Source organism: Lathyrus oleraceus, chromosome 6 (genome assembly GCF_024323335.1).
Source record: "Lathyrus oleraceus cultivar Zhongwan6 chromosome 6, CAAS_Psat_ZW6_1.0, whole genome shotgun sequence".
NCBI classification, from domain to species: Eukaryota; Viridiplantae; Streptophyta; class Magnoliopsida; order Fabales; family Fabaceae; genus Lathyrus; species Lathyrus oleraceus.
Window position 1 is genome coordinate 467,663,120 of NC_066584.1, and position 72,089 is coordinate 467,735,208.

The window sequence follows — 72,089 nt, forward strand, 5'->3', positions numbered from 1 at the left end:
TGAATAGAACAAAATTTTGAGAAATAAAGAATTTTCAAGAACAAACATTTAGAGAAGAAGCTCTACCCAAGGAAAAAAAACTATTCAAACAACAAATAATTTCATTGTATACATTTTTAACTTTGTTTACATCCTCTGTTGAGGTATATTTGTAAATAAAAATAATTATTTATTATTTGATCGTATTTCCTCAAAGGGTTAAGCTAAGAAAAGCTATAATCTGAAAATAGATATGTTACTGCATAATGGAAGTTATAAGATTGAGAAAATAGTAGAAATGCCGGGTATGCAGCAAGAAAAGCTTTCACTACGCCAAAAACTGGAATAGACAGCGCACCTTAGAGGGCGCTTTATTACAAAAGCGCACTCTAAAGTGAAGAGAAAAAATAAGGAGCGAACAACTGGAATAGACAGCGCACTTTAGAGGGCACTTTTGTAACAAAGCGCCCTCTAAAGTGAAGCGAAAAAATAATGAGGAAATGAAGGGACACCAATAGAGGACGTGTTTATGAAAGCGCCCTCTAAGGTGGCCCTTAGAGGGCGCTTTTAAAAAAGCGCTCTCTAAGTCCATGTACATTTCCAGTTTATAAGGCGTTTTTGGAAAGCTTTAGAGGAGGGCGCTTTTGTAACGAAGCGCCCTCTAAAGTGAAGCGAAAAAATAATGAGGAAATGAAGGGACACCAATAGAGGGCGCGTTTATGAAAGCGCCCTCTAAGGGTACCCTTAGAGGGCGCTTTTAAAAAAGCGCTCTCTAAGTCCATGTACATTTCCAGTTTATAAGGCGCTTTTGGAAAGCCTTAGAGAGCGCTTTTAGAAGCGCCCTCTTAGGCCCCCTTTAGAGGGCGCTTTTTTTACACAAGCGCCCTCTAAGGTCCCCTTTAGTAAACATTAAAATTATAACATATACTGCATGTCTCTTTATTTTCCCTCGCTATATGCTATTTCGTTTACGTAACTGGGTTTTCTCTCTACTGCGATTACTCTCTACTGCGATTACTCTCGTCCTCCGTTCGTTCTCCCTCCCTCACCATCGTCGTCGCCGTCGCCTTTTTCTGCTGTTGCGTTCACGTTCACTGAGTTATCTGCGTCCACCGTCGATGTTCACTTTCTTCTCCATCGTTACCGTCACCTTGAAGGTATTTCTCTCAATAGTTTGTATTTTCAGGTGTTTGATTAGGGCATTTTCTAAACTGAGTTTTACATTTTGTGCATTATGTTGATTAATGTTGTTTAGGGCAAACGAGCACTATATGGTGTTCATGAGCACCTTGTTGAAAATCATTTTTGTTATTTTTTTGTGTATGGTTTTGATCACTGAATGTTGTATGTTGTATGGTTATGTAAGGTTTTTTATTTCTGATTGAAAACTGATGTCATTTGGAGTGTGTTTGAGCTTGTGCTTGGAAGTTTGATGATTATGGATGCAAGTTTGTTCATGTTCCAAACACCATAAGTTTGCATTGGTCTTTTGTATGCAGTAGGTGTGTGTGAGTTTGTATTCAATAATGATGAAAAAAAGAGAGAGTTTAGATTGTTGTAACATGAGAGAAATGGAAGGTATATGAATGTGTTTTTTGTGTAGCTTCACGAATATGGTCATTGTCTTACTTGGGTCTTATTGAATCATTTCTATATTACAGATAAAATGGCTAGTAACCAAGACGATACCCATGACGCGAGTGGATCACATAACAATGTTGAAAATGAAATCAAACGAGGATTGATTGTTATGAAGTCAATCATTCGTGCAAGAGACAAGGGTGAAAAATTCGAAGTACATTGGAGTGTTGAAGACCAACTAATTGAGCCTAACGGTTAAATGTTGGCAAGTTACATTGGTTTCCTTGTTCGACAACATATTCCGATTACATGTGATAATTGGAGAAGTTCGGAATTGAAGGTTGGCAAAGAAAAAATATGGTCCGAGATACAGGTACTTACCATATATTGTTATATGTTTTTTTTGTTGACTATTTGTTGACCATATATTGTTATAATATTACTTATAATAACACACTCCATGTGTATGTTTTTTAGAGATCCTTTCACATCGATGAAAGCCGGCAAAAATATTGTATTCAATTGGCCGGAAAAAGACTTCGAGGATTTCGATCCTTTTTGTCCAACAAAATTCTCAAGGATGAGGAAGGAAAATTTGTTGAAGCAGAACGGCCAATGAAGTATGCGGAGATTATTTCAACTGAAGAATGGGATAACTTTATCGCCAAACGAAGAAACGAAAAATTCCATGTAATGTCTATTAATTATGGTATTATACAATTGTTAAGTTACTTGGTTCTGATATGCCTTAAACTTTTTTATCTAGGAAGTAAGCGACAAAAATCGGAAAAGGGCATCAAAACCCGCGTATCCGTACAAAAAAGGGCGTACAGGATATGCACGGTTACAACAAAGAATTGTGAGTATATTCAAATGCTATGAGCTTATACATTGTCACAATATGTTATAATTGATGATCTTATAATCTGATTCAATGTGTAGCTAGCCGAGGAGAAAAGTGACGCAACATCTCTTCTGGAGCACGTATTATGGAAGGCTGCTCGGGTTGGGAAGGATGGGGCTGTCGTTGAAGCGGTTCAAAGTGTTTATGACGAATGTGTAAGTGTATATAACATTATTTCTTTAATTATATCGAAAATTTTGTTAGACATATAATTCATTTTTAATCTCCTCTAATAATATTTCAGGAGACTTTATCCCAAACCTTACCTTCAACCGAGGTCCAGGATTGCAGGAGCCTACTTAGTCGAGTACTAAATGTTCCTGAGTATTCCGGTCGTGTGAGGGGTAAGGGTTTTGGTGTGACTCCGTCGTCATTTTATAAAAAACCAAAAACAAAAAATCCAACCAACAAAGAGGTGATGGAGACCTTGGCGGAGTTAAGGGCACAAGTACTCGAACTGCAAAAGGAGAATGCAAGGTATAGAGAGGAAAGACGCGATTCTGAGGCAAAAGATACTAGTGACCGAGCTAGTATCAATTGTCAACCGAAATTTCCCGAGGTAATTATATATGTCATTATGAAATTAAAATAGCACTTTTTTACTTGACACATATACACGTTAACAATAACATATTTATTATTGGTTTAGGGCATTACACCTTGTCAGCTGTATCTATCGTCACCAACTTATCACATAGTTGGCAAGGGAAAAGTGCACAACACTTCGGGTGAATTACTTCACCATAATCCCCTCCCGGTGGGATATATGAAAGTTTCGGTTGACCTTGTATTAGATACGGACGCGCTTCTACCATTACCGGACGTTGTTTCAGAGACAACATTGATGCGAGATGCAGTCGGATCCTTTGTTGGATGGCCGTCAGATCTAATTTTCCCAGATGCCGAGGTATATATGTTCTAAATGATTATGAATATTTAGTATTCACATTTCAATTTAGCTACAATTATGATATTTAATCAATCCTTATTACATGGTAATGTTAGACTCCTACAAGACCCACACATAAAGCTGGTAAAGGGATTTCAAGACGCATCGAGTCGGTTGCATCTCAAAAAGAGGTACAAATATATATACCCATTGAATTATATACGCAACGATTCTGTTGTATCACAAAAAGTCATGATTTAATTTATATGAATTTTTAGGTTCCCGGTCGAATGTTGAAAAAAGCTGGTAAGGATATTCCAACGAAGTCCGGGACAAAAACAAATCCTAAATCTAAAAAAGAGGTACAAATATATATACCCATTGAATTATATACACAACGATTCTGTTGCATCACAAAAAGTCATGATTTAATTTATATGAATTTTTAGGTTCCCGGTCGAATGTTGAAAAAAGCTAGTAAGGAAATTCCAACGACGTCCGGGACAAAATCTCAAATTATGATGCGTCTTGAGAAAATGGTGGAAGAGTCAGATATTATGCACGGCGCCATCCGTAGTGTAGATATGGATGAAGGTGTTTTCGGAATTGCTCATTCAGAAATAATTGCAAAGGAGGACATGCAACAACTTTTTGAACACGAAGAATTGGGCATCGCTGTCATTCATACATACATATGGTACTCCGATCAATCTATTATTTACTTAGTTGAACAATTTATTTACACATTTCAATGAGTAGTCTAATGTTTATTATGTTTCTATTTAAGGTATATGTATGACACATTGATGCGGGGAACTGAATTGTGTAACCGATTCAATTTTATTGCTGCTTCCCGTATCAACACAACGTTTATAACGAAAAATCCAACATCCGTAATGAATGAACTAGTCGATTCATGGTGGACGACGATAATACTACACCCAGTTTGTATTTTTTACCGTTTAATTCTAGCAACGGGTTAGATTTTCTTTCTAATAATTTCATTCTAATCTATGTATATCTTTTACGTAGAAAATTTTCATGCATATAAATTTTTGTTTTATTTTACAGTGGTCACTGGTTGTTGGTTGCTATGGATCTTTCGAGACTAATGGTGTATTATCTCGATTCGTTACCGGGTGATTGGAGTAAATATCCGAGTATGAAGAAGACGGTTGACGCGTAAGTGAAATTCCCCTAAATATTCGTGTGTATTTGTATATTTAATTATGTCTGTCAGATTGATCTCAATATACGTTTTTATTTTGTTAGGGCAATACTAAAATTTAGATCGAAAAAGAATTATCGTAATAGGAAGGACATTACCTGGGTCAGAGTTCAGGTATATATTAAGTTTCTTATTTTTGCTTATAATAGTGTTTGTTTTTTGCTTATAATAGTGTTTGTAAGAAATTAACTATATATATATATATATATATATATATATATATATATATATATATATATATATATATATATATATATTGTTTGTTTTTCTGTGTAGTGTCCTCAGCAAAACAATTCAATCGATTGCGGATTTTTTGTATTGAGATTTATGAGAGATATCATTGCGTTGAATCGTATAGACATCCCAAAAATGGTATGGAATAATAACTTAGGGTTTATTTTAATATTATCGGATATTTCATCTAATTTGTTACTAAATCATGAATATGTTTTATTCTCTTAATTGTAGTACTTTGACGAATACAAATCTTACTCAAGAGCTCATTTGGATGAAATGAAGGATGAATTGTGTCAATTCATTATTGATCATAGAATCATATAGGTTGTAGTTGTTGTACATATATGTATGGAATGTTGTTGTACATGCATGAATATCAATATATTAATGTTGTATATATGGAGGATTAATGTTGTATATAAATGGATTCATGTTGTATATATCAATGGATTAATGGTGTATAACATTGGATTAAAGGATGAAATCAATATGAATTTTACACTTTTGCAGCATGCGAACAGGTTCCCAATTAAATACCCACTGTTTTTCAAACAATTTTTTTTAAAATAACTAACACTTTAGAGGGCGCTTTCTGTAGGAAGCGCCCTCTAAACACTTTACATTGACAACTTTAGAGGGCGCTTTGTCCAGAAAGCGCCCTCTAAGGTGGCCCTTTATGGACCACTCCAGAGGGCGCTTTTTTCTGAAAGCGCACTATAATGTGGCCCTTAAAGGGCCACTTTAGAGAGCGCTTTCTCTAGGAAAACAAAGCGTTGTCTTTACCTATGCCAGTGCCACTTTAGAGGGCGCTTAAAAGCGCTGTTATAGGCCAAAATAAGCGCCCTCTTTTCCCTTATTTGGCGTAGTGTTTGTGTATGCAATTCAAAAGGCCATGCACAAGGACATTACGTAAACGCACATAGTGATGCACTTTAAATCGTTACAAATGGTGTAGTGTGCTGAATCTCCTCATTAATACCACTCCTTAGCCTACATCACAATAAAAAGTGGTCATGATTATCATGGAATAACCTTATACAGTAGGGGCATCTTCCCCAAAAACACTCTTGTAAAGTTTCATATAAACATGGAAAACAATCATAATTTCTCATATTGCATCAAAACAATAACAGTTTGGATCTAAGTAATGTATGCTAATAATCTATTTTGCTGACAGGCAGCCATATCTCTACAAATAACATGCTTTAGTTAACACAAACAAAAATAGCTGAATTTTTTACACAAGCAATAAAATTTGTGACATCCAATGAACTGTAGAGCCAATGACAATGCAAAGTAAAAAGTGCAGCAGAAAAATATTTTCATCAACTATGAAGAGAAACAAAAATCCATAGATATTACAATGCCAATGATAGAGCAAAGTAAAAAGTGCAGTGAATCTTCATTGTTCGACAGAAAAGGATTTAATATCAAAATCACTATTTCTCCAATAGAAAAAGATTTAATATCAAAATCACTATTTTTCAGCACTACTTCATTGTTGGACAGTAGTGGCAGTGAACACAAACGACTTGTTAATTGAAATGAAAATGAGGTTGCCGACACGAAAACGTTGAATCTTCATAGACAACGTCTTAAAAGAAAATAAATGTTGGATTAATTTATTATTAATTAGATGTGACTCATGTAAACAATATTTGGCTTAAATAAAAGACACCTAAATGTGATGATTATTTTGGTAGATGGATAATTAAGTCAATGGGGTTTTATTTTGAAATTCAAAATACAAATCTCTCTTCTCTCTCTTCATGACTGTTGGGACATGACTCTTGGGGTGGAATATGACGGTTGGAATAAAGTGTCTATAAAAGGACACATTTAGGCAACCAACACCAACTTTTCTCATTCCTTCTCATTTTCTCACAAATACACAAAAGTATCTTCATCATCAAAGATACAAAGAAGGAAGAAGGAAGAGAGGAGAAAACAATTGCAAACAAGGATCAATAAATCAGACAAGAATCGACGTCATGGATCCGGGTACGCTTTTACGGTTTTATTTATAGAATCTAAAACACTGTGAAAATCATGATATCAAGATCCAAAACATAAAATTTTACTAACAGTTGGTATCAGAGTCTGGTTACCGGTATTATGATTTTTCGGTGTTGATTATCGATATTATGATTTATTTTTTTTAGTAGTGATTGTTTAATGAGAATTATAGTTTATATTAGAAAGTATCATGATATGTATGTATGCTATGCATAAAATTGCTTTTGAATTTTTTTTTCAAAGACGTTACGGTGATGGCACTGGAATTTATATACATGTCCCAAAATTCCCAATGCATGTGTTAATAGACAATCCAAAATATCCTATATATGCGTAGTATATTCATTTACGTAACTTCGTATATAAAGTCGTTTATTTTTAGTTATGTTACCTTTTTAAATTTTGTGTGTTCATATCCTGGTTTGATTGAGTTGCAACATTGCCATGCTAAATCTCATTTAAATGTTACTGTTTTAAAATTGTGTATCGTTATTTTTTTTATAGATATAATTTATTATTTTGAAATTATTATATTAAAATTTGCAATCACCAAAGTGATCAAATTTATTAAAGTGTATAATTTTAATCCGATGGTATACAAATAACATGTTTATGTTAAATAATAGTATTTATTATTATAAGATATATAGAGATCATCCAAAGATGAATCATGACTTATAATTAATAAAATTAAAGTTTTTATCATACTTGTTGCTTGTATATCCAAAGATAGACATGCATGTTCTTTTGAGTATGTTATTGAAATGTATGTAGATATCACCCAAAGGTGAATTTAGATACTTGATTAAAGTTACAATTAGTTTGAATCCAAGAAGTGTATATGGCTCAACCTGAAGGTTTTGTTACTGCAGGAAAAGAAAATTTAGTGTGTAAATTAAAGAAGTCAATATATGGATTAAAGCAGGCTTCTAGACAATGGTATCTTAAATTTAACAATACTATTTTGTCATATGGTTTTGTAGAGAACACTGTAGACCGGTGTATCTATAAGAAGGCCAGTGGGAGCAAATTCATAATTTTAGTCTTATATGTTGATGATATTTTACTTGCTGCCAATGATTTTGCTTTGTTACATGATGTAAAGAAGTTTCTCTCCAATAAATTTGAAATGAAGGATATGAGTGAGGCATCATATGTGATAGGAATAGAAATATTCCGTAATAGATCACAAGGACTATTGGGAATGTCTCAGAAAGGCTATATAAATAAAATTTTAGAGAGATTCAGAATGGACAAATGCTCTGGAGGGACAATTCCTATTCAGAAAGGGGACAAGTTTAGTCAAATGCAATGTCCCAAAAATGAATTAGAGCGAAAAGAAATGGAGTCTATTCCCTATGCATCAGTGGTTGGGAGCTTGATGTATGCCCAAACATGTACCCGACCGGATATTAGTTTTGTTGTTGGTATGGTAGGTCGATATCAAAGTAATTCTGGAATGGATCACTGGAAAGCTGCAAAGAAAGTTCTTAGGTACTTACAAGGAACCAAAGATTACATGCTCACATATAGAAGGTCAGATCACCTTGAAGTGGTTGGCTACTCAGATTCAGACTTTGCAGGATGTGTGGACTCAAGAAAATCCACATTTGGATATGTTTTTCTTCTGGCTGGAGGAGCAATATCATGGAAGAGTGGAAAACAGTCCATCATTGCTACTTCTACTATGGAGGCAAAATTCGTGGCATGCTTTGAGGCCACAATTCAATCATTATGGTTGCGGAACTTCACCTTAGGGCTTGGTATTGTCGACAGTATAGTTAGGCCGCTAAGGATTTATTGTGATAATTTTGCAGCTGTGTTCTTCTCTAAGAATGATAAATATTCAAAAGGTGCTAAACACATGGAATTGAAATACTTATCAGTGAAAGAAGAAGTGCAGAAACAAAAGGTGTCATTTGAACATATTGGAACAGATTTAATGATAGCGGATCCGTTAACTAAAGGTTTACCGCCCAAAACATTTATTGGTCATGTAGAAAGGATGGGCATTATGTAAAAGTCCTTGTTAACATTGTATTATTTTTGGTATATATACAAGTATAGTTTGATGTTCGTATTATATGACAATTGTGAATTCAATTAAAGTTATGTTTCTGTTGAGTTTTGACATCCATATTATATTATACATGTTATTGTAATATGTGATGACTAGGTGTCTTTGAAAAGACATGAGAGACACATTATTGTATCCCCTAAAGTTATTTGAATTGAATTGATTCGTGATACATGGAAGGAATCAAGTTGATAAATAATTTGTGACCGCCATGATCCGATCATTTCAATTCATTAAAGATAATAACTTGGTGCTTTCAATGAATGGTGCACAATTATGGTATAAGATTGAAACATCAAGATGTCACATGAGTCAAGTGGGAGACTGTTGGATTAATTTATTATTAATTAGGTGTGACTCATGTAAACAATATTTGGCTTAAATAAAAGACACCTAAATGTGATGATTATTTTGGTAGATGGATAATTAAGTCAATGGGGTTTTATTTTGAAATTCAAAATACAAATCCCTCTTCTCTCTCTTCATGACTGTTGGGACATGACTCTTGGGGTGGAATATGACTGTTGGAATAAAGTGTCTATAAAATGACACATTTAGGCAACCAACACCAACTTTTCTCATTCTTTCTCATTTTCTCACAAATACACAAAAGTATCTTCATCATCAAAGATACAAAGAAGGAAGAAGGAAGAGAGGAGAAAACAATTGCAAACAAGGATCAATAAATCAGACAAGAATCGACGTCATGGATCCGGGTACGCTTTTACGATTTTATTTATAGAATCTAAAACACTGTGAAAATCATGATATCAAGATCCAAAACATAAAATTTTACTAACAGTTGTTTAATGAATTGAAATGATCGGATAATGGCGGTCACAAATTATTCATCAACTTGATTCCTTCCATATATTACGAATCAATTCAATTCAAATAACTTTAAAATTAAAATTCAATTCATCCAACTTTGCAACAGAAACTAAATTCCTGATACATGAACATAACACAAAAGGATTGTAAAACTCGTTAATAACACACAAAAAAAAGTTGAATAAAAGCATGAAAAATAGAAAGTAACACGAACATAAAAGAAATAATCAACTGTGTTAGAGATTAGTTGTGCAAAAGTTTGTGACCTGTTATGGCTTAGGGACCGAGCAGTTCGCCGGAAAATGGGTCGGAGAGAAATGTTGTTGATAGAGATGGAAGGTGCAAATGTTACTGATAGAGAAATGATGTTGATAGCGTGTGATATGGTTTTTGTGGGAAGGTGCAAATATACATTGGGGGTAAGTTAACGAATAAATTATTGACACTTGGCATGGAGATAGAGGTTTGTTTGAATAAAATATTGGACATTAGCTGATTACGGTTTTGTCCTTTAATTAGTGTATGTTTGAAAAAGTGGTAGGACAAATCAGGAAATGCATGCAATAAACTTTTGATGGATTGATTGTTGAAGAGGAGACAATAAAAACAATTTGTCTAATCAACCAAAGACATCAAATGCCACATTAAAAATGTATAAATAAACAAGGAAGACAGCTTTTAATGGCGAGATAGTCTATTAAAAAATGGTCTTCGAAGACCCATTTTGGGAGCTTTTTACCTCATTGTCATTTCCATCAAATTATATTTCCAAAATGTCACCCTTCTAAGAAAAAAAAATTATAATTGACATTTTTTAATGTTTTTTCCGCACCCTCCATCCTAGATGACGGACATCCCAGAAATGCAGTCGGGATGCGTCATCTGGGATAAAGTTTTTTTTTTTGTTTTTTAATTTTTGAATTATTCTTAATTGATTAAAATTATTTTTTAATATTAAATAATAATTAAAATATTATGTTTAATTTAATTTTAAAAAAATTAACAAATTAAATATTTTTTTACATAATATTTTTAATAAATATTTAATATTAATTAAAAATTAATACTTAATATAAATTTGAATATTTTTTTTAATAAATTAAATAAATTGTTACATAATATTTTATTAAATAAAAAAAAAAAAAATAATATTTAATATAATTTTAAAAAAATAATTTAATAAATAAAATACATTGTCACATATTATTTTTAATAAATATTAAATAAAAATAATAATATTTCATATAATATTAATCAAAAACAATGCTTACAATGGTTACATTCTTAATATTATTAAAGTATAATTACAAATTACAAAAATTAAAAAGTAATTAATTTCTACGTTGATTGGGATCTTCATCGACGAAATAACTACTGGTTCCACATCTTGCACGAACTCGAGCCCGGTGACCATGACCTAATGGTTGTGTTAAGGTAGGTATAGGAGAGGTTGATGTTGTAGACGGATAAGTAGTGGTTTCAAAAATGGGTGGTTGTTCACGAAAAATTTTGAATGCTTCAAAATTGTCGAAATCCATATTAGGAGAAAAGTTTTTTAATATTTGTGTAAATGAGGCGGGATTTGGGTTTGAAGGTTCTATGATTGCGATGTAATAGTCGCTCACATCGGTGATTGTTGATTGTTGACGGGTATTTGAGTAATCAAAGTTAGGTGGTGGGATGGGTGCGTAGTTATGTGGTGGACGTAGGTATGGTTGTTGTTGGTTTTGAGAATGGTAGTTTGTAGGTTTTTGTGGTGTTTGATATGCGTAATTAGTTGGTGTTTGTTGTGTTTGTGTGTGGTAGTTTGGTTGTTGGTATGAGGTGTGTTGTGTTTGGATTTGATAGTTTAGTTAATGGTATTGGGTGTACTGTGTTTGTTGTTGGAAGGGTTGTGTATATTGAGTTTGTGGTTCATATTGGGTGGAAGTCGACGTTTGAGTATAATGTTGGTTGGGAGGGATTTGTGTTTGGGGGTTTGTTAATTGTGGTCGTGGTGGAGTCGACATCTGTGATGCGGAACAGTGCTGACGGGGCTCAATAAATAGTTGTTCTATTGACGTGTATTGTAATGGAAGATTTCGAAGCCAATTAAAATTTCTTCGGTTGGCTTCAATTCTCCCTGAATTATATTAAATATTAATTTTTTTTATTTAATATTTAATATTTATTAAAAATATTATGTAACAATTTATTTAATTTATTAAAAAAAATTATTCAAATTTATATTTAATATTAATTTTTAATTAATATTAAATATTTATTAAAAATATTATGTAAAAAAGTATTTAATTTATTTAAAAAAATTAATTATATTATATAAATATAATATTTTAATTATATTTAATATTAAAAAATAATCTTAATCGATAATTCAGAATTTAAAAAATGAAAAGAAAAAAAAAAGGACTCCATCACAACTGCATTTCTGGGTGCCCGCTATCTAGGATGGAGGGTGTTGGAAAAACATTAAAATATACCACAAAAGGACAAAAAAAGTTGCAATTATGGATTTTTTTTAGAGGATGACATTTTGAAAATATAATTTCATGGAAATGACAAAAAAAAACTCCCATTTTGGCTTTTAAAATCATTAAAAGAAGACAATAAAAAAATTGTTTGACCAACAAAAGACATCAAACATTACATCATAAATATATAAACAAACAAGTAAGGGATGATAGTAAAAATGTCTATTTATAGACAAAAAGCATCACAATACCACAAAAGATTAAAAAAATAAAAAATAGATGGTAACTAAAATGTAATTTGGATTTCAAAATTTCAAAATCCAACATTTAAAAAAGATGATTATTTCTCCGACTCTAAATAATGGAGAAACGGCCTATAAAAATCTAAAAGTACTCCTACAAATTCAAAAATATATTTTTGAACTTTCTTTAAATACATCATTCATGATAAGTAACTCGTATCCTCCTTTTATAAAAAAAAAATCAAAAATATACTTCCTAAAGTATATACTTCGATAGAATTTAGTTTTTAAAACACGTTAACTAACCAACATTCCAAGAATATTACCATAATTTGATTTCAAACAAAATCTTTTGAACTTTGGCAGTAAAAGTAATAAGGCATACTCTATTATACAAACACACTCCCGTAAGAACCAAATTTGAAGTTCAAATAACAAGAGTATTTATAGTGTTTATTACACATGGTGTATATGACTCAAAAACAGTATCCACTACTTTTTTTCAAATATTCTTTTTTTTTTTGTTCGGGCTTGCAATACCAAATCCACGGTTCAAAACTCATCTTTACTTCAATCACTACTTTGACGTATTTGAGGTGCGTCTAAAAATGTATTTATAAATTTTATGGATGTCTTTGGTTTTTCAAAAAGTGATGGGGCACCACTCAGTATATAAGAAGTAAAGGTATTATTTTATCCATTCCACTGAATGTTAGTTCACCATGGTAAAAAATCATAAATACTCTAAGATTCTGGAAATGCATCTCCAGACGCACACATATTAATCATTTCAAACACTTTCGTGAGTGAGTCATCTCATTTTCTCTTAAAATGTGTCCGAAGATGCATTTTTGTAATAACTCTTATTTTAAAACTCAGTGTTTTACGTTAAGTGAGTTTTATGGAGATATATATTCGAACGGGTTTTAATTCATATGCCTCACACTAGAATCTTCTCTCTTCCTTCTTCATTTGCTACACTTTCTCAAACCCTTCAAAGAGCTCGTGAGCAAGATTCAAGTGCGCCATTTTTTAAACTTCAACACTATTTCTACCTCATTGCAATCAATCCCAGTATATTTCATTCACTCCCTTCAAGTTTTCACACAATAACTCTCAATCCGTTTCTCATTTCCTTTATATTTTTTAGTTGTGATGCATGCATTATGTAAAATATGTGATTTAAAATACATTAGGTTGTAGTTCCATTCAAAATAGGTAGTTTGTATATACATGCATTCACATTTATTAGTGTTTATGGGATATTCTTCATTTTTCTGCAATCACGCATTTATACGGAGATGCATCTCCGAATTTTGCATTTCCTGTTTTCCGAAGATTTATCTACATATTTCACTTGTCTTGATTTTGATATGATCTTCTGGTTTGTATTCTAGATACAATTGATGAAAACTATGGCAGATTGAGACACGGTCGTGCATCCCAACATGCATCCGTTCGTAGGGAGAGGGAGATGCGCTTGAGGCCACAAGTTGATACGAATTCATTTTATTCGAAAGATTCGAATTCTGAAGCTCACATGTATTCGACGTCGTCATCCAGAATGCGTGTTTCCCCTGTTTCTCCTATAGCCCATGAAGCCCAACAGCAGGAACATGCTACTGTTGTTGCTCCTTACTTCCTCTCTTTGTAGAGCATGTTGCTAGGCATGTGTAGGAAGGAGAGGTATATTTATTTACTTTTATATTACATATATTTCAAATTAATTGAGTTGTGACTAATGTTAATATATTTATTATTACAGGAGCTGTTAGTACCTTAGGATTGGCATTAATTTTGTAAAACAAATAATGTAATCACCTCTGTTGTTTTAATATGTTGGGTTAAAGAAGTTCAACATCTGGACCAACATGTCATGTAGGATGTCATAACATCGTGACTGTGACATCGCGCCTGTGTATAAAACTGAATTAGTTAATTCTGTTATGTGTTAACTGATTCAATATTCTGGGATTAGTTAGAATCCTATGTGGCGCTATTTGTGGAGGTCTTGAAGACTCAATCAGAATATTTGGTGAATATACAGTTTCTAAATATGGAGATATTTTAGGAACTAAAAGGTTGAAGACCTTGATTATAGCAGAAGTTTTCTGCTGGATTTGTAACAGCAAAGGAGAAGTTTGTTGCGATTTCTGAAGGCCCAAATCCAGTTGGGTGTTTAGGTTATAAATAGCAGATTGTAACCTAGGTTTCATAAGCCTCTGTAGCAACCTGAAAAATACAGTGCGCGAAAAAACAACCGGCGAAAGAAAATGACAAAAGAGTCGCCACCGTGCGTTATTCATCCCAAAGGAGGGAAAGGAAACGCTCGAAGTAAACCTGAAAAAGGAAAGGACAAGACGGGGTCTCGCAACCAAATCTTGGGTTCGGGAGTCGGTTATGCGAAGGGAAGGTATTAGCACCCCTACGCATCCGTAGTACTCTACGGGATCCACTTTTGTAGTTCTTGTCTAAAGGGTGTGAGTTTATCTTGTGCTGTTTACCAAAAAAAAAGGGTTAAATAAAAATGACTCGCGCGGATGTCGCATCCACTGCATACGTATCTCATCTAAATATGAGAATCAGAGTCTTCGTAGCTCGGCTGACCTATGGGTTGGGGGGATGTGTGCTCGCTAAGACATCGCGTCTTATGCCTACGTATCTCATCTGGCCTGAGAATCAGAGCAAAACGTAGTTCGGCTAACTATGGGGTTATGGATTGGGTTTTGGACGAACGACGTCACTACGCAATCTACCGGATGCTCGACCTTTGTAGACTTACTCGCCTGTAGTAGAAGGAGTTAACGTGTTGCTTTGGGTTTTTGGGTTTGGGATGCTCAAGGGCAAAAAGGCAGTCCTTGACGAAGGAACTGCGCTACCTGCAGGGATACGAACACATACAAAACAAACATGTATAAAGTAAATGTGCCAACAAGGGGCTCAAAAGTAAATAAACAAAAGAAAACAAATGCCTCCTATCGAGGTCTTCCAGCTAAGAAAGCGATAAAATGCGGAAAATAGGTAAAAGTACCACACGGATAAAGATCCGAAGTAACAGCAATTAAAGGAGTAAGAAACCCAGGGATCTCCCAAGCTAATGCCATCAAAGAAAGGTGAGTCAGTACAGGTAATCGGAATGAACCTCCAGGGGGTATCCCACAAATAAAGTGGGAAAACCATGCAAACCATCTCTACAAGAGTCTGTGAGTCCTCACAAAAACTCAACAAAAGGGTTAGTGAAACACGATAAGCATTTTTTTCATGGATAACAGTATGGTTTCAGAAACCTCAAACCCTGTGGCATACATTTCAGAAATCATGTGATTAAACATTCAAGGCATAGGTTTCACCCATTCATGCATAATTAAACCCGTGGGCAAAAACATAATGAAATTCATCCATCATACCTCATACATTCAGATGATCCAAATTAAGAGCATAAAATAATGGGAATGAGGCAAACCTTATGGGAGAGACCGGTTGAAATCAAATGGCACGGCTGGGTTTGCAAGGCAATGTTAGGGTTTGCGTGAGATGAAAGTGTGAGTCAGATTGAATTTTTCAGAGCTGCCTGGGGGTTGCTCTGAGTTCTCTGTCAGGTTTCTCTTCAGGTTTTGTCCAGGGTTTTGTTCCAAGGAAACCTCAGAGTATTTTGCTTCTCTGCCTTTTTCTGTCTGATCTCCCTCTTTTATAACCTGATTTTCATGGCTTTGTGGGCTCAAATGAGAGAGGTCCAAGTCCAAGTTTTTTCTATTATATTTTTATTTATTTATTATTATTATTATTATTATTATTATTATTATTATTTTAAAAAGTTTCTTGGATCTAATTCTGATTGACATGATGAAATGCAATATGAATGCATGAATGAGGAGGGCAAATTTTGGGGTGTTACAGCTGCCCCTATTCAATCATCAGCTAACCCGAGTAGGATGAAAGTGAACAGCTTATCAGACAAACGGGGTGAGCTGTGATTGAATACCAAAGACAGACCGAAAATTTACGCTCCGAGAACACCACAAAAACGCGGAAATACACCGCGCTGTTTATTTTTCTTCCGATCCTCTGGCTGGATCTGAATCAGTCTTCTGGCTTAATCTGGAGTTTCGATCATCTGGATGAACCTATACTCAATTTAGTCCTCTGGTTGGATATTAATTTTGATCCTCGGGCTGGATACGATTTTGATCTTCTGGCTAGATCTTCTTCGATCTTCTGGCTAGATCTCCTTCGTTTCAATTCTCTAGCTGAATCTATTTCCTTTTATTCTCTGGCTGAATCTACTTCGATCTTCTGGCTAGATCTGAATTGTTGCGATTTTCGATTTTTTTGCTAGATCTTCTTTGTTTCGATTCTCTGGCTGAATCTACTTCGATCTTCTGGCTAGATCTGGATTGTTTTGATGATAAATTCCCATCATTAGGATCTCGCATCTGAGGCATGCGCTGGTTGACCCTCTTTTGAAATCTACACCCAACCTTCATATTAGATATGCAGCTTCGAGAATATTCCACTTTTGGGCTTCGTACATATTCTTCGGGCTAGAACATGTTGTAACGACTCCTCAATTGGGCTTGCTGGGGAAATAAAGCTTGTAGGCGACTTCACTGGGGAATCTTCAAATTGAGCCTTAGGCTGGCTTAATGGAACACGATTCTCAGGCTGAATCTTCGAAATGACCCTCAGGCTGGATCACTGGAACACGATTCTCAGGCTGAATCTTCAAAATGAACCTCAGGCCGGATCACTGGAAAACGATTCTCAGGTTGAATCTCCAAAACGACCCTCAGGCTGGATCACTGGAAAACGATTCTCAAGCTGAATCTTCAAAACGACCCTCACGCTGGATCACTCACGCTTGATCCTCTGGCTGGATCTCATGACCTTGGTTGTAAAGTAATTCTTCAGTCTGCTTGGAAGAACCTGTTTATCAGCTTATGTGTATGCTTGATATGATATGCATGCAAATGCAAATGTTATGCATAGTGTAAAAAGAAATCTGCTTGGGGAAGCAAACTCCGGTAGGGAACAGATCACTGTATCAATCCTTGAATGCTCTGTGGGGAATGATCCGTCTGCCGGGACCAATGCTCTGTGGGGAATGATCCGTCTGCTGGGACCAATGAGCCACCAAAAATAAATTGGCTGCTTGAAAAGTTGACCTTGCGGGGGGAGTATCAACTATGGAAACTTTGTTCGGCGAGGCTCTGTGAGGAGAGTCTGTGGGGAAAACACTTCCTGGGGAAATGTCGTAGGAAACGACCTTTGCTGGGGATATGAACTTGCTAATCGCCCTCAAGCTGGGGATTAACAAATCTGTTAAAAATAATCTGCTGGGGAATGAGATGAACATTGGGAACACCACCCTCTCGTCTGTTGGTTATGCAACCACTCCGCTGTTGCTAGGAAGATACAGTCTGACACTGTCAACTCCGCTGGGGATATATAGTCTGGATACTGTCAACTCTGCTGGGGAACATGCTCTGTTGAGGAGAGACTTTGTCAACCGCTTGGGGATGAGGATTCATGACTTGGCATCCCGGTTCCTGTGACCTGCAACCAAAAATACACGTATGCCTCGGGGGAATTACTCGGTTTGAATTCACCGTCCGGGATTAAGCACATTCAAAGCAATTTTAAATGTTTTCCTGTGCAAATCATCTGCAAAAGCCACCATTATGTTCATATGCAATATGTTTTATCAAAAATTCGGACATTTTTGCAAACAAACTGATAAATGAAAAATAAAGAGGCTCTTTAACTGAATTATTCGACTCTTACTGGGGAGAAAATTTGTGCCAGGAATAGGCGAGGGTATCAGGAAGCTGATCCCTGAAAAGAGGTGATCGCTATAAAAAGAGAACTATCCTAATGGCAATGGGATACGGGGTCCCACCGAGTTTCGACTCTGCTATGGCTCGTATGTCCTCAAGACGCTCTGCTCATCTTGCTTTCTGAAGTGGATGATTAGTCGATCTTTAACCTTCGAAGATTGCCGGATTGAATGAAACGGTGATATAACACTGATGAACTCAGATCACAGTCATTCGCTTATTCCCTAACTTTTGCCTGGATCGCCCCCTTTTCGGGTTTTCAATCCACCGGGATACCCATTTTTGCCTGAGCCGCCCTTTTGCGTTTTCGACTCACCAGGTGTACTCTTTTTTTATATCCCTAATTTTTGCCCGAACCTCTTTATTCTTTTTTTTTTTGTTCGTCGGGATGCCCTTTTTTTGCCTGGACTATTCTTTTTATCGTCCAGCGGGTCTATTTTATGCGAAGTATTTTTTTTTAACTGCGTCTGAGTTAATAGGGGACGGGAATCCTTCGCCATCCATGGTTGTTAGCATCAAAGCTCCGCCATAGAAAATCCTTTTAACCACGTACGGACCCTCATAGTTCGGTGTCCATTTGCCCCTGTGATCTGTGTTGGGAGGAAGAAATCTTTTGAGTACCAATTCACCGACTTGATACCCCGAGGGCGCACTTTCTGACCAAATGCTTTCTTCATTCGTCTCTGACCGAGATACGTCAATTCTGGGTACGTAGTTCCAGCATAGCACCTTAATCATCGAAGACAAGGTAAACAAAGCATCAGCAAATTGGTTTTCTTCAAAAGAAAGTCAACAATCTTCTCGTGTAGTCTCTGTAAGGAGCCAGATGAGGCTGAGGTGTATACCATTTCCCGTTGGTTTGATTGATGACCAAAGCTGAATCCCCGTATACATCCAGGGTTTTAATCTGTATATTGACGGCTTCCTCAAGTCTTAGGATACAAGCTTCGTATTCGGCTTCATTATTGGTGCAGGGAAAAGTTATTCTGGCACCAAATGGCATATGAACCCCCTTCCGGTGTGATCAACACTACACCAACTCCGCGACCATTGACGTGGACCGCCCCATCAAACATCATAACCCATTTGGATTCAGGGTCAGGCCCCTCCTCCGGGAGTGGTTCCTCTCAATCTTTCGATTTGAGAAACATGATGTCCTCATCAGGAAAGTCAAACCTCATAGGTTGGTAATCATCAATCGGTTGCTCTGCAAGATAGTCTGATAAGACACTTCCCTTGATGGCCTTTTGTGAAGTGTATTAGATGTCATACTCTGTCAGTATCATTTGTCACCTAGTAACCTTTCCGGTAAGTGCTGGCTTTTCAAAAATATACTTGACTGGATCCATTTTTGATATCAATAGAGTCGTGTGAGTCAACATATACTGTCTTAGTCGGCGAGCAGCCCATGCCAAAGCGCGGCAAGTTTTCTCGAGCAATGAGTATCTTTGTTCACAGTCGGTAAACTTTTGCTAAGGTAGTATATTGCATGCTCTTTTCGACCTGACTCGTCATGCTGACCGAGCACACAACCCATTGACCTTTCTAACACGGTCAAGTACATGATCAACGGTCTTTCCTCTCGGCCTGTAGACTTGCCCCGATCTTGATCTCTTTCTTGTCGTCTGCGGTACCGATGTTGACGGTCTCAATCACCTCCTGATAAGGTGTAATAGCTCGGTCCTCCTGTTTCAACAATCTGGCTAACCCTTCAGGCAATTCACAATCTTCCTCAACCCCTTCTTCGGCTTAATAGATAGGATTGTCGAAGTCATACTTGGCCATAGCAGTGTCGTTAGTAGTGAGATCCGGGTGGTCCGCTCTGCATGATGGAGGATCATGCTCTACCTTAGAATGAGAGTTTTTTTTTTGGAAAGAAAGAAAAAACGAAAAAAGAAACATTGGCATTTTTTTTTGTAAAAGTAAAAAAAAAAACTGAAAGAAAGAGAACACAAAATTGTTTGCAAAAGCCGTCCTTTATTGATGATAAAAATAATTGTGAAATGTAACTAAATGGATGGCCCTACAAATGAGCCGTTACACCTTGGGCAAAGTGTAAGACTTTATTATGCATGTAATAAAGGAAAACAATAAAAATCACTCTTTCAGTAGAGTAACCCGGACGGTTTTTTTCAGACGACCAATTGTCGAGCTTTTCTCCCGGGACACACGGGCGAATCCAGCTATCTAAGTCACAATCGCTGTCAGCCTTGTCTTCATCTGCAGCATTGACGATGTGGGGAGAAACTAAACCCCTGCTGGAGAGAGTACCGGTTTCATTCTTCTGAGATCCCGGAGCATGCCCCAATCCAAACTTGTCTTCTTTGATGACTGGCTCCACAAATTTTCCCCAGCCTTGGGCATTACCAGCTTTAACCACTTCGACAGCTTGCTTGTATGAAGAGATAGAAGTCCCGACCTTCTCAAACTCAGGTGAAAAGACAGCTTCGGGCGCGACCTCATTGATGTTTATGGCTTCGAAGCCCTGACACAGCATCTCGTGCATCTCGCCGTCCATCTCTACATACTTAAATGTAGACAGGTGGCTAACAAAAATATCCTCTTCACCACAGACAGTGACGACCTGACCTTCTAGTTCATATTTGAGCTTCTGGTGGAGGGTAGAAGTAACAGCACCGGCAACATGAATCCAAGGCCGGCCTAGCAGACAGCTATAGGCATGTTGGATATCCATCACATAAAAGGTGCTCTTGAACACCTGCGGTCCAATCTTAACTGGCAACTCAACTTCGCCAAAGACAGCTCTCTTAGAGCCATCAAAAGCCCTCACAACTAAGTTACTTGGCCTCAGGATGGTGTCATCGCAATCCAACTTCATTAAGGCTTTCTTTGGAAGAACATTCAGAGAAGAGCCTGTATCAACCAAAACATGGGAAAGCATCACCCCTTTGCACTCCATTGTGATATGCAAGGCTTTGTTGTGATTCCTGCCCTCAGATGTCAGGTCATTATCGGTGAAACCTAGCCCCCGGCTAGCGTTTACATTGGAAACCACCGACTCCAGCTGGTTAACAGTTATCTCTGGTGGAACATAGGTCATATTCAGTACTTTCAACAAGGTTGCTCTGTGCGCCTCAGAGCACAGCAATAGTGAGAGAATGGAGATCTTTGAGGGTGTCTGATTTAGCTGGTCGACTACCTTGTAGTCACTTTTCTTGATAATCCTCATAAACTCGTCCACTTCCTTCTCGAATGCGGTCTTAGGAGGATCTTCCTCAGTAGTAACCTCTTCGGCGGCCATCTGTTTCCCTTTAGCCTTGGCAGCTGCCTCGGCTTCAGTATTCGCGCGTAATGTTGATGGTGCAAATAGGCGTCCACTGCGAGTGAAGCCACCAACCCTTCCAACATTGTCTACAGCGGAGCTACCAATGTCAATGTCTTCTTCGTTAACTTTCTACCCCTGGCAGTAGATATCAGCCCCATAGTGCCACGGGATAGCACTGTCTTTCTCATACGGAACGGGTCCTGGTATTGTGATGGTGATCGGACCAACCAAAGTCGGTTGAGGGCTGTCAGAGTAAATTGCAACTGGTGCTGAACTTTCAATGTTCACCGCTGCTGGTTATATACTTTCTGGGAAATATATTGTTGTCGGAGCGAGTCTCTCGGGAACATATATTTCTTCAGGAGTGAAATAAAACGTCACCGTCGATACATCATTCTTCACTGGACGGGCCTGATCGAACTGAAGACAACCTTCATCTATCAGTTGCTGAATACCCCTTCTCAAACTGTCACATCCGTTTTCGGCAGCTTAACAATTTCTGCATTCTTCCCCACAGCCCGGGAAAATCTGTCCTTTCAGAAGTCGATCTTTAACCACCGATAGCGAAGTCTTCACCTTAGTCACATCAGAAACCAAATTCAAAGTTTCCCCACTATCAACAGCATTAATCCTCTGCCCGCCGTGAGCCGGCATCGGGTTCTGGATAACATTAGGCACCGGAGCAAAATTGATAGCCTGGGCATCTCTCAAATCTTGTACCTTTAACTGGAGAGCCTTGCAATTATCTGTAGTATGGCCAGGTGCGTTGGAGTGAAAAGCACATCTGGCGTTGACATCATAACCTCTAGGCAAATTATTGGGATCGATTGGTGGGGCCAGAGTTCTCAACGTAACCAGATTCATGTCAATCAGCTTGGGATGTAATACTGAATAAGGCATTGGGATTGGCTCGATGACCCGTTCCGTCTGCCTTGGACGTTGTTGATAGTGTCTCTGCTGACCCGGATTACCTCCTTGTTGTTGATTGTTGTACCTGGGTTGTTGTTGCGGATGATATTGCGGTTGAGGAACAGGTGTTGGAATAGTGACTGCGGCCACTTGATCTTGATAATAATTAGGGCGTCCTCTACCCCTGCCTCTGCCGGCATACACAACGCTTGCCTCGCCTTCTTTTCTTCGCTGACCGTTACCAGCAAACGGTCTCTTGGGACCTGATGAGTTGGAAGCACTATTGTCTTGAATTCGGCCCATCTTCAACAGACTCTCGATTCTTTCTCCAGCAATTACTATCTCTGCAAAGCTGATTGACGGGCAAGCAGCCAATCTCTCAATATAATTGCCTTGAAGAGTGTTCATGAACATGTCTGCCATCTCCCTTTCAGACATAGGGGGTTGGACGAACGCAGCAATCTGTCTCCAACGCTGAGCATACTCCCTAAAGGTTTCCTTGGCAGTCTGAGACATACCTTGCAACAAGGTCCGATTTGGAGCCATGTCCAAGTTGTATTGATATTGCTTGACAAAAGCCTATGCCAAGTCTTTCCAGCTCTTGATGGTAGTACGAGACAAATGAGAATACCATTCACGAGAAGCTCCAGTTAGACTGTCTTCAAAATAGTACATCCACAGCTTTTCATCTTCCGTGTGAGCTCCCAACCTTCCCAAATAAGATTGGAGATGAGTGCGTGGGCAAGAAGCCCCGTTGTATTTCTCAAAAGTAGGGGGTTTGAACTTGTGAGGAATCCTTACTCCCTGAACCAGACCAAGATTTGTGACATCAAAGCCTAAGGAATTTTGAGACTCCAAAGATTTGAGCTTCTCAGCAAGCTCATCCATACGGCGAGTGGTCTCGAGGGCCTCGTCGTGCAAAGAAAATTGATCATACTGATAATCTTCAGTAACGGGGCGCCCGTTAATCCGAATTCCTTGATTCACATTGTACCTTCCGCCAATACCATTTCCAACATTCCCTGTGTTGCCAACATTACCCGGGTTTCCATCAGCATTTGCGTTACCAGTGTTCACAGGGTCATCAGCGTTCCCAGGGTTACCAGGGTTTCCCTCAGCATTTGGTATCTCCACCTCCGGATCGGGTCTCGGTTGCTCAACCAATTCCCTCAGCTTTTCCTGGCCTTCTGCCATACCAGTCATCAATGTCATGAACTGATCCATCCTTTCACGCATATCAGCCAGCTCTTTCTGTACTTGGTCCATCGCTAGTTGTGGACGATTTTCCTTTGTCGGGTACCTGTGGACTCGCTTGGGACCAATAACTTCCTGATACAGGGAACAAACATTAGACACTACGGTGACACCTGCAAAACAGACAAGGGTTAATATGCATGGTATGCGATGCACTGCTTGTTCAGTTTTAAGGCACCCCCGTTTTGAAAGGGAATACCCTGCAAATGAATAAGCATGAGATGTTGGATGCAAATATGCAGATGATGTTATGCAATGCAGAGGCATGTCAATCAGAATTGATGGATCCACTTGAACATCTGTCAGGTTGCATTGCCTGGAGAGAAATTCACTGAGGAATATAATACAAGACCAAAACTCTGCTCCAGAAAACCGGGTTGGTTGGAGGTTAAGGTTTCCTGAATTTAGCCCGCCCCTCACTGGTAGGTTCTAAGAACAGAAGTTCGTCAGCTTCAGCCCTTCAGTCGCGAATAATACGTTTACCACTGAAGGTTTGGTATTATTACGAGACAAAAGACCTCCATTGACTCCCCTCAACAGGACATCCTAATAGCAAGTTCCCAGTCTCGGGATCCTCGGATTGAGCAGCGAGAATGCGCCCACCAGAGCTAACATAATCACGTCTTGGAGGAGAGGCCTCGACTGAGTTCTCGGGAAATGGTCACCAGAGTCGACGATTTCTAGAGGAACATCCTGCCGTTACGGAACACCCGTAAGACATAATATATCCAGAAGAAACCTCGTCTGGGTGTGGTTCTTCACGAACGACTTAACGTAGCAACACGCCACGCAAGCCTCATGATTATCCACTCTAAAACCTGTGTGTACACTCAAGCCTGGGTAATGGGCTTATCTCTCATAGAACACCCCATCCCAACAAACAAACAAACAGATCTAACAGATACAACAGATGCATGCAAGCAGGTAAGCAAATAAATGTACAAAAGCATGAACACCCGATAAACAAGAAATCACACAAGCTAAGAGGGACTCGCTTAGGGAAGATGGACCAGCAAGAGGTCAACTTCTTTCAATCCCCAGCAGAGTCGCCAGCTGTAGCAACCTGAAAAATACAGTGCGCGAAAAAACAACCGGCGAAAGAAAATGACAGAAGAGTCGCCACCGTGCATTATTCATCCCAAAGGAGGGAAAGGAAACGCTCGAAGTAAACCTGAAAAAGGAAAGGACAAGACGGGGTCTCGCAACCAAATCTTGGGTTCGGGAGTCGGTTATGCGAAGGGAAGGTATTAGCACCCCTACGCATCCGTAGTACTCTACGGGATCCACTTTTGTAGTTCTTGTCTAAAGGGTGTGAGTTTATCTTGTGCTGTTTACCAAAAAAAAGGGTTAAATGAAAATGACTCGCGTGGATGTCGCATCCACTGCATACGTATCTCATCTGAATATGAGAATCAGAGTCTTCGTAGCTCGGCTGACCTATGGGTTGGGGGGATGTGTGCTCGCTAAGACATCGCGTCTTATGCCTACGTATCTCATCTGGCCTGAGAATCAGAGCAAAACGTAGTTCGGCTAACTATGGGGTTATGGATTGGGTTTTGGACGAACGACGTCACTACGCAATCTACCGGATGCTCGACCTTTGGAGACTTACTCGCCTGTAGTAGAAGGAGTTAACGTGTTGCTTTGGGTTTTAGGGTTTGGGATGCTCAAGGGCAAAAAGGCAGTCCTTGACGAAGGAACCGCGCTACCTGCAGGGATACGAACACATACAAAACAAACATGTATAAAGTAAATGTGCCAACAAGGGGCTCAGAAGTAAATAAATAAAAGAAAACAAATGCCTCCTATCGAGGTCTTCTAGCTAAGAAAGCGATAAAATGCGGAAAAGAGGTAAAAGTACCACACGGATAAAGATCCGAAGTAACAACAATTAAAGGAGTAAGAAACCCAGGGATCTCCCAAGCTAATGCCATCAAAGAAAGGTGAGTCAGTACAGGTAATCGGAATGAACCTCCAGGGGGTATCCCACAAATAAAGTGGGAAAACCATGCAAACCATCTCTGCAAGAGTCTGTGAGTCCTCACAAAAACTCAACAAAAGGGTTAGTGAAACACGATAAGCATTTTTTTCATGGATAACAGTATGGTTTCAGAAACCTCAAACCCTGTGGCATACATTTCAGAAATCATGTGATTAAACATTCAAGGCATAGATTTCACCCATTCATGCATAATTAAACCCGTGGGCAAAAACATAATGAAATTCATCCATCATACCTCATACATTCAGATGATCCAAATTAAGAGCATAAAATCATGGGAATGAGGCAAACCTTATGGGAGAGACCGGTTGAAATCAAATGGCACGGCTGGGTTTGCAAGGCAATGTTAGGGTTTGCGTGAGATGAAAGTGTGTGAGTCAGATTGAATTTTTCAGAGCTGCCTGGGGGTTGCTCTGAGTTCTCTATTAGGTTTCTCTTCAGGTTTTGTCCAGGGTTTTGTTCCAAGGAAACCTCAGAGTATTTTGCTTCTCTGTCTTTTTCTGTCTGATCTCCCTCGTTTATAACCTGATTTTCATGGCTTTGTGGGCTCAAATGAGAGAGGTCCAAGTCCAAGTTTTTTCTATTATATTTTATTTATTTTTTTATTATTTATTTTATTTTATTTTATTTTTATTTTTTATTTTTTATTTTTTATTTTTAAAAAAAGTTTCTTGGATCTAATTCTGATTGACATGATGAAATGCAATATGAATGCATGAATGAGGAGGGCAAATTTTGGGGTGTTACAGCCTCAAACAATGTAAAATTAGGGGTGTGTGTGAGGTAAACCTCCCAACCTGTGGGAAGGTTACCATGTGTTTCTCAGTGCTCAAAGCATGAGATTATTTGTAACTCAAAGCCTGTAGGTAAGAGTAGTTATGGTCTTGAACGAAGCTGTGAAGCAAGTTCAAGTTGTTTAGCATTACATTGAAATTGTAGTGATAGGAATGGAAACTGGTGGTTTCTATCTAGGAGTTCCTAGGTATAGATTGCATTGGGTAGGGATTAAGTGAAGAGTTGTAAACGGGGGAGTTTAACTCTGAATTAATACTGTTGATAGTGGATCTTCTTCCTGGCTTGGTATGCCCCCAGAGTAGGTGATGTTGTACCGAACTGGGTTAATAATTACTTGTGTTTTTACCTTCTGCACGTTATAATCCTGTCTGTTATAACTCAACATGTATTTCAGTCTGTTTATCAAGAGAATAACAGACCTGGTACATAGCCTACTGTCTGAATGTCAAACAGAATGTTTTGACATTCATCATTGACAACATATACTGAATAATAGACTGGTTGGCCTTTTACAGTACAACATTCAGTACAGTCTGTTTTCAGGAGAATAACAGACCTAGCATATGGTCTATGATCTGGACGTCAAACTGAATGTTGTGACATTAATTCCTTACAGCATATGCTAAATTGTAGGATGGTTAGTTTTTCTGTTTCAGCATTTTTCTCAGGCTATTCTTCAGGAATCCAACAGCTGAGCTAAAATCCAGGAAACTAACTACTGAGCTACAATTAATGAACCTAACAAATAGCCTATTTGTTAGCACCCTAATATGTGGAAATTAGGTTAACTTGTTTAACCTTTATTTTAGGAAATACAAGTACAAGGTCGACAAACTGTAATACTGTAACAGGTGATGTTCAAATCAATATTGAGACATCATGCTGATAACTGTGCAGGCTCAACAGAAGTAAGTGCTATGTTTGATCTCTGTTGTGTCTTTGTACCAGATGGACAGAACTGGGTGTTCTTCCATTCTATGGTGATATATAGCAGATGTCGTGACATCTGTGAATGTGTGCATATTAGTACTGGGTTTTAATTTGTATAATTGTCTTGCTGTATTAGTAACAATGTTGGATCAGATGTCATGACTTGGAGTAGAGCATCTGAACTCTGACTACACCAGAATTTCAATTGGTATCAGAGCAGGCATCCTGTTCTATTTCTGGATGAGATCCATGGGTGATACTTTCTGGTATCTTGCAAGGAGTTATGTTAGTACTGATGTTGGAACCTGTGGAAGGTTCTGTGATTTCCCTGAATGGTCCCTTGAAGTAGGTGGATGGACTATTCATGACAGGAACTGTGTGTACCTGTCTCTAGAGGTTGGCAATTGGCCTTTGTGTGGGACAGTTGTGCTAGTATTGAATCATATTCAAACTAGGTATTGTCACATTACGCGAAAAACCGGCGGGAAACAAGAACAACAGAGCCGCCACCGTGCGTTATTTATCCCAAAAGAGGGAAAGGAAACGCTCAGAGTAAACCTGGAAAAGACATGGTCTCGCGACCAAAGAGAATGGGATCGGGAGTCGGTTATGCGAAGGGAAGGTATTAGCACCCCTACGCATCTGTCGTACTCGACGGGATCCACGCACAATAGGAAGGAAAATGGTTGCTAAAACACTGCTCACAAACAAACAAATACTGGCTGAAAGAGACACAAGAAAACAAACAAGACTGACTCGGCAGGATATCGCATCCTGGGCCTACTTAGTCTATCAAGCATAGACATCAGAGTCAAAGTAGTTCGGATCGGGGGAAAACATGCTCGCTAGGATGTCGCATCCTATGCATACGTATCTTCTGGGACTAAGAAGAATCAGAGCATCCGTAGCTCGGCTAACACACGCCAAACAAAACCACACAGGAAATCGACTGCCAATCGCTGGGCTTACGTCAAACTCCACACAAAACCGGCAAACATGGAACCCGAATGCCAATCGCTGGACTTATATCAGCTTCCGAACCAAACACACCCACACTGGAACCCGAATGCCAATCGCTGGACTTACATCAGCTTCCAAGCACACAACAAGAGGATACGGAATGCCAATCGCTGGGCTTACATCTATCTCCTAACACACGCAAAGACAAAACAAAAAGGGCGCCCGAAGAGATCTGCTCATCTCCTGCCTACGTACCTCATCAGGTATGAGGATCAGGGCGACGTAGTTCCCCTACGGAGGGACACAGGACTAGCCTAACCAGATAACAGAGGGAGACACAACTAGGGAGACTACGACTCGAGCCTAGATGTTATCATGCATATCGTCCCTAAGTCAAGGTTTCTAGCTAACTTGCACAGGGAGCAAGCTATCCTATCAGCACAAACAGCAAAGCAAACAATCACAAATATCACACACTATATACACACAAGTGAGGCTCAAACAAGGGTTAGGCCGCAGGAGCAAGCCAACTGTATCAGGGTAATGTTAGCTCTTAACCTTGACATTGAGAGTCAAGGTGAAGCTGATGAAAGGTGAGTGAAGATGAGACTTCACAGCTCTTATCCCTGGCCTGGGAGAGCTTTAGACAATGAAGTGTGGGTTCAGAAAGCGGGAACCCTTCTACACTTATGACACTGACTCAACTGTACAACTGTACAAGAATCTTGGGTTAATGTCCACAATGCATCAACACCAGTTGTATGAGCAAAGGGACGACTCAACAGAAGAGCAGGAGATGGATTGCACATCTCTTGTATCTGCCAATTGCCTTATCAAAGGTCTTTCCCTGCTTGGGGACAAATATAAACAATCACAAACATTGCCTCTTAAGGAGGACTTCAGACAGGTGCCTGGCCAAGTAACAGGCCAGGTCTTCCAGACTACATGGAGAAGAGATCATTATACCTCAATGCTCAAGCTAGCAAGCAAAGCAAGCAAGTTCACAATGAACTATAGCAACTAAGGTACCTGAAATCAATCCAACATAATCAGTACTCAACTTAAACAAAAGGCAAACAGACAATTACAAGTCCACAGCACAAACAGATAACAAGTATCAATGCACAAAGGTGCAAGCCACAAGGCATAAGCACAAGTCTCAATGCCTACAAAATAAACTCAAAGTTAGTCATAAACAATCAATAAACCAACTCCAATTGAGTGCACATCATCAATCATAAGCAATTGTGCTCTTAACCTGAAACAAAGCTCAAATGTGAGAACACAAACCACTAGTACAAGACTAGGGTCAAAATGAGAGCAAAAAGTCAAAACAGAACATGAAACTTATCAAAAATCAAGATCAATCAAATAAGAATCAAATCCAAGTGGTTTCACCTTCATATCATCAACCATTATCATTTCATGAAGCAAAGAGTGCAAAGTGTGCAATTTGAAGTTCATAGAACCAAACAAAATGATTCAACTCAAATAAACTCACAAACATTTCAATAAATCCCCAAAAAATTCATGGTCAAACAGCATTCATAACATGACAATCATACCAAATTTCAAGTCATTTGGACCAAGGGAAGCAAGTCATTGAAATTCATCAAGTCAACACAAGTTCAAACAAGCTCATACAAGGCATCCAAACATGCATCAACTTCAAGCAATCATAAAACAGATACCAAGCATGATAAATGAATGAAATCAAATCCATGACAAACTTCAAGATGTCTATAATACTCATGCCAAATTTCAAGCTCATCCAATTAACAACAAGAATTTCCCAAATCAAATAAAATCATGACTCACAAAAGGTCCACAATTGGTCAAACAGGAGAGAAAATCTCAATCAAATAGGAAATGAACTCAAAAAATCCAGGAAAAATTCACATTCAAACTTAACATCCATAATATTCAACATGAAAAAATTCAGGTCATTTTGAGTTCATATGGCATGGTAACAAAAATCATCAAATTGGACAAGAATGGTGTGACACAAATTGTCACACCTCTATTCAAAAAATCATATCTCACAATCCAGAAACTCAAAAATCACAAACCACATATCAAAATTCTCCTAAAGGTGTCTAGATTGAGCACAAAAAATTTCAGCCTCATTGGATTAAGCATCATCATTTCACAAGCAAAATGGCATGGAAGGTACAAGTTGGATACACATGAACAAACCCTAGGCAAAACAGAAATCCACACGTGCATAAATTCTGGAAAAATCACCATAAAAAACTAGAGATCATGAGGAACATTTCACAAAAAATCCCACATTATTTGGACAAATATTGAAGGAGTTATGATTTTTCTAAGATTGAAGATGAAAATGAAATTAAAATTTGAAATCAAAAATGAATTAAAGGAAATAAATGGAGATAATGGCAAACATGTAATTCCGGCGCCACTTAAGTGAAACGCTGCGTTTCACTTAAGTGCGTGGCGCGTTCTGATTCGCAGCATGGCACAAAAACACGAATTACATGCAAAACGCACGGGAAATGGATCAAACAGCTTCTGGAAATGCAGAAATTAGGGTTCATACGCACATTCATATGTTCTTCGTCATCAAGAACTTTTTTGCACAGAAATTGACAAATGATACACCTTTATACTCGTCTCATCATGCACATCAATAATCTAACAACAATTAAGCTTATCTCTAACTAACAAGTCCAGATCGAGCCAAAGAAGTTTTAACAATCAAACTTTAAATCAAGATAACTCAATCAATTCTCAATGAAATTCGATTCTACAAAGTGCAGCACAATCAGCATGGCAAGATCTATCCAACGCATATCATGATTTCAAGAATTGTAAGGATCGAATTCCAACCTTAATCGAAGAGCAGATCTGAAATCGTGATTCCTTGGCCTTGTAATGGTGAAACAGAACTTCTATGGTGCTTCAGTTGATGAATGAGTGAAAGACTTTAGCTCAATGATGCTTGAGGATGCTCTAATTCTGATCTGCCATTGATGAAGCTCTATGTAGCAGCTCTTGAATTTGCTCGAAAATGGAAGATCCCGACTTCAATCTTCTTCAGCAAGGCTTGTGAATGCTCGAGCAATGAAGATCCAATGCAAGTTCTATGAAGATTTGCAAAAAAAATGGAGATGAAAAGTTGAGAGAATTGTGCAATTCTTGATCTAGATCTGTTTGAAATGATTGTTAATGATGGATTCAGTTAGGATTAACTATTTATATGTGTTGTTAATCACTTTGTTAATCTCAATTAGCTGAAATGGAAGTGAATTAGTGAAAATGCATTTTCATGCTAAATTGGTCATGCCACCCTCATGTTATGCAATGCCTTGCTACAGTGCACGTTTCTCTTGCCAAACACACTCCAATTTTCATTTTAGACCAAATTCAAATGGTGGGAAGTGTAGAAAATGCACATTTTGGAAAGTCACTTTTTTCCCTCTCTTTTTAAATTCAAGTCACTTGAAAAATGGACTTTTTATATGATGATTTCTGATGAAATGTAATGATGGATTATGATAGTGCATGTCAAATGGAGTTTTCTCAAAAAAGAATCACTCAAATTGGCCAAATGGTTCAAGAGTTATGCCTCCTTGAAGTTCAACTTTTTTGGACAATGATTTGATCATAACTTGCCACCCACAAATGAGAAATGGATGTTCTTGGACTTTTTGGAAAGGTGAGAGCAAGATCTTCAACTTTCATGTTGGACAAAATTCCATTTGAAGCTTGTATGATGATGTAAATTTGAGGAGAAGACCTTTCCATTTTTGGCAGTTTGAAATTACAAGTCACTTACTATTTTTGGAAACTTTTCATCTGACCTCAAATTCTTCAATCTTGATCTTTGAAATGTCAAATGAGACTTGTATGGACATGAATGAAGCCTTTCAAACCATCTCCCACCTTCAAATCCATGAATTCAGGCACAGTTGACCATAGTTGACCACAGTTGACTTTCTAGGGTTCCAGATGCAATTCAGCTTGACTGATGACTTCTGAGCATCCAATCTTTGGCCAAACCACTTCAACATGATCCCTAAGTCATATTACCTTGTTGAATCAACCATAGGGCTTTGCTTCCTTGAGAAATGCACTTGCTTGCTTGATTGACTGATCCTCCTAACCAGTTGACCTAATCTTGTCTGAGGACTTGCACTTGGGCAAAGGACAATGCAATGCTATGCAGTGGACTATGTTATGTTAATGACCTAATATGAAAATGTATGTACAAAAGGTAGGTGCAAATTTGAGGTGCTACAGGTATGTTCTTGGAGGCTGATCTGGTGAAGTGTGTGTTCATAGGTTGAGTTATATTATGACTTCTGCTGCATAATACCTGGCAAAACTCAAACTCTGATGTAGTTTCCCCTCATGTGGATGAAAGGCTGTTGTATTCAAGATTTTATCATAATCTACTGAAGATGTCAAAGATACTTGAGTCTCCTCAAGTCCACTCATCATGACGTTCTCACTTCAGGATGGTAAAAATCACCTGATCACTGATTATCTTACTCTCTTGGGTAGTGCATATGAAGACCTTGAAGACTTTCAAGGAGGGTTTGTTCCAAGGAGGTGGAACTAATGTTCTATGTGATGTTAAAACATGTTGTTCAACAAGTATGCAGCTAGTCGTTGAAGAGCAGATGTTTTTGGGTGTCAAACAAAGGGATACTTGTGTTTGGAACCTACTCCTGACCTGGAAGAGGAGACATCTGTGTGTGCTAAGTTGACAAGGGTAGGGTCAACTGTGTGTGTGCTCAAGAAGGTCACTTTTAGACGTCTGATCTCTAGAAATGGAGCTGGTTGAGATGTGACAATGTGCAATTTCCCGCTGTTTGTGTTATTCCTGTAGATTGATCAGGGTTGGATAATTGTTCCCTGAAGTACTATGTTGTGTTGGAAGACAAGTCTCCTGGATGTTAGAAGTCAATAATGGGGTAACCTGATTGCTATTTCATTTAAGAGGATTGGGACCATGAATCTTGTTATTCAAACACCACGCTCAGAAGTGACAGTTCCTTCAAGGAGTGAGAATATGAAGATTCAGAGGTTGGTTGAGGGAGTATGCTCTGGCAATGCATATCTACTATTGACTGGTGTTGTTTTTTTCTAGTACTTATGGTTAGCTGGAGTCTGATTGGTATGATTGGAGTATGTATAGGTATAACTCATAGAGTTAGTTGCCACTGGTAGGGATGGTGTATGTCATGTTGAGACATTTGTGTACAATGCCTGGATATTGGTGTGGAGTTTCCATGAGTGTTAATTTGAGGGGGAGTTTTGGTTAACCTCCTCACGTTTGGTCAGCCTAGGTTCTGGTTGGGTGTTGACCTGTGTCACATGGGTTCTGGCTGTTGTTTGACACATTTGCAAGGAAGGATTCATCTCTCTCATTCCTAAGGGTGAATATAATCTGGAAAGATTCTCAAAACGGTTGAGGTGCTTGCAAGCAGAAGATGTTGACACAAGAAGAGTATTTTCAAAGTATTCTTATGGTGGAAGTATCTGAAAGGATAATTGGGAAAGGATTTAAAATCAATGTCTACTTGTGCCAAGTACAAGTATTTAATTGACTATCCTTGGAGCTCAAGATAACTGGTCTTCTTAAAAATGTTGGAACATCTCTACTTCAAGACCCTGTGCAGAATCACAGGAAGGATAGTACATTGGTTTATGATCTATCACTTTGGTGGCAGCAAAAGCATATGACCTCTGAAAAGGTTTCCTGGCAAGAAACATGTTCATCCTTGGTGTGTACAAGAAGAAGAAGACATCATAGTCTTGATGGTGGTTATTTTGATCAGTTTACTGCTGATCTAGGAAAGGAAGTGCATTGACTAATGCACACTGTGGAGTTAAGAACAAGTGGTAGCATTCTTGACATCCTTGGTATAGCTGAAGGGTTAGTTTCTAACTGGTCTTTCTGAAGACTCATGCATCAGAATGTCTGATGTCTTTGGAGTAGAAGCAGGGATTCATCAAGGTGTGAGCTTGGATGACTTAACTGCAAACCTGCAGGATGGAGGTTGTTTACTCAAACTTGGTTCCACAAATCAAGTCTATGAGAACGTTGAACCCTTGTTCTGTGAAGGGAAGAGGTTCTTTCAAGTGGCAGAAGAAGGAGCTGAATTCAACAGCTAGATGTTAAAACACAATGTTGTGACATATGGTTCAACATCAGAATCTTAGTTGGTAAAGTGGCACATCCACTTAAGATAGAAGGGTCTACAGAGTTGTAGATTGGGTACTTCAAAAAGATCGTTCTCATTGCAGTCTTTGGAGTTGCTGGATGGAGAGGATGTTACATGTTCATGTCTTAGAGAATCCAAGTTTTGTTTAACATGTAGCTTGAAGTTCAAGTCTCACTTGGTACGTCAGAATATCTTTGGGAGAAGTCTGATGAACGTGGAGAGGTCAAAAAGTGGCATTTGACCTTTTCATATGAGGATTCATGAAGGAGGTAATCAACCAGTGACATTTGGTCTATCTCAGAAGTGAGTTCGAAGAATCAAGATGATCAACTTATGGCAGCTGATTATTCTTGAGGAAAGTCTAAGACAAATTACTTTTGAGCAGAAAAGTAGTAAGTTGAAGACAAAAGGAGGTGTTTTCTATTCATCTCTTGGAGCTTGTGGTAGGAGTTCTGAGCTATCTATGGAAGATTATCTCTTGTAATGAGATGAGAATGTATCTGTCCCAATTTGTGTCTGGGTTCTTTTGGATCAAGCTGGTGACTCAGTGATATCTGAAGATTATCAGATGGGGTTCTTTGTTATGTTGTGAAGGATGTCCTAACTTATGTTAGAACATTTTGTGAAGTGGCTTTCTGTTCTGGTTAGAAGAGAGATTGACACAGAGTGTGAATGTGTTCAGCCAAGAAGGTTGAACAGAGGGAGTGCTCTTGAAGACATGAAGATGCGTCTTATGTTTTCATTCATCAAGTGGTCTGGGTTCTCTTTGAATCAGGAAGTATGTGAAGTTCCAACTTTGGGGTGTTGGATATGTTCATGTGTGATCTCCAAGTTTCAAGAGGAGAGTTGGTTGTTCATGACAGGGGGAGTTCTGTCTTTGCGCTGCAAGTAATCATCAAGCTTGTGGTCTATGTGTTCTCAGATAACAAGGTATGACACCTTGTTAGTTATTGGGATGATGTGGTGTGTGTCAAGGCTGAGTGAGCAGAAGAATGTCTGACCGGATGTCATGACATTGCCTTGGACAATACTGTTATTTCCTTCTGAAACTTACAGTCATGAGGAAATATGGATGTGGTATGTCTCATTATGATATATTAGAATAAGCCTAAGTGTTATAGTTGTGTGGTACAGGGGGAGTAACCATCTACTGGTGTTTGTGATTTTGGATGTGTGGTGCCAGATGTCAAGCTACCACTGGAGGTACGAAAGTGGTTTTAGGAAATGATGATAGGGAGAATACATGAAGAATGCAGGCAAAAGCCGTGTTGAATGTTAAGACATCGCTTGCAACGTGTCTGACAGCATATATGGAATAGTCTACATGCATTGGGACTGTTGTTTCTGAAAAGAAACAGTCAAGAGCTATAAAAGGTATTCAAAGATAGTCTGAGATATTGTTGGTGATTCTCTGACTGATTCTCAGCAAATATTTATGGATCTTGACCAAGCATTTACTCCTACCGTTAATTCCTAAGCACGGTATGCCCTATTTAAAGGATGTATCAGCACTCCTCTTCTCATAAGAGCGGCATTCCATTCCCTCTAAACCATGGGGTTTGTTAAGATTTGGGCATACTGCGTCTGGATCTGGTTTTGTGAAGGGTTCATTTATAAATGTTTAGCTAAAAAGGGGGAGAGAAACATTGTCCTGAGAATGTACCAAAAGCAAGCAAAATGTGGTAGCGAGCAGAAGTTGGCTTCAGGCACAAAAGTCACTAACTGGGTATATCACTTGTGTCTTGTGATCTGAGTTAAGAGGACAGTTATGTCTTGTGATCTGAGTTACATTATCTATGTACTCAACATTACATATTCTTCAGGAAGCTCTAGGGTTGAGGGGAAGGGTTGTGATGCAGCTGATTCTTGTACAGCTTCTTCGTCATGTACACCAAAGTTGGTGTTCGTGATGGTGCTGATAATGACAAAGAGGAAGTGCAGACCCATATTAGGATGTGGTGTCTAATGTAATGTTTATTTGTTTTAGCTAAAATTTGCCAAAGAGGGAGATTGTTAGTACCTTAGGATTGGCATTAATTTTGTAAAACAAATAATGTAATCACCTTTGTTGTTTTAATATGTTGGGTTGAAGAAGTTCAACAGCTGGACCAACATGTCATGTAGGATGTCATAACATCGTGACTATGACATCGCGCATCTGTATAAAACTGAATTAGTTAATTCTGTAATGTGTTAACTGATTCAATATTCTGGGATTAGTTAGAATCCTATGTGGCGTTATTTGTGGAGGTCTTGAAGACTCAATCAGAATATTTGGTGAATATACAGTTTCTAAATATGGAGATATTTTAGGAACTAAAAGGTTAAAGACCTTGATTATAGCAGAAGTTTTCTGCTGGATTTGTAACAGCAAAGGAGAAGTTTGCTGCGATTTCTGAAGGCCCAAATCCAGTTGGGTGTTTAGGTTATAAATAGCAGATTGTAACCTAGGTTTCATAAGCCTCAAACAATGTAAAATTAGGGGTGTGTGTGAGGTAAACCTCCCAACCTGTGGGAAGGTTACCATGTGTTTCTCAGTGCTCAAAGCATGAGATTATTTGTAACTCAAAGCCTGTAGGTAAGAGTAGTTATGGTCTTGAACGAAGCTGTGAAGCAAGTTCAAGTTGTTTAGCATTACATTGAAATTGTAGTGATAGGAATGGAAACTGGTGGTTTCTATCTATGAGTTCCTAGGTATAGATTGCATTGGGTAGGGATTAAGTGAAGAGTTGTAAACGGGGGAGTTTAACTCTGAATTAATACTGCTGATAGTGGATCTTCTTCCTGGCTTGGTATGCCCCCAGAGTAGGTGATGTTGTACCGAACTGGGTTAACAATTACTTGTGTTTTTACCTTCTGCACGTTATAATCCTTTCTGTTATAACTCAACATGTATTTCAGTCTGTTTATCAAGAGAATAACAGACCTGGTACATAGCCTACTGTCTAAATGTCAAACAGAATGTTTTGACATTCATCATTGACAGCATATACTGAATAATAGACTGGTTGGCCTTTTACAGTACAACATTCAGTACAGTCTGTTTTCAGGAGAATAACAGACCTAGCATATGGTCTATGATCTGGACGTCAAACTGAATGTTGTGACATTCATTCTTGACAGCATATGCTAAATTGTAGGATGGTTAGTTTTTCTGTTTCAGCATTTTTCTCAGGCTATTCTTCAGGAATCCAACAGCTGAGCTAAAATCCAGGAAACTAACTACTGAGCTACAATTAATGAACCTAACAAATAGCCTATTTGTTAGCACCCTAATATGTGGAAATTAGGTTAACTTGTTTAACCTTTATTTTAGGAAATACAAGTACAAGTCCAACAAACTGTAATACTATAACAGGTGATGTTCAAATCAATATTGAGACATCATGCTGATAACTGTGCAGGCTCAACAGAAGTAAGTGCTATGTTTGATCTCTGCTGTGTCTTTGTAGCAGATGGACAAAACTGGGTGTTCTTCCATTCTATGGTGATATATAGCAGATGTCGTGACATCTGTGAATGTGTGCATATTAGTACTGGGTTTTAATTTGTATAACTGTCTTGCTGTATTAGTAACAATGTTGGATCAGATGTCATGACTTGGAGTAGAACATCTGAACTCCGACTACACTAGAATTTCAGGAGCGTTAAACAATAAAATATGTTATCATGCCAGAAAGATTTTGAACTTGGAACAGAATAAAGAAGCATGGTTTCAAGATTTAGTTAGTTACTTTGGGTTGGTAGGTTTATACGCAACTGGATACAAGACCATTAACCATGGCATATTGGCGGATTTTGTGGATGAATGGCACAAGGAGACGTCATTTTTCCACATTCGTCATGGTGAGATATTCATCACCCTTGAGAATGTCTCACACCTTCTACATCTTTCAATTAGGGGAAGATTACTAAACCATTCCCAGATCAACAGATCTAGACAGTTGAAATGATTGTAAAATATTTGGGATCTAACCCAGGTGAGGCCCAAGAGAAGCTTGATGCCATGAGAGACGAGTGTGCCCTATTTGCATACATGGAGGAACTGTACAAATACCACATGGTTGCGGCAGTGGAGGCCAAAGGTGATGTCGAGCAGGTTTTGTTCCACAGACAATGTGCATTGAGGTCATACTTCCTGTATTTGGTTGGCACTATAATATTTGTAGACAAAAGTGCAACCTACGTCGATGTATTCTACCTGACATACTTTACCGACTTAGAGCGGATCCACGAGTACAATTGGGGGGGCGCATGTTTGGTTTATCTGTACTCGAAACTATGTGAAGCTTGTCTTTGGAAGAAAAGACAAATGACAGGAAGTTGCACATTGATTACGAAAATATATTTGCAATCTTTACTATTACAAATATTTTCATAACACTTGGGTTACACTTATTACTAGTATTTATCTAGACCATTTTCAGGTTTGGATCGTCTCTCGCTTTCTTCATATATTCGGTTGGGAACCTGAGAATAACTACATCGAGAATTGGCCATGTGCTTATGCTTTTAGCCCGTATAGAGAGAATTAGGTGATAAAGTCATTTCGAGTGTTTATTAACCGCACTATATTGTATGACATATGATTTTCCCGTACGACGGTCAGCGTCAGACGTGTCACTTGGACGACATAGCCTTCTAATCTGAATGGTTGGATTGTGTGTCGCGCATGATGTATCCATATCTGTCTGAGAGGGTCTTGCGCCAGTTCGGGTTTCTTCAAATTATTCCAAGACCTCCATCAGTGTTTGCTCATTCGATAGTCCTCCGTAGAGATCTTGATACCAGAATCAATGATTTCTATAATCATCTGGTATAAGACGATGCATGCAGTGTTCCAGCTCCTTATCCATGGGTTGCAGCACAGATACATCCAAAGATTTTATTGAGTGTCACATCCTTACATGACACTAAATGTTGCAGAAACACAACCTATACCAGCTTATCAGGAGATATTAGAAGTGCAACAGGTGGGGGATGACCACACCCAGGATCTGTTATCCATCTGTCAACGTATTGTGACAATTGCGAGAGATGTCATAGAGAGATGAGATTTTGAGGAAGGCAATTATGGTATTGTCGTCATACATGTCATCTTTCTTGAGATACGGAATGCCTTGTAATAGTTTATTTTTTATTTGTATTTTGGTAACAATTTTATTTTCTGACCAAATTATATATTGTGTTAACATTTTCAATTAATTGATTAATGTTTAGATTTGTATTATCGTTTGAATTTATATATAACATCCTTAAATTAACTAATTAGCATCGTGTTAATATATCCTTAGTGAAAATGGCAAAAAAAATCAATTTGGGACACTTGCTACCAAAACAAAAACTCTCAGATGCTTTCAAGGTTATTCAAAAGATACATTTACAGAATCACTCCTAAAAATTAAGAAAATGTCTCTCCATACCTTTTTTTTGACAAATTTTGGGTGAATGGTTCACTTGTGAAGCGCAAATTGCTTTCAAAAGTTAATCCGAAGATGCAACTCCGTAATTTTTCTAAGACAATTCTGTATACACCTTCAAACCATTTTTTTAACAAATATGGGGTTAATGACTCACTTATAAAGCACTGTATGCATTTTAAACGCGTTTAGAGTGTATCTCTGAAATATGAAAAGAACAAAATCAGGTTTTCAGTCTATTCACCCTCATCCCATAGGGTGGATAAAATAATGCCCAGAAATAATCCTCTTAAAAAAAACGTCCCAGTTCCTAAAATCCGAAGACCATTTTTAAGTTTTCTGGACTTCTTAGAGACTAGGGGAAAGAAAGAGTCTGGTCCAATAACAAATAATAAAATGAAACTAATATGCACAGCTAAAACAACACAACACAACAATTGCATTAATGCTTCTCCATTAAATTACATCTTCCGAGGCTAAATGACTCATGGGGAATAATTATAGGAAACAATAAGATATGTCATGATCCAACAAACATGTCCAATAACATATTGTAAAAAGTAATGAATGTTGTTCCTTAAAACTTTATTGGAAAATTGGAAGACAAAAATCAAGGATTAACTTCGTTAAGGGAGTATGTCTTCACACACTTCAAGCCATTATCATATGAGTAAACTCTGCCTGGTGATAAATTTGCCATAACCATGCTCCCTCTATAATGCAATCTCAATTTGGAGTTTTGGTTTTGTGACCAAAGCCCAAATTCATGCAGATTTCCTTCTTTCCAACAGATGTTAACAGTCACCCCACCACGAGCTTTTAATCCTTTCACACAACCATTTGCCCATTTATCCCGAGGCAACGCGGGAAGTAAGTAGAGATCCTTTGTTGTGCTTTGAACAAGCATTTCTGCAATTGCTGATGAAAAACTGACACACCAAACAATAAAGCTTTTCTCAGCCAATTTTATTCAAAATTTCAGTTCAAGCTTTCATATGATGAATGTGAAACCGACAAGGTACAGAAACATTACAGTTAAAGTTGAGATTTACCCAAAGTTTGCATCAATTTGGAATGGAGGGTGTGTTGTGAACAGGTTACTGTAAAGTCCTCCTTCGTAATCTGCCTCATGCTCAGGGTCCACCAAGATAATCAAGTGTTTTATCATGCGATATGCATGCTCACTGTTGTGAAGATGAGCCCACAATGCAGCTTTCCAAGTTGTTGACCATCCGGGACCGTCGTCTCCTGTAACACAATGCAAGAATGACATTTACTATTGAATTATATTATTTCAAAGTATTATAGCTGAAAAAATTCAGCCTTATGTCATTTTGTCATACAAGGTTGAGCATGAACATGGTAATTAGTATTCTCGTAAAAAAACCTCTTTTAATTAGACTATTATCAACAGCTTTACAGAGATCTGGAGTTTTTTCAAGATCTATTGTGTGTCCAGGAAACAAGCCAAACAAATGTGAAACATGTCGATGATATGGCTCTGGGTCCTGGAAATCTTCAGCCTGTCAAATAAATAAGGCGTTAAATTTAACATGGAATTGCCAGACTACAATCCAAGTTTGTCATTTAAAATTAGAAGAAATTAGATGAAATTCACTAGACAAATTGATATGTCGGAAATGAAGAAAAGGAGTGCTATTAATATTGAACATAATTGCATACCCATTCCATAATGGACCCATCCCTAGCAATTTTTGTAGGAGGAAGCTTAGACTGAGACGCGATTACTCTTTTGATAATAGCATCATCATGTCTTCCCAAAACCTGTTTTTGACAACTCGGTAACCAATATACAATTAGGATAGCTAAAATCTAGTGCCTAATATTTAAAAAAAAAATACAAACTAGTGACTAGTATTGGTTTGAGAACTAAGATAAGTTCACCTCAGCAGCAGAAATGATTATAGAGAAAATTTCTTTTATGATTGAAATATCCATGGTTGATGAGTAGCTCACACTAGCTTGCTTTTGATCTGGTGCAATGAACATGTGCTCTGGTGAAGTTGATGGGTTAGTTTCCAATCGTCCACCAGGGCCTTCAATTAACCAATCCAACAAAAATGATGTACATCCTTCCAACAAAGGATATGCTTTATTTTTTAGAAATTCCTAATATAAAAGAAAAATCAAGCATTACTTTCCGAATATCTGGAATGTGTGTATGTAATAGCACAGCCGATAGAGCAAATCTAGTTTAAGAAAACAGTAGTTATTTGCACAGACACATATATGTATCATTATAGTATATAGTATATTATATTTTCCACCCCTCATCTTTTACCTGTTCCATAATAATAATCTCAAAGGTTTGTTGATAATGACAGCAGTAAATAAGTTGCACCCTTACATCCATAAAATGAAACATGAAATTTTATAGTGTTTTTTGGCCTTTTGCAATGATTTAACAGCAATCTCCTAAAAATATTAATCATCATAGTTAAATAAGGTATTAGTTGGACTAAAACCAGCTTGAAATCTCATTTTGTAAATAAATAATAATAACCAAAAATTGCTCAACGTGGGTTACTCATGCTCCCATCTTCTCTAGTACAACTTATAGTAATGCCACGAAAATGGAAGGTTAATTTGGCATGTCCGAAAGATTAAGCTCTTCATGGTAAAAACGTTTATTGTTCTGCAAATTTAATAACTCGGGAAATCTATACTTGTTAGATCCCCTACTAATATAGATGTTTTTGCGATATTTATATTTTTGAGTCAATGAGATTAATGCTTAGATAGTTTCTTAAAAAAATCAGAGCTTACTTTGTCCATTGTATGAGTGTAATGCTCCCATAGATGGGTAGAAAGCCAAGCTCCACCCATTGGCCATAAAGCCCAAACAGCCTGACCTCGATCTGGGGATGTTTTAACCCATAAGTCAGAAACCTGATGTGCAACCCAACCATTTGCTTCATAGTTCACCTGCATGCCAAATCAAATGAAATTCACTACAGTCCCATTCCTACCTTTCTATTTAAAACACACAATTACTTTAAATTGTGCCTAATTACTTGGGCTTGCGCCTAGCATAGACTTGATTAATAGAAGGTCTACTAACAAGTTACTGATAGCTGACAAGCATAATTATAGCCGATTTCTTTGTTACATAGAATGTCAAGAGTTGTATGAAAGAAAGAGTAAACAGAGAAAATACCTTTGCAGTTTTACTACCATTGACCGACATAGAGGAAATGTAATCAAATAATGGCTCTTGACATTCATGTAGGTTGCAAGAAAGGGATGGCCAATAATTCATTTGAAGATTTATGTTCAAGTGCTGAGCCCCACTGGATGACAAAAAAAAACAGACAAATTATCAAATCTCGTGAATTCTTTATAAAATTACTTCTAGATAGTTATTTGATACGCCTTATCCATATAGAATTAGAAACTCTAAGACATTTTATAAAACCTAATGTCTTTACTTTCCGTATACATATTTATTTATTGCTAGAGGAGGGATAAAAATTGAAGTGAATACATACTCCCATGCAGGAGAAACATTTTGGTTCCATATACCCTGTAGGTTTGCCACCTGAGTTCCAGGACGTGAACAAGCGATTAGTAGATATCGGCCATATTGAAACAAAAGCTCCACAAAGGAAGGATCTTCATCCTTTTGAAATGATTTGACTCTTGATGAAGTTGGAACGGTATCATCACCTCCCAATTGAGAGATATTAGTCTTGGAACTTTTAGAGAGTTGCAATGAGACCCGATGAAATAGATGCTGATAATCATCCAAGTGGCGTGCATATATATTATCATATGAAAAGCTTTTCACAGACTTCATTTTACTCAAGGACTCGGAAGTAGGATCCTTCTTAGAGTCTTCAGGATAAGTAAATGGACCATCAAAAGACGAGGAAGCTGTCAGAAGCAAAATAGCCCAGTCTGCACCTTCAACTCTAAGCTTCTTATCATCCAAAGCATGTATAACTCCTTTGCCATTACTAATCTGCAGATCAAGAACTGCACAAAACTGAATTCCCTTTGGTTCACCATTGGAATTGAGGTGTGGCGCGATCCTTTTGACAGGACAACTTCCTTCCAATATTATCTGATTTTGGCCGCTTAAACGTGAATTGTGATGTAATTTGCTATCCAAAGATACTGTAAATGATAATGACCCTGACTTGCTAGTGGAAAACTTTGTCACTAGCACTTGGTCCGGATTAGAAGAAAAATGCTCTCTGGTGAATTCTACATCACCCACATTGTATTTTATTTTTGCTGTCGCAGTATCCAAATCAAGTTCTCTGTGATAAGACTCTTCCGAATATTTAAGATGAGCATCATCGAACTCTAAATTAATATCGCCAAGAAGTTGGTATACCTTCATTTAAAAAATAAAAAAATATAAAAAGAATGAAACGTGTATGTGATTTATATTGTAGAAAAATAGCAACTTCTTGGACTCCTCGGTTTATATATCATATTCCTTGGTTATAAACCCCTAACATTAATCTAATAAATATCGTAGTTCCTCATAAATTGCAGAAAAAGGGTTATATCAATTTGCAGTATGTTACATACTTCAGAAGGAATTCCTGACAATTTCTCAGCTGCTGTTGTAGCTTCGGGATATTTTTTGTCATCAACAAGTTTCCGGACTTCAGCCAGCACCTCAGGAGCATTTTTGTCGGTGTAGTTGCCAGGTACCCCAGTCCATAGTGTGTCCTCTATGAAAAAAGAAATCGAACCCCAAATTAGTAAGTTTTTTAAATGAGAAAAACCCAAACACATATCAAATTGATTTTATCACGGATACTGCAGCATGACCTTATCCCAAATATCTCAATCATATAACTTTGTAACTAGAAAATGCCTATAGTACTAATGTAACCCGTATACATAAAAAAATTATTTGCAGCGCAGATTTTTCACAATGAACCACATTAAATCCAACAAATATCTTGAAGGAACTACAAAATGGTCGATGCTAAATTAAGTGTACACAACAATCTTCCCTTCAAATCAAAGCCTATTCGCAGGATTTATCACTCAGACATTAGCCATTGTCCGAAACAATCATTAACATAATAGAGTCCCACAGAAAATCAACCAATACCATAGTCTAATATATCTGATAACCATACTAAATACTGCACTGCATTGAATCCTATGAAGCACGGCCACGCAGACACGAACACCAGACACGACATCCACGACATCCACCCTGACATGTCGATTCTAGTAATATTTAAAAAACTAAATTAATTAAACAAAATCACAAGTGTCAATGGCGTGCTGGTGTCTGACACGGACACAGACACCTTTTTTTTAGAGATTTAATCAATCTAATCAAAGACCAAGGGAATAAGCTTATCTAATTGGAAGTTATTAAGCTCATTCAATTCACAAACTCACAATGAATTTTGACAACACATACATCCCCTTTTTATAGGTTAAATTACACATACATACTATGATAAATGATACTAAACCAAAATAAGAATGTAAATTTTCTCTATGAAAGCAGCATTTTATTTTACCATTGAGCTGTAGAACATCAGTGTGAACACCGCCCCAAACCATGGCACCAAGACGGCCATTACCGATTGGGATTGCATCGGTCCAGTACTTTGCAGGGCTAGAAAAAGTAACCTTCAATGGTCTTGAAGGTTCATCACCATCAAGATCATCAGCATTTGGTAAAGATGGTTTCCACAGGTGTTTCTGTGAGGGAGCGCGCACCAGAACCCAATCCCCATCTTCCATAGTGAAAGGAAGAGAAGAGAGTGAATGAGTCGGTGGAAGTGAAATGAAGTGAAGAAAGAAACGTGGTAGTTGTGGTTGCTTGTCAGTGTTTACCTTGAAATGAAGATGGCCCACATTGTTTGCATTTAAGTCACTGCTTTTTCTATGGAATCAATGTAGAGTTGGATTTGAAAACAAAGTTTATATGAAAATGAAAAGCTTATTTTTTGTGGCAATGAAAGAAAGTCATTTTCATTTCAATGTATTTTAATGTATTTATGGGAAGAAAATTTAAATGAAAGGAAAACATGTACTGAAGGAAGTAATCAAATGTCTAGCTAAAAATATAAGAGAGAAATGCAATATATAATTTGGTTTTTTATTGAAATAAATAATATTATCTAAAATTATTAAGTGATTAACAAATGATAAAAATTTAGAAAGTTTTACTTCTTTTTATTTACTTATTTGTTATTATCATGTTATTGTAAGAATTGAATCACTTGCATTTTCATGGATATGATTTGCAATAATATACAAGTATGATAATTTTTATATTTGAAAATTAATAATATGCCGATATGATTATACTAAATATAGAGACATTCTAATATGATTATATTAAGTATATAGATATTTTAATACTCCCCTGTAGTCGAAAAGGGGAAGATCTTTGGTAAAAAAATATCTGTAATTTGATGTTTTGTGGGTATGTGGAGAACTCGGACTTGACCCCGAGCTACCTTTTTGCGGACAAAATGAATGTTCATCTCAATGTGTTTTGTTCATTGATGTTGAATCAGGTTACCCAAGAGATAGATGGCATTGACGTTGTTACATTATACCATGGTGGCCTTATGAATAGGAAAATGTAACTCCAATATAAGGTTTCGTAACCAACATGATTCAAAGATCACATTGGAAACTCCACAATATTCTGCTTCGGTACTAGATCGAGGTAGTGTGGTTGTCGTTTGACGACCAAAGGAGTAGGTTGTCTCCAAGGAACACACAGTAGCCGGAAGTGGAACGTCTAATATCAGGACATTCTCCTCAATCAGCATCTGTATATGAGATTAATGAAGTAGTAGATGAGGGATACAGATGTAAATCGTAGTGTTTCATGCATGTGAGTGTCCATTGGATTATGCATAAATAGATATATTAATTGTACCGCGTATGAGATATCAGATCGTGTGAAGGTGAGATACTGAAGAGCACTTGTAAGACTATGGTAGAGAGATGGATCCTCGTAGGGGACATTGTGTGTGGAACTCATCCTTGATTTTATATCAACTGGAGTTGGACAAGTTTTGCAAGAAGATATGCCAGCTCGTGAGAGGATGTCTTCTAGTTTGATGCAAATTGGTATCCCATGATGTGGACATTGTTTAAGCAACTCCTTAAATATCTCTCAAGCATCAAATAAAGATTCATCATCTCCTTGTCTAAACGAAGTTATCCCATTCCTCATCTTAGCATTCTTGACAGAAGAAAAGTATTTAGCTAAAAAAATTCAGCTAGGGCATTTTCATGTGGCTATGGAATTCGGCTCTAAAGAATTTAGTCAACTCTTGGCTCTATCCCTTAGAGAGTACGGGAATAATCTCAACCTAAAGGCGTCATCAGTAATTCCTAGGATCTTGAAGTTACTTGCCACTTCTAGGAATTGTCTCAAAGGCAAGTGTGGGTCCTCATTTGCAGTGCCTAGGTATTGACTAATGGTTTGCAACAACTGAAACATCATTGGTTTAAACTCAAACTGGACTACAATGATCTCTGGATGAATAATACCAATGTTCATAGAATTAGGATCAAAGACTGCATAGTCCCTGATGTTCTTTGCTCTATCATTGGCAATGCCAATGATGTCGTTATCTACCATGACACGATCTGCCTAAACTAGTTCCTCCTCTATATCAAAAACAAGAAAATAAGGAGGGCTTCCTGGTAAATGTCCAGTAAGTTGAAATATCTGAAGCAATCTAAATGTTCTCTTAGGTTCAGCGTCTCCTCTGTAGACTGATTTTAGCAACCTACGCATGCAATAGCTCAGCACCTGTCGTGATTCCAGAATACAGAGACCATCAAAAGCACAAATGCCAGTTTAAAAAAATAGTATGACAAACAAAATCAAAATTTCATCTTTTACACACTCCCCGACAACGGCACCAAAAACTTGTTATTTGAAAATGTGAATGCAAGAATATATGTATGTTTTAAAGTAGAAAGTGATAAAAAGTAAGGATATTGAACCCACGTGGAATGGAAAGTAACTTAGGTTGATTTTTGTAAGAAACTATCTTTTAGTAAATCAACATGAGCAAGATAAAAATAATATATGATATTCATAGGTCCAGCTGAATAGTAAACATATATAGAACAATGTAAAAAATGTGGGTTGAATGCAATGATGGACAGTATGTTAGGAAATGATTCATTAATATAACATAATCATTTATGTGTACATGATATGTTGTGTCATGCCAGGAAAGGTCAGAAAGTGATCTAAAGGTGTATCTCTACAACATCAAAAGCATATGTTTTAGGGCAAAGGAACAAATCTCTAAGCCTCACTTGTAACCCTAAAGCATGTTTGTTTTTACTCTGAAAATCCTTTAAGTTTGTAGCTACTCATACCTAAGAATCTATTCTAATGAATATCTTTATCATACTATTTTCAACCACTTTTATCATGAAATCCTCTTGTTGTTGGATATCTCACAATAACATGTTTTTATCTTTTTCCAAATTGATCAATCAAATAAACAGATTTATAACATTTTAACACATGACAAAACAAAGCATTAAAAACACATCACTTAACATAAAAACTACATTATATCAACTTTTCATTGCTCAACAAACAAAGGTTTAGGTCATAATGAGTTGAGTACAAACTACAATGCAGGTCCTTAAGCTAATCATTCTTAAACACAAAGTGTAAAAGGGATAACAACTTAAGAGTAGTGTCTTATTTTCTTGCAATGGATAATCAACAAGAGATAACTTTTGTCGCGTCAAGATTTAGTAGTAAGCTTTAGAGATGGTGAGAAGAAGAAACTTCATTTTCCCTAAACTCTTTTCCTCACTGGTTTCTTCTATGTGAATCTTTCTAGCAGATGTTGAACTTCTTCTTTATTCTTCAAGAGTTGATTTTATAGGTTCTTCAGCTAGGTTTTTTCCATTTGTCTTGGATCATGGGCTAAAGAATAAATCAAATCAGGCCCAAGATAAAATCAACAAATTTCCCTTGTTTTTATATGATTCATACATCATGGAAATCAGGTACAGACAATTGTGGGGGACAAGGTGTAGTGTGGTAGAGTGCTGGTACAGAGTTGTAGGAGGCATTTATCCTTTTTGTTGCATGGTAGTGGGTGTACTACGTACTATATTTTGTCTTCTAACGCCTTTGATTCTATCCTTTCATATTGATTCTCCTTCCAATGTAGATCGTTGCCATGTATTTCCTAGGAATGTAATTGTTGTTTCTTTTTTTTCTCTCACCTGCTTCCAACCTTATGCTTTCCTTTGGCTCTCAGTTGATGTCTCTGACTGTTGTAACACCCTAAACCTCAACTTTTAATTATAAAAGAGAAAATCACATTTTAGGATATTACTCCAACAAAACATACATACTTTATTCAAATAAAGTCAACATCCTTATAGTAGAATTCAAATTATGGCATAACCTCAAAAGTTTATTAAAAAAAAAATACTCAAGGAAAATTCAACATCAACTCAAAGCAAATATGTCTCATTCCCTGATGTTACAGAATCGTAGGTTTCCTCATATACAAAATCAAAATCCTCGAAATGTTTATTCCCTCTCTCTGTTATCCCTCATCTCATCTCCAGGAAGAAACTGACCCTTTGATTTTTCATTTATACCAATTTGTATCACATTTGTTAATGTTTTTCTATTGATTTGGAAGTTAGAAGAGTGAATGCACAATGTTGTGATTTTTTTTATTTGTTTATTCCTATGTATCTGGGAGTACGCTTGTTACAAATTTATATAATACTTTTTTCAACTGGTACTGAAGAGTGCTTCTGTTAAACTCTATGTTCAAGAGTTTTTTTGGTTGGATTTATTTGTAATCTTTGTTTGTGTTGTTACTCATAGTCAAGAGCTTGCAATTTTAATTGACATTTGAGCGACATTTGTTTTACTCAGTTATGGTTGATGTTTACATTGTGCGGGTTGGAGTTTTATTTGCCAAAACAGTCTAACATATTAGCCCCTAATCCTTGGGCCATGGAAATCATGTTATTATAAATTCAAAGATAAGTGTTTTTTTGTTATAGATTCATTTACAAAGGTATGGTGTTCTTGCTGTAAGATTTGGTTTGAAGTGGTACTGGTTTTGTTGAATATGGTTTTAAATTCTAAGCTTGATTTAGATCATAATAACACCTAAAATGGATAGTAGTGATAGTATAATTGTAGCAATGTTTCAAAAACTGGACCAACCAGTTCAACTGATTGGGCTTAGAACCAGAGTTGGCACCAGTCCAAACAATCTTATAAAACGATAGTTCTATAAAATTGGAAAAAAACCGAAAAAAGTGTTATTTTATTTTATATGATAATAATCATCTCTAAGTTATGATCATACATTATTTTATGACAATTTTTTTTGTGTGAAAAGGAAAAATAACTTAATTACTTGGACAAAACTATTATTATACAAATAGAGGTACATGCTCTACAACATCCCTTCCCATTTTTAGATTATCCTGCATACTTCTAATGTATAATTTAGGATTTTGAGCAATTTGATTTTGTTGATTTAACTTTGGTGGTGCTTCAAGTGTTTACATAGTTTATTTGACATTTAGGAGTTTGATATATTTGATTTTGTTAATTTAATTTTGGTGGTGCTGCAAGTCTTTAGCTAGTCTATTTGGCTTATTCAAAAAACAGTATAGTATATGATGCTTTTTTTAATAACACCGATAATATAAATAAAAGGAAAATAAGTTACAAAAAGGGGGATCAAAGTTAACCCCATCAATGTTAATAGAACCTAAATAAAGGTATACCTAACATATTATTTATAAAATCATTCCTTATTGTAAGACCCCAATTTTGACCCTAAGATCCCTCATGATATGCATTGGCATTGGGATCACACCTTGGCATTCTCCTTACCCCTCATTCATTAGGTTTGCATTGGGAGAGGTCACCAAGCACATTTGATTGTATCATACTTAATTTTTCTTTTATTTAATAACCAAAATACTAAAAATATGTCAATATATAGTTTGTTGCTTTTGTAGGTAGTGTACATGCTCACATATGCTCTATCAAGCTCATATCTAGGGTTTGAGACCCTCAATGCAATGAGCCCAATCTATAAATGGTTCACATTGGATCTAAGTATCATATATGGATCCCCATGATCTTCACATGTTATTTTGATCAAGAAATCATCAAGAGTTAGGAGTTAGTTTGCCTTGGAAACCCTAATTCATTTGGGTATCTTGTGTGACTTCTTCAACAGGTTTCTTCAAAAATTGATTAAATATTTCAAGGGATACTTCAAATTACATCATCTTATGCATATATGATCCTCCATGAGTCCCAAAAGTTAAGAGAATGTCAAGCTGGCAAGATGGTTCATGGTGGTTGACCAGAGAAAGTCAATTGGTCAAAACTGGGGTTCCCTAGACCCTATCTCCTATAATTTTTGTCATATGAAAATGATTCCAAGATAAAAGTTACTATAAGTAACATTACAAATAACATTAATGTTGAAGTCAAGATCTAAGTTTGCTTGGAAAGTCATTGTTTATGGTGAAAGATTATAGGTCATTTTGTTTGAACCCTAGTTTGGAGGTTAACTTCCCTGGACCATAACTTGCTCAATTTTTATGAGATGAAAGCCATTAAAATTGCATAATCAAATTCAAGATGTCTAATTCAACTTTTATTTTTGGATTAAGTGTAAATTCAACTTTCAAATGCATGTTCCAAGCGGAAACATTATAGGTCATTTTGGGCCAATACCATTGAACAAGTGATTTTCCTCAACTTCTAAAATGAATAACTCCCTCATGCCAAATCCAAATGAGGTCAAATTTGTGACCAAATTGAATAGGTTTGAAATATATATAACTTTAATGAAGGAACTTTTCTCATTTGAAGTCCATGGAAAAAGTTATTCAAGCTGGAAGAAGTGAACATTTGACTTGAGACTTAGAAAATTTTCAAATATGTTTAATTTCCCAAACTTCCACCTCAAAATTTATCATGATCCAAGCTTCAAATGAAAACGTGTTCAACATGAAAGTTGTTCCTCTTGATCTCACATTTCTAAAACATCCAAGATCATCTTATTTGGATCAAAATTGAAGGACTTGCGCATGACTTCATTATGGAAAGTGTTTTGGCAAGATTGGATTTCAAGTGATCAAATTCTTTTGCATGCTTACAAATGATGCATTCAGCATACTTTGTACACGAATTGGGAGTGGATTGCATCATCCCTAAGGCCCAAATAATTGCTCATGCACCCATGCAAAGGAGTTTCCAAATTTGTCCAAATTTCAAGTGGTGCAAATATCAAGTGCATTGCCTATTTAAACAAGCTTAAGGCTTCAGATTCATCATCAATACCTTGCCCAAGCTTTGCTAGACCAATTCAAACCCCCACTGCCATAGAATTTCTGAAGGTTTCTTTTTAATCGAGCTTGAACTTCATCTTCTGTTTGGAAGTTCAAACTCCAGAAATTCACTTCCCTTTTCATCTCATTTGGTTTCTGCAAGCAAGAGGAGGAAAAAGCAATCAAATCCAGATCAAGATCAAGTGGAATTAGATCAACTCGAAGGTGATTTTTCAAAAACTTCTTCTCTTCGATTCTCCCTCAATTCTCCACTATTCTTGTTGATTTTTGATTTTCTGAAGTCCTAACAATGTAGGCAAGAAGATTGAGTTTCTTTGAGGTTAAATCGAAGCAACTCAGTTCATGATCCTCAAAATTCAAATCCCTGTATTTTTTTATATACTTGGAATTGGACAAAATTGAGGTCAAATTCGAGCTCCTGAGCATTTTTTCTTTAAATTCATGTCTTGCTTTTCATTTTGGTGATGGTTGATGGTGGACCAGTCCGGTGAGGTCCACTAGAGAAGAAGACCGGAGCTCTGGCTTCGGTGATGTGTTGTCATGCATCTCAACCATAAGATCCCTTTAAAATGTTTTAATCTCATGCGCTGCTTTTGAATATCAAGCCTATGCCGCGTTGACTGCAGTGCACCATGGAACACACGCTTTCATCCATTTGATATGCCACCTCAATTAATGAGGGAGATCAGATGGTTCTCATTTTTTTGAATTTCTGATTATTTCATTTAATTGCTTATTTTTAATTAATTCATATTAATTTCATTATTAATCCAAAAAATATGGGACTTTCACCAAAAAATTTCAAATATTTTTCTCTTTCATTTTCTGAATTAAAATTATTTTTTGGATTAATATTGATATTTTTTATGATTTAATTGTTTTTGTGCATTTTTTTAATTGTTTAAAAATACTTCTGACTTTTCAAAAATAATGAATTTTTTTCTCCAAGGTCCTTTGACCCTGTTTGACCTATGATAAATCTCTTGACCATTTATTTGGTGTTTTGAAGAGGTTTTAGGTTTTTGATAAAACATAATTTAATTTAAATGCTTTTTAATTTGATTTTTTAATTGTTTAATTGTGTAGAAATTATGTTGAGCCATTTTTATTGACTTGTGAAGTTTGACTATGTGTTTGGGCCTTGGTAAAGATTGATTTGACTTTTGTTGGATTAAATCATTGGATTTAGGGGATTGATGAGATGTACATTTCATCTCCCAAAATGAATGAATGATTTTAATTTGATAAAATTCCTCTCATGACCAATTTGTGTTTCTCTCATCCCCCCTCTTCATCTTCAATCTCATTCTATCCCATCCCTTTCATTGACCAATGACATCTCAATATATTAAGGCTAATTGGTTCATCAACAACTTCATGTTATATGAACCAATACAAGTATGAATGAGATTAGGTCCATCATTTGATCATTTTCTTTTTGTGTGTGGTATGCTTTAGGAGTATGGTTCATTGTACCATATCTCTAACATGCATTAACACCAAAATTTCTATTGCCCGGCCTCAGATAGTTGTGGCTTCTACATAAGTCCAATTACGATTGCTTAACATAGCGCTAAATTTTGACCCAAAAGGCATAGCATTCTAGTAAGTGGGATTGTAAGTCTCCCCCCTTTCATGGTATTGTGTGGAAACTTAGCCTTTTTCCTTCCTTTGGAAGATGTCTTGGTTCAAGGATCCATGCTTGTGAATAGAGGGTTGAGTGTTCTCCAAAGAATGACTTAATCAATGGAAAAGCAAAATAATCCTAACATCTAATCAACTAACATTTGACTAACTTTTATTCTTATTACTTTTAATTTCAAGTCATTTGCTTCATGTCATTTAAACTCAAGTCATTTACCATTTGCCATTGACATATTATTTAACTTGTTTATGTTTATGCCATTTTCCCTTTTGCTCATTTGAGCCATATATTGTGATTGTATGTATATGTTGGCGTATCATGTTTGTGTTTGTGGTATTAGGAACTTAAAGTACATAATAAACAACGAAAACCCCTAAAAAATGTTTTGTGTGGACTGTTGGATGTGATCTGAGCTTTGGACTTAGAATTAGGCAAAATTCTCTATGCAAAAGGACTTGGCTAATGCCAACATTTCTGAAACCAAGTTATTGTGATTTGAGCTTTCATATGATGCAAGTATTGGGATCCACTTGAGTTCATCTGCTACATGATCTTGATGCAAAATGTTACTTTAAACCTGTGTCTAATACCTTATTTTGAGCCATTCAAGGAGTATGTCATCTGATACATGGGAAGATTATGAAGAAGACTATGAAGTTGCTAGCTTGGATGTGGCTATCTTTATTTTATGCCTTGCTCTTCACTTTGCTACTTGCTTATTGATATTGCTTGATTTAAAGTCCAAAGGAAAAATGGGTTTCTATATGACATTCTTGTCTATTGGATTGCATCCCATTGGTTAGATCTTTTCAACTCTTAACTTTAAATTGTTGCTTAGGATTAGTCTCTTCATCTCCTCCCACTTCTTAAATTTCAAATCTCTCCCTCTTTTCAAAAACCTTCATTGCCTGTGATTTCAAACTTAGACTTAATTGCAAATTAGAAACTTTGGCCTTATGCCATTGTATTTTTGAACTCTTTTCTTAAATCAAACTTGTAAATGAACTTAACCATATTGACTTCAAATTTAAAAAGACAAAAAGAACTAACACTCATTCAAACTCTTTTAGGCCCTTTGTGACTCTTTTAAAACTTTAATTTTTGTTAAAAATAATCCACTCATTTTGAAATTGATACCACGAACTATGAGGTTTTGATCCCTCATTTTATGTTGGTACGTAGGCACAAGTCCGAAGGTCTTGTCAAATACAAAAATATAATTAATGAATTCCTTTCTCATCCCCACACTTTATTTATTGCAAACATCTTTCATACCAAAAATAATACACACATAAAAAAGGACTCCCTAGGAGTATCTAGGACACTTTGGGGGCTAACACCTTTCCTCTATGTAACCAACCCCCTTACCTGTAATCTCTGGCATTTTATTAGTTTTGATTTGAAAACTTCTTATCTTTGGGTTTTGTTCGTACTTTTCCCTTTTCCTTTGGAAACAATAAAAGCGCGGTAGCGACTCTAGTTTTATTGACGTTAAGTTTATCCATAGCTTAATGGTCATGAATTTACCGCTACACTTATCCCAATAGGGATAGAATAAAAAAATGATGGAATTAGTAGTGAGATCTATGTTGGCAAAAAAATTGCACAAGAATTTCCTTCTATGTAAATATGTGTGATAACAATATTAGTGTTATTAGAAGTATCCCAGCACGAGTTCCACTTGTTTCTAAGCCTCTTGTAGCGGTAAATTCATGACCGTCAAGCTATGGATAAGCTAGACATCAACTAAACCAGAGTCGCCACTGCGCTTTTATTGTTTCCAATGGAAAAGGGAAAAGTACGAACAAAACCCAAAAGATAAGAAGTTTTTAAATCAAAACTAATAAAATGCCAAAGATTACAGGTAAGGGGGTTGGTTACACAGAGGGAAGGTGTTAGCACCCAAAGTGTCATAGGTACTCCTAGGGAGCCCTTTTTTATGTGCATATGTGTTTTTGTACAGATGAGGTTTGCAATAAAATGGAATGGAGTGATGAGAAAAGAATTCATTAGTTATATTTTTGTGTTTGACAAGACCTTCGAACTTATGCCTACGTACCAACATAAAAATGAGGGATCAAAACCTCGTTGTTCGTGGTATCAATTTCAAAGTGAGTGCATTGCTTTTAACAAAATTTTAATTTTAACAAAGGCACAAGAGGCCTAAAATTGGTTTGAATGAGTGTTAGTTATTTTTGTCTTTGAAATTTTAAGTCAAGTATAGTTAAGTTTATTTACAAATTTGATTAAGAAAAGAGTTTTGGAAATGAAATGGCATAAGGCCAAAGTTTCTAATTTGCAATATGGTCAAATTTTATAAAACAAACACAAGCAAAGAAGATTTTAAAAGGAGGGAGAGATTTTAAATTAAAGAAGTGGGAAGGAGATGAAGAGACTAATTCTAAGCACAAATTTAAAAGTTAAGAGTTGAAGAGATCTGACCAATGGGCTGCAATCCAATAGACAAGAATGTCATATAGAAACCCGAAATTCCCTTGGACTTTAGAATCAAGCAATATCAATACACAAATAGCAAGATGAAGAGAAATGCATCAAATAAAGGTAGCCATATCCAAGCTTAGCAACTCCATGATCTTCTTCCAAAATTTCCCATGTATCAGATGACTCCAAAGATGGCATAAGACACTGGTTCAAAATAACAGCTTCAATATGATCATGTTGCAGATGAACTCAAATGGATTTCAATATTATAGCAGATGAATTTTCACTTCATAAGCAACTTGGTTTCATGAAAGTTGGTATTGGCCAAGTCCTTTGCATAGGGAGTGTTGCCTAAATTATAAGTCCAATAGTCTCAGATCAAACCAACAGTCCACACAAGATGTTTTTAGAGTTTTTGTTCTTATTATGTACATTAAGGTCAAAAGACCAAACAAACAAACAAGTATAAACATACACAATGTATCATAAAATATGGCCCAAGTGGGCAAAGTGAAAATAACATTAAAGTAAACAAATTGGATGGTATGAATAATGGAAAATAAATTAAAAGCTTAAAAATTAAAGTGCATAAAAGTAAATGACTTGAAATTAAATGACTTACAATCTCACTAACTAGAATACTATGCCTTTTTGTATCAAAATATAGCATTATGTTAAGAAATCGTAATTGGACTTATGTAGAATTGGTCAAAGGAATGTCATATAGAAGGGGAATGAGATGAAGAGGGAGGGGGAATGGATTCAACACAAATTGGTCAAAGGAGGACTTTTACCAAATAAAGATCATTCATTCATTTTGGGAGATGGAATGTACATTCCATCAATCCCCTAAATCCAATGATCTTAACCTAACAAAGTCAAATCAACCTTGACCAAGGCTCAACAACACAAGTCAAACTCACAAAGTCAATTAAAATGGCTCTACACAATTAATTTGTCATTAAACAATTAAAAATAATGAAAAAAATGCATTAAATTAAGTAATAGTTGGTCAATTTCCTAAAATCTCATCAAAACACCAAATAAATGGCCATGAGAATTATCATAGGTCAAACAAGGTCAAAGGACCTTGGAGAAAAAATTTCATAATTTTTGGAAACTTAAAAGTATTTTTAAACAATTATAAATATTCACAAAATCAATTAAATCATGAAAAATATTAATATCCAAAAAATAATTTTAAATCAGAAAATGAAAGAGGATTTTATTTTAAAAAATTTGGTGAAACTCCCATATTTTTTGGATCAATATTAAAATTAATATGAATGAATGAAAATAAAGGAAATAAAATGAAATTCAAATATTCAGAAAAAACATGGACCACTTGATCTCCCTCATTAATTGAGGTGGCAGATCAAGTGGATCCAAATGCGCGTTCCACCATGCACACGAGTCAGCGCGCCACACCAATGATATTTAAAACTAACGCCCGTGATTAAAATAAAATGAGATGATCATGCGGCTCTGAACCATTCCAGCGCATCACCGGAGCAAAACGTCTGTCACCTTCTCAGGCGACCCTGGCCGGATTGGATCACTCATCACCATCACAAAAATGAAAAAGAAGGACATGATTTTAAAGTAAAAATGGAACTGATCACGAATCTGATCTCAATTCATCCTAACTCCAAATATATTGAGAGATACATGGAGTTGAAATTTGAGGTACATGAATTAAGTTGCTTCTAGTTGACCTCAAAGCAACTCAATCTTCTTGCTTACATTGGTAGGACTTTAGACAACCAAGGATCCAAGAGAATTAATGAGAATTGAGAGAGAATCGAAGAGAAGAAAAAATCTGGAAAATACCTTCAATGTTGTGCAGAACTCGATCTCTCTTGCTTTGATTCTTGCTTGATCTTACTCAGGAAGCTTGCAAAAGTGGTTTAGAATTGAACAGAAGCTTTGAATCCTTGGAGTTTTGAATCTCCAAACAGTGAGATTCAAACTCAATTTTCAAAAGAAAATTCTCAGGTTTCTCCTTTCAAATGTGAGGGTTTGAGGTCTTGGATCAAAGCTGGCGCGCAAGGGTCTTTAATTCTGATGCTAGAGGCTTTTATTTATAGCTGCAACTCATGATATTTGCACCTTGAATTTGAAATTCCAAATTTATAAATGGATGATGCATGCTTGCATGGGCATGTACAGGCCCATGAAGCCACTCAATTAAGTCCATAATAAAGTGTAATTGAGTCTGAAAGTGAATTGGAATGCAAGGCAAATGTGTGGAGTTGTTTGAAGTTTGATCCTTGCCAAATGATGATGCTCTGTTCAAGCCATACGCAGACCACTCAAACCTTGTCCAAAATGGATGAAATTGGACTCTTTGGAAAGGTTAGATCAAGAGGAACAACTCTTATGTTGAACACTCTTCTATTTGAAGTTTGTATCATGATGAATTTTGAGGTGGAAGTTTGGAAATTTTAACATATCAAAAAAAATTCTAAGTGCCAAGCCATATGTTCACTTATTCCACCTTGGATAACTTTTTATGTGAGCTTCAAACGAGAAAAGTGTCTTCATAAAAGTTGTATATATTTCAATATCATTCAAAATGGTTACCAATTTGACATCATTTGGATTTGGGATTAATGAGTTATTCATTTTTGAAGTTGAGGAAAATCACTTGTTCAATGGTATTAGTCCAAAATGACCTATAATGTATCCTCATATCACATGCTCATAAAAGTTGAATTAGATATTCCTCCAAACATCAAAGTTGAAGTAGGCACCTCGAAGTTTATTGTTAAACTTAGAAATATTTCATATCCTAAACATTGAGCAAGTTATGGCCTTGGGAAGTTGACTTTCAAATTAGGGTTTAGACAAAATAACCTATAATCTTTCAACATAAAAAATGACTTTACAAGCAAAAATAGCTCTAGACCTAAAAATTAAAGTCGTTTGGAATGTCATTTAGAGTAACTTTGATATTGGAATCATTTTCATATGATAAAAATTGTAGGAGATAGGGTCTAGGGAACCCTAGTTTTGATCCGATGAATTCCTCTGCTCAACCACCATCAACCAACTTTCTAACTTGCAATTCTATTGACTTTTGGGACTCATGGGAGATCATATATGCATAATATGATGAAATTTGAGGTTTCCCTTGAAATATTTTATCAATGGTTGAAGAAGTTACTCAGAATACCCAGATGAACTAGGGTTTCCAAGGCAAACCAATTCCAAACTCTTGAAGGATTCTTGATCATAATACCATGTTAAGCTCATGGGGACTCATATATGATGCCTATAGCCATTGTAGATCATTTCTTGATTGAGCTTCTTACATTTAGGGTCTTAACCCTAGATATGAACTTGATGAATCAAAGGTGATCATGTGCCCTACCTACAAAAGAGTTAGACAAATGCAAAGATATATTTTTGGTATTTTGGTTAGTGAATGATAAAATACAAAGTATGATACAATCACATAGTGCTTGGTGATCTCTCTCAAGACAAACCCAATGGATGAGGGTTAAGGAGGATGCCAAGGTATGATCCCAATGCTAATGCATATGATGAGATAGCATGAGGGATCTTAGGGTCAAAATTGGAGTCTTACACCTCCAAGGGACCAAAGAGCGGTTGGAAGAAGCTTTGACTATCGTTAAAGAATCAGTTTCAACCAAAAGCTTAAGTCAACCTTTAGACTTAGCAATATCCAATGCTCTTAACACTATAATAAACTCGATAATAATGGAAGAATTCCAGCTTAAATTCTCCTCAAAATCCATTAAAAAATTACCTAGATTGTCTCTGAAAATGCCACCATAACAGGTAGAAGAAGAATTGAAAGCACCATCACAGTTACACTTGAGCCAACACAGGTTCGACGGGGACCAAATCACTTATTTAATGTTAGGAGCCCTATGAGGGCGAATGATAACATCAAAAGCTTTGATCAGGATGAAGTCAGAAATGGAAGAAGAAGAAGTCAAAAGAGAGTGATTTCCCACCATCTTTATTTGCGCTAGAATCTTAGTAATGGATGTGGAGATATTCGACTTTTGATTGTTATGGATGTAATTGTTTATCGAAAACCATATTTGGTTAAGGATTAACACCATAGTCGCGACTAACACCAAGGCACACTGCTTAGAGTTACCCTGATGACAGAACTCTAGCCAATGCTCCACCGAAACAAAAACGGAATTGGTAATCCTACAAAGCCAAGACCAAAGAGCTTTAGAAAAACTACAATGAAAGAAAAGATGAGCAGTGCTTTCCATATCCTTCAGACACAAAGAGCAGCAGGAAGCCAAATAGGTTCCTTTTTTCATGATGAGCAGATTCGTAGGAATTTTGTCATGCATGATCTTCTAAACCAAAATAGATTTTGAGGGAGGAATATCGGCATTCCAAATTCTTCGAGCCCAATCAATAAAAGGAGAAGGATAAGAAATGAACAAGAAAGCCTCCTTAATGGCAAGCATACCCATAACAGTGTCATTCCAAATCCTAAGGTCCTTATTACAAATATGGAAATCAGGAACTAAATGGAGCAGAGTAGCCAAGAAACGGAACCAATCATACTAACAAAGCAGAAATGACCATTGCCTATTGAAGATTAGATCAACAATCACAACATTGGCATTTATGTATTTGTCATGAAGAAAATCCTGAGAAGTGTGGCTCAAAAGCGGAAGACCACACCAGGAACCCTTCCAGAATTTAATCAACCTACCATACTCCAATGACGAACTAAAGTTAAGATGGATAATGGGAAACGAAGATTTCATACCTGTCCAAATAGTAGAGAAGATATGATAATTAATCCAACCATGATTCCTCAAGACTCGGTTCTTGAGAAGGGTAGCCAAAGACTCATTGTTGTTTAACAAATCCCAACCCAACTTGAGATTAGTAGCTTCATTTAACCGAATTAAGGACCTCAACCCAAGGCCACCTGAACCATAAGGCTGACAAGTTTTATTCTAAGCCACCATGAGTAACTTCTTCTTATGAATGTCACTGCACTAAATAAAATTTCTACAAGCTTTTTCAATCTTTTTGAGAAGAGATATTGGCCAAGAATAAATGTTGATGGAATATATAATCATACTGTGGACACTAGACTTCACAGGAGTGGTTCGACTTGCCATATAGAGAATGGAGCCTTTCCAAGCAGACAATTTAGCACGTTTTAACACGACCTTTGAAAATGGGAACTCCCAAATAATTAAAGGGAAGGATACCTCTATTGAAACTAGTGGAGACAAGGATCCAATTAACCTTCCTTCTCGAGATGGATCCAGAATAAACATGAGATTTCACAATGTTAACAGTCTGGCCAGAAGCATAAGAGTAATGAACAAAAAAAATCTTGAGAGCATGGATGTTAAACATCTTACCCGAGCAAAAGATCATAATGTCATCAGCATAGAAAATGTGAGATCAGACTGAATTGTTCTTAGAAGCTTTGATAAGACTAAGACCGCCATCATAAACCAACTTAGTGATGCTTCTGCTAAGAAAATCTTCCGCTAAACAAAATAGGATGGGAGATAGGGGATCCCCTTGACGAACACCTCTTTTGCAATTGAAATAGCCATGATGAACCCCATTAACATTAATGGAAAGATGGGTCGAATTAATGATGGTATTGATCCAATTGTAGAATTTTTGAGAAAAACCAAAAGATTTGATAACTTTAAGAAGAAACTCCCAATTTATCGTATCGAAAACCTTAGCAATACCATTTTAAGAGCCAAGTTTCTATGCTTGTTATTGTTATCCAGATTGTTGATAGCTTCAGATGTTAAGCAAGTAAAATCCATAATGTTTCTCTTGTAAATGAAACCTCTCTTCTCCTTAGAAATGATATTTGGTAAAATGGAAGCCAACTTGTCAGCTAAGATTTTGGAGATAATTTTAAACTTGAAATTCGCCAGAGCAATGGGTCTATACATGTCCATTGAATATGCATCTTTGGTCTTAGGAATTAGGATAATGGTACTGGCATTGTAGTTGGGCAAAATCCAATCTTTGGTGAAAAATTCTAGGATAGCATTGCACGCATCAGATTCAATAATATGCCAATAAGTATGAAAGAACACACCTTCAAACCCATCGGGACCAGGAGCGTTGTTCTTGTTGAGACCGAAGAAAGCATTATGAATCTCCTATTTGGAAGGAACCCTAGTCAGGAAGAGATTTGTATTGTTGTCCATAATCTGAGGAATTACCTGTTCCACCAGGTCATTGTCCAGACAAATATTGTCTTCACCAAATAAGCTGGAAAAATAATTGACCGCAATGGAAGCCATATCAACCTGATTAGTGACAATGTTATCACCATATTTTAGGTGTGTGATAATGTTATTGGATCTTTTAATCTTGGCCATATAGTGGAAGAAAGCCGTATTCTTGTCATTCCAAGAATGCCAGAAGAGGTTGGCTTTTTCGGACCAGAAAGCTTCTTCTTGGATGAGAACTTTCTCTAAGTGAAGTTGCACCTTCTTCTCCATTATTCTAAGGTTTTCAGAAGGCCCATCAGAACTAATACACTTTTGAATAGTTTTGATATTACCGATGTGGTCTTTAACAAGGGAGTGGATGTCACCAGACACCTCTTTATTCCAGACTCTAAGTCAAGCTTTGAGGATTTTAAGCTTCCTATAAAGAATAAACATAGGGTAACCAACGATACAGGTGGACCAAACTTTGGCAATAAACTCCTGACAATTATCATGAAGCGTCCACATACAGAGAAACCTGAAGTGAGAGGTGTACCGATGGATGGTGAAGGAAGAGTCAAGAATAATAGGATGATAACTTGATATCAACTTAGGAAGGGTAGTAACAGTTAAGGTATGACTATTAGTTACCCAACTATTATTACAAAAATCCTTATCCAGCTTCCGTTCCACAAAGGCACGACCACTGCGACCGTTATACCTAGTGAAAATGACTCCCTTAGAAGGAACATCTATTAGCAAGTTTTGTTTAGTCCATTCTTTAAAGCCCCGCATATGAGAAATGTTAGGATTATTAACACCTCTATGGTCTTGGGCGCCAAGGATGGAGTTAAAATCTCCAATGAAACACCAAGTGATGTTGGAAGGAAAAGAGATAAGATCATACCAAAGCCTTCTTCTCGTTGTATTGCAAATGGAAGCATAAACAACAACAAAACCAAGTGTGTGGTTATCAACAATGATGGTGAAAGAAAAATACTGATCAGAAGAAGAATGAAGTTGGGGGATTAAATATTTTTTGCATATGCACCAAAGGTTTGGGCTTAACTGATTTATGTCATTAACTGCAAAAAATTTAAGATCCATTTTATCCCAAAATGCAAAAGGTAAATTTTGACGATTCATCCACGGTTCCGCAATCAGATAGTGGTCGGTATTATTAGCTTTACTAATATTCTTGAGAGCCAATTTGGAAGGGGAATTGGCAAGTCCCCTTATGTTCTAGAAGAGGCACTTCATAAGGAAGTTTTAGTAGTACCAACAATGGATTTGGTAGCATGAGCAACCTTAGGCTTTTGAGTTTGTCTTCTTTTATTTTTGTGTGACTTTGAAACCACCATTTGGAAATTATTTATATCTTCTGTTTCTTCATCCAGTTATTGGTAATCAATTGTATCTGCCATGTTTGCGCATGAACTTTTGAGGAAATCCGCATTGGACTGTTGGATAACAACTATGGGATCATCAAGATGATTAATCTATGTCGTATTAATGATCGGTCACCATTTACACTTAGTTTTCATCATCCATCCAGCATTGAATCTTCAAGAATCAGTAGCATTTTGTTCTTTATTTTAGTTAATTTCTTAAGTTTATTGCATTTTATAAACTTCTGTTTGTTTTAAGTTGCATTAGTAGTTCAACCCTTTTTGTCGCATTTTATGCATTTCTGTGTAGTACTGTTTGGTTTCCAGGTCCATCAACAAGTCCGAAATGTGCTTACCAAAAGAATGGAAGTCAAAGACATCATGCAAAGCGGAAAAAGACAAAAAACAGGGGGCTGACACGGGTGCCCGTGTCAGCTGACACGACCCGTGTCAGCATGTGCAGAAGAGAGATGGTGGAATCTAGAATCCAGGGAGCTGACACGGGTGCCCGTGTCAGCAAGAGCTGGAGCTTGGAAACTTACAGTGAGCCAACACGGGCAACCGTGTCACCTGACATGGCCCGTGTTGGCTATTTTGCCCCGTTTGCTGATTTTTCCTGTATTGACCCTTATGTACGTCCGAAGGGAAGTTTGGGTATTTCGTGATGTTTTTAGTTGATTGGAAGTTATTTAGTTTGGATTTTGGCACAGAGAAAAGGACTTTTGGATCGTAGGAAAGAAAAGAGACAGAAAGAAGAAGCGAGCGTGCAAGGTGTTTAGAGGAGAAGATATCTTCAAGATCGGAAGAGATTGAAGATCAACCTTCATCAACAACAAATTGTAATGTCTCTAATTTGTAATTTACTGTCTTTGAATATTATGAGAAGCTAAACCCCCCAATGCTAGGGGGTATCCCTGAATTGCTACACTATGAATACTTTTCCTATGTTTTTATGATCATCGATGTTTTCTTCATTCAAATTATTATACAACGTTCTTAATGCTTTATTTTATCGGACAAATGAAATTTTGATCTCTGGTTAAGGTTTAGGTCGGACAAACCGCCTTATCGCTTGTTGTATAATAAAACTTTAGTTTAATCACTTAGGAATGAGGATCAAACCGTAGTAACCGTTAATTCTTGATAATTACATATTTTGTAACATCAATTTGAATAACTAAGGAATTAGGATTGAAATTGACTGTTAATGGTTTTCCACTAAGGAATTAGAGAAAATAATTCTTGAGAATCGGTTTTGAATAATTACAACATAGATGTTATATGATATGGAAGAAGTGTATTACAAAGCAATTCACACATCTGGCCCTAGCATGCTTTCTCATATCGGTTAAATAGTTTTATACGCTTAATATTTGTATTTCTCGTTCTTATTATTTTTGAAAACTATCATCAAACCCCCTATGATCTTTTGTTCAATTGAATTATTATAAAGATTGGTACTTATTACGCAGTCCTCGAGATCGATACTCGGGATAACTCTCATTTTATTACTACATTGGTGCAAATAGTACACTTGCTATTTTACCAATCAAGTTTTTGGCGCCGTTGCCGGGGAACTGCCAAAGTATAAGTTGAAAAATAATTCAATTGGAATTTTGTTGCTCTGCAGCCATTTTTTTTTGTATTATTGCTTATTATAATAATTGTCTAATCTGTGTATGCGACGTAAGGCCTTAGTTGAATTTCTTTTTGACGCAGAACTTGAAAGATTATTGCGTGCAAGACGACGAAAAGCTAGGTTGGAACTTTTAGAAGCAACCCCTATTGTTTCTGAGTCTGAAAAAGAAGAAGCTGTTTCAGTTCATTCAGAAGACTCCGAAGCCGCTTCTGAACCAATGGTTGAAGCTCCACCTCCTGCGGAAAGACTTCTGGGTGACTATGGAGGTGCCAATGCTTCTACTGGAAGGTTAACAATTATGAACCAACCGGTAAATGTTGATCATTTTCAGCTACACCCTTCAACGATTCGTCAACTCGAAAGGAGACCATTCTCCGGAAAAATCAATGAAGATGCCAACAAACATTTACAAAGATTTCTGACCATGACGACATCGTTAAAAATTGAGGGACACTCAGAGGAAGCTAAAAAGTTGGTGATGTTTCCGTTTAGACTATCGGAACATGCCGAAGAGTGGTTTTACTCTTTACCCGCGGGAAGCATAACAACTTGGCAACAAATGGAGACAACATTTTTGAATGAGTACTTCCCTGCTTCTGTGTATATCTGCAAGAGATATGATATTGTTAATTTCAAACAGAAGGAAGGAGAGTCACTCGGAGACGCTTACAAGAGGTTCAAGCGATTGTTGGTTGCATGTCCTACTCATAACATGGATGCAACTGAACAGATGCAAAATTTTGTGAATGGCCTTAGAATAAAGATTAAGCAACTCATAGACACAGCTTCTGGTGGCTCAACAAATTTTACAACAGCCACTGGAATAAAGAAAATCATTGAAGCCATTGCAGCAAATGAGCATCTGGAACTCTATGACCGCAGTGTAAGTCAACCTGAAGGTATCATTGATCTCGAGCTAGCAAATCAAGTTGTGAAAATGGAAGATCAAATAACAGCTGAAGTAGAGAGAAGACTCAAGAAAATGACTCTTGACACTCAAACGGTGGCACAAGTGCAACCGGTTCAACCTATTCAAGCAGTTAGTTGTGAAATTTGTGGAGGACCTCACTTCGCCATGCATTGTGTGGCAACTGCACAATAGGTAGAAGAGATTAATTTTCTGAAGCAGAACAATCCTTACTCCAATACGTATAATCCTGGATGGAAAAATCATCCAAATTTTTCCTGGAAGGACTAGCAAGGAAATGCTCAGAAGCAAGCGCCCACCCAATATCAAAGCCAACCACAACAACAGTATCGACCACAACAATAACAACCTTACCAGCAACAGTTTCACCAATCCCAATAACAATTTCAACAACAGGTTCCGAGAAAAGCAGATTGGGAAATTGCCATTGAAAAAATGGAAACTCAAAGTTCACAATTTCAAGAGGAGACTAGAAGTAATCTGAGAAACACTGGTGCTTCAATAAAATTTTTGGAAGTGCAAATGAGTCAGATTGCTCAACAACTCGCGGGTTCGCAAACACCGGGTGCATTACCGAGTGCTACAATTACAAATCCATGAGAGCATAATAATGTGAGTGCGGTAACCACAAGGAGTGGTAAAGCAAAAGAAGTCCCTGAAAAAGATGAGAACCAAGAAGACCAATTGCTCGAAGTTGAGTTGGAAATAAAAGAAAATGAGGTTGTGAATGAAGAGATGGTGGTACCTAAATTGGTGGTTAAAGAAAAAGTTAGTGAATCAAAGTCGGTTGTCAAACTCCCTTTCCCCACAAGAAATAAGAAGAAAGAGCAACATGAGAAGAACTTCGAGAAATTCTTGAAGATGTTCAAAAAGCTTGAGATTAACATTCCATTCTTAGAGGCACTTGAGCAAATGCCCTCTTATGCTAAATTTATGAAGGATATTATTTTAAAAAAGAGGAGCACTGACACTGATTCTATTGTACTAACAGAAACTTGTAGTGCAATTTTGCAGGGTATGAAGATTCCGGTAAAGAAGAAAGATTGAGGCTCGGTAACTATCCCTTGCACTATCGGGGATAGATCTTTCAAAAAGGCCCTTATAGACTTGGGGGCAAGTGTGAGTCTCATGTCTTTATCCATTTACAAGAGGTTGGGGATTGGAAAAGTGCAAGATACCAGAATGACACTTCAATTTGCTGACCACTTTGTGAAGAGACCTTATGGAGTGGTGGAAGATGTTCTTGTGAAGATTGATAAGTTTGTATTTCCGGTGGACTTTGTGATCTTAGAAATGTCAGAAGATGAAGAGATACCGCTCATTCTTGGTAGACCATTTTTGGAGACCGAGAGATGTTTGATAGATATAGAAGAGGGCACCATGACTCTAAAAGTTTTTGACGAAGAGTTAAAAATTGATGTGTGTAACACCATGAAATACAAAGATGATGTGGCCATCAGTCAACACATAGAGGTGATTGATCAAATGGTTCTGAAAGAAAATCCTCTAGGTGAACAAAAATTGCCCTTGGAGAGAGTTCTAAGTCTATCAATTTCTGAAGACACTCAAGAAGTTGATGAAAAGGAGAGGGAAGTGTTAACTATGATGGCAACACAACCACCCTTTAAGGGATCCCGATCACTCCAATGGGAAAACTTAAGGGAACCCCAGGTTGAGGAAAAGAAAGATGAGACCAAGAAAGTGGTTGAGCTGAAACAATTGCCTGAAAATCTCAAGTATGTTTTTCTAGATCCCGAAAGGAAATGCCCAACTATTATAAGCTCTAATCTAGAAGTTTCTCAAGAAGACAAGTTGGTCAAGGTTCTAAAGAAGCACAAAAGTGCAATGGGATGGGCGATAGAAGACTTGAAGGGAATGAGCCCTACGGTTTGTATGCAAAAAATTCTCATGGAGGATGGTCACAAACCAGTGGTGCAACCCCAAAGAAGACTAAATCCCGCAATGAAGGAAGTGGTTAAGAAAGAGGTTGTTAAACTATTAGATGCTGGGTTAATCTATCCCATATCCGATAGCTCTTGGGTAAGTCCTGTTCATGTGGTTCCTAAGAAAGGAGGGACTGCCATTATAAGGAATGAGAAAAATGAGTTACTCCCTACAAGGACGGTCACGGGGTGGCGTGTTTGCATCGATTACAGGAGGTTGAATTTGGCGACCAGAAAAGATCATTTTCCGTTACCATTCATTGATCAGATGTTGGAAAGGTTGGCAGGTCATGAGTACTATTATTTCCTTGATGGATACTTTGGATACAATCAGATAGCGGTTGCACCAGAAGATCAAGAGAAGATAACTTTTACTTGCCCCTATGGTATTTTTGTTTACAGAAGAATTTCATTCGGGTTATGTAATGCACCAACCACATTTCAAAGATGCATGACTTCCATTTTTGCGGACATGCTCGAAAAGCATATGGAGGTCTTCATGGATGACTTCTGGGTATTTGGTTTTTCTTTTGATAATTGTTTAACTAACCTTTCCCTTGTGTTAGAAAGATGCCAACAGACCAATTTGATTCTCAACTGGGAGAAGTGTCACTTCATGGTGCGAGAAGGCATAGTCTTAGGTTATAAAATCTCTCACAAAGGGATAGAAGTGGACCAAGCCAAGATCGAGGTAATAGAAAAGCTACCACATCCCATGAACAAAAAAGGTATAAGAAGTTTCTTAGGGCATGCGGGTTTCTACCGCAGGTTCATAAGAGATTTTTCCAAGATAGCTAAACTGTTAACTATCCTGTTGGTTAAGGACAAGGCTTTCATCTTTGATAGAAAGTGTGTCGTTTGAAACTATAAAAAATAAATTGGTGACAACACCAATTGTCATTGCCCCAGATTGGTCTCTATCTTTTGAGATCATGTGTGATGTGAGTGACATTGCAGTGGGAGCAGTTCTTGGGCAACGTAGAGATAAACTGTTGCATGTCATATATTATGCTAGTCATGTTTTGAACCCTGCACAGATGAACTATGCGACTACCGAAAAGGAGTTGCTAGTTATGGTCTATGCCTTTGATAAATTTAGGCAATATCTGTTGGGTTCTAGAGTCATTGTTTATACTGACCATGCTATTTTGACGTATTTATTTGCTAAGCAGGACTCTAAGCTAAGACTGTTGAGATGGATCATACTCCTCCAAGAGTTTGATGTGGAAATTCGTGACAAAAGAGGGTGTGAAAATATTGTGGCAGATCACCTCTCTTGAATGTCCCCCATAGAGGAGAATGAGGAAAAGCGTCCAATAAAGGATGAGTTTGTTGACGAACACATCCTTGCGATTATTGGAATGCCATGGTTCGTAGACTACGCGAACTATCTGGTAGGCGGGGTGATCCCTAGCGAATTTGACTCTAACCGAAAGAAAAAGTTTGTGCATGATTGCAGGTTTTACTTATGGGATGACCTATTCTTGTACAAGAAAGGAGTAGACAGGTTGGTCAGAAGATGTGTTCCCGAAGAAGAACAAAGAGATGTCTTGAAAGCATGTCATGACTCTGACTATGGTGGACATTTTAGTGGTGATAGAACCGCTGCCAAAGTCCTCAAGTCAGGCTTATAGTGGCTGACACTTTTCAAAGACGCTCAACAAGTTATCAAAGAGTGCGCTAAGTGTCAAAGGATGGGAAACATCTCGAAAAGAAATCAGATGTCGCAAAACCCCATGTTGGAAGTTGAACTCTTCGATGTTTGGGGTATTGACTTTATGGGACCGTTTCCACCTTCATTTGGAAAGAATTACATTTTGGCGGTGGTGGATTATGTATCCAAGTGGGTAGAAGCAGTTGCTCTACCAACAAATGATGCAAAAGTGGTAGTCAAGTTTTTGAAAGAAAACATATTTGTCAGGTTCGGAGTGCCAAGAGCTCTAATAAGTGATGAAGGAACTCACTTCTTAAATCACCTAATGGAGAAGCTACTCTTGAAGTATAATGTAAAACATCAGATAGCCACTCCGTACCACCCGCAAACAAGTGGTCAAGTTGAAGTGTCAAATAGGCAGCTGAAACAAATCCTGGAGAAGACGGTTAATGCTTCTCGCAAGGATTGGGCGAGTAAGCTTGATGATGCGCTTTGGGCATACCGAACTACTTTCAAAATGCCGATTGGTATGTCCCCTTATCAATTAGTTTATGGTAAGGCATGTCACCTACCCTTGGAACTTGAACACAAAGCCTTGTGGGCTTCAAAATTCCTTAACTTGGATCTTGTGAAAGCGGGAAAATCTCAAATCCTTCAACTCCATGAGTTAGAAGAATTTAGGAACCGGGCATATGAAAATGCCATAGATCAAACTAAGAAATGGCATGATAGAAGAATCCAAAGGAAGGAATTTCGGGAAGGACAAATGGTACTATTGCTTAATTCAAGGATGAAGTTGTTCTTTGGAAAATTGAGACCGAAATGGTCAGGTCCGTTTATGGTACACAAGGTATATCCCCATGGAGCAATCGAAATAAAAAATCCATCCAATGGGGACATTTTTAAAGTGAATGGCCAAAGATTGAAGCCTTACAATGTGAAGCAAGAAGTGGGCCAAATTGATGTTGTTCATCTTGTTTGATAAGATGCACAACCGTCGAGCCAAACGACGTTAAACGAAGCGCTACGTGGGAGGCAACCCACACTTTTGTATCTAATTATTCTCTTTGTTTGATTGTGTGTTATTTACTTGTAGGTGGGAAAAATGTTTGCTAGAGGAGTTAAAGATCGCGGGTGCAAAAAGTCTCTGAAAAATTCGGAAGTAGAAGTCGGGCACAACTCGAGAAAGCAAAAGAAGGAAATTGAAAAATCAGGGGCCTGACACGGGTGCCCGTGTTAGGTGACACGGCCCGTGTCAGGAGGTACCAAGGAAGTGTCAAGAAAGGGGTTTCCAGGGGCCTGACACGGATGCCCGTGTCAGGTGACACGGCCCGTGTCAACCCCTGCGTGAATCAAGCTTCTTTTTGGAAGGACACGACCCGTGTCCTTGAGGTGTTGTGCGCTGACACGGTCGTTTCGGCTAGTGCAGTGTGAATTTTTTCAAAATTTTGTATAGTTGGAGCATGGAATTTCCCCAAATAAATCCACTTTCTCACCCATTCTCTCCTCATTAACCTCTTCTCCTTCCTATTCTGTCACCTCCATCTCTCTTTCTCTCAAAAATACCTAAAAAATCCATTTTTCTCACTTAAAGCTCCCTACTTTCACCTCATATCTCCATCATTTCTCCATCCGTCTTCACAAAACTTCTACCATTTTCCACCCTCGACCTTCCTACGGTAATATTTTTGTTTAATCTCTCTTTTCAATTTCTTGTTTCTTTTTGTGTGCAGGTAAGAATATGTCTCGCCGAGTAGACAAAAGCAAAAATGTGGCGGAATCATCCCGACCACGACAAAGGGCGAGAAGAACCCCAAATGAGCACGACATTGTGTTCGAGAACTTAGAGCA

The 72,089-nt window shown here is 37.2% G+C and overlaps 1 protein-coding gene and 1 non-coding gene across 2 annotated transcripts; one reads left to right on the forward strand and one right to left on the reverse strand.

Annotated features, from left to right (window-relative positions):
• Window positions 1-40,455: 40,455 nt before the first annotated feature.
• LOC127091587 (alpha-L-fucosidase 2) lies at window positions 40,456-45,966 on the reverse strand. Its single transcript, XM_051030276.1, has 10 exons — window positions 45,559-45,966; window positions 44,600-44,745; window positions 43,549-44,399; window positions 43,218-43,350; window positions 42,827-42,985; window positions 41,945-42,169; window positions 41,723-41,824; window positions 41,427-41,562; window positions 41,092-41,287; window positions 40,456-40,968 (listed from the first exon to the last, which is right to left on the reverse strand). Exons 1-10 carry the CDS (start codon window positions 45,782-45,784, stop codon window positions 40,650-40,652), a joined length of 2,493 nt encoding a protein of 830 aa, XP_050886233.1. The 5' UTR covers window positions 45,785-45,966; the 3' UTR covers window positions 40,456-40,649.
• Window positions 45,967-47,133: 1,167 nt separating this feature from the next.
• On the forward strand, window positions 47,134-47,240 carry LOC127098906 (small nucleolar RNA R71). Its single transcript, XR_007793590.1, has one exon. It is a non-coding gene; the product is annotated as a small nucleolar RNA R71 (small nucleolar RNA).
• The last annotated feature ends 24,849 nt before the right edge of the window (window positions 47,241-72,089 follow it).

Coding starts and splice junctions, on each gene's coding strand:
- LOC127091587 (XM_051030276.1), bottom strand. CDS start 45,784: ATGGAAGATGGGGATTGGGTTCTGGTGCGCGCTCCCTCACAGAAACAC. Junction 42,986..43,217: donor ATGGTAGTAAAACTGCAAAG/GTATTTTCTCTG, acceptor TTTGGCATGCAG/GTGAACTATGAAGCAAATGG. Junction 42,170..42,826: donor ACACTCATACAATGGACAAA/GTAAGCTCTGAT, acceptor CTTTTATATTAG/GAATTTCTAAAAAATAAAGC.